Source organism: Nelumbo lutea, chromosome 4, assembly GCF_056320005.1.
Source record: "Nelumbo lutea isolate HS-2025 chromosome 4, American lotus-T2T, whole genome shotgun sequence".
NCBI lineage: Eukaryota > Viridiplantae > Streptophyta > Magnoliopsida > Proteales > Nelumbonaceae > Nelumbo > Nelumbo lutea.
Window position 1 is genome coordinate 80,409,130 of NC_142687.1, and position 72,089 is coordinate 80,481,218.

At 38.6% G+C, this 72,089-nt stretch overlaps 1 protein-coding gene and 1 pseudogene across 1 annotated transcript; one reads left to right on the forward strand and one right to left on the reverse strand.

Moving 5' to 3' along the window:
- Positions 1 to 22,065: 22,065 nt before the first annotated feature.
- LOC148861272 (pentatricopeptide repeat-containing protein GUN1, chloroplastic-like) lies at positions 22,066 to 58,800 on the reverse strand. The gene is made up of 4 exons (XM_088984633.1): positions 56,733 to 58,800; positions 41,874 to 42,090; positions 22,649 to 22,833; positions 22,066 to 22,529 (listed from the first exon to the last, which is right to left on the reverse strand). The coding sequence occupies exons 1-4, from the start codon at positions 58,670 to 58,672 to the stop codon at positions 22,265 to 22,267; spliced, it is 2,607 nt and encodes an 868-aa protein (XP_088840759.1). The 5' UTR covers positions 58,673 to 58,800; the 3' UTR covers positions 22,066 to 22,264.
- Positions 58,801 to 69,887: 11,087 nt separating this feature from the next.
- Positions 69,888 to 70,384, forward strand: LOC148861273 (proline--tRNA ligase, cytoplasmic pseudogene; annotated as a pseudogene).
- The last annotated feature ends 1,705 nt before the right edge of the window (positions 70,385 to 72,089 follow it).

Sequence of the window (72,089 nt, forward strand, 5' to 3'; positions counted from 1 at the left end):
TTTTCATCATGTATATATATTTTTTATAAAAGTATATATAATATAATATATATATATATATATAACATAAATAACATATTTATAAATAATTTTGTGTTGCCTCTTCGAAGGAGAGGCCCCTTTTGCTAGTAAATATATTAAGCTGAAATCTATGAAGGAGAGTTCAATGATGCAAGAAATGGAATCTAACAATAACTTTTGTCTTTTTTTTCCTTAAAAATTACAAGAATGCCACATAAAAATAAACCCCCTTATGTGATTGATTTGTAATTGCCCTTATGTTATTTGAATATTATATGATTACCACATATAAGACAAACCTTCCAACTTGTAATTGCCTCTATGGTATTTGAAAATTACAAAACTACCACATATAAGACAAAGTTTCCAATTTAATTGACTCTAAGGCATTCAAAAATTACATGAATTTCACATATAAGACAAATTTACTCTCTTTATAGCAATGCCTCTATGATATTTGAAAATTACAGAAATGCAATATATAATTATTTACGAGTATGCTATCCTACAAAATAAAATTCTATTCCTCTTCTCTCTCGCTTAATTCTCTCTCTCTCTCCTCCTATTCTTTATCTCAACCTTTATTTATTCATTTATTTACTTTTTATTATTATCTAAGCATTTGTTTATTTAATAAAATTATTTTAAATGAATAAAATAAAAGAGATTTGACATTGAGAGAAAGATTTTAATAGACATTTATTATTTACTTATTTTATTATTATTATTTAAGCATTTATTTAGTTAATAAAAGTAAATAAATTATTTATCAATCATTAAAATAAAGGAGATTTGATATTGAGAGAAAGATTCTAATAGACATTTATTTATTTAGAAATAATTTACTAACAAATTATTCTCTCCCCTTGGGCCCGATATTTAGGTAGGGTTGTCAATGGATTGGGTCTGACATGACGGACCCAATGGACTTGAGCCGATTGGTCCGGTTCTAGTTCCAGAACTAGAACCAATAGGTCGATTCCGAGTCCTAATATAGGGTCCCAATTACTATTGGTTTAGAATATATATTAAATAAGTAAATTATATATATACTATACATATAATATATATAGAATATTCAATATATATTATACATAAATATTTATTTTTTATTCATTATAATCAGGTCAGACCCGATTGTCTCGAGAACCAATCAATGTGATTCCAATCCAAATATTACAAACCCTATCAGGTTCGAGTCCAGATCTGAGTCCTCAACATTTCATATTGGGTCAGTTCCAGTTCCAACTGGTTTCGACCTAGACCCAACCTATTGACAATCCTATATTTAGGGCTATCAATAGGTAGGTTTGTGCCCAATATTTATGAGGGGGGGGGGAATGTAAGTGGAATGGGGGCCATGGCTTCCTTGGGTCCCCTTAGCTCCACCCTCTGTTGGGATTAAACCTATTCATAAGTCATGTTGGGATGTGACCTTTGCCTTTATATCAACCGAACATATTCAATTCCAAGTTTGAGCAAGACCATTGGGCCTAGATCTTGAGCCCAAGCCCTAACCCCATATAAAGCCCAAAGGTCGACCAAGAAATTGAGAAAAAAAAAGATTTGTATTCTTTATTTAACAACAAAATTGACTTCAAAAGTGAAAATTTTAATTAATTATTTATTGTTTTATTTTATTGAATTAAAAAATATATTATTATCCATAATTTTTATTTATTTAATTCAACATGCACCCAATATTTAGGGTTGTCAATTGGTCGGGTTTGGTTCTAGATAACTTGGACCAATCATGTCCCGATAATAAATGAATAGTTACTTATTTATTTTATTACAATAAATAATTGATTTATTTATTTTACAAAATTAAGTAAATTATTATCCATAGATTTCTATTTATTTAATTTACTAAATTATTCAATTAGTTAATAAATTATTTCTCTTTCTCCCTCATCTAGTAATTTAGGGCTATCAATAGGTTAGGTTTATGTTGGGTAGGGGTGAAGCTAGGAATTTTTTATGAGGGGGGGCTAAAATCTAAGTGGATTGGGCTATCAATAGGTTATATGTAGGTTGGGCAAGAGCAGAGCTAAGAATTTTTTATGAGGGGTGAGCAAATCTAAGTGGATTGGGGGGGGGGGGGACAAGATTTCCCCCCACAACGTCCCACAGCACATCCCTGCCGTGTACTTCTCCCAATGATGACATTATCATTTCTGGTATTATCATCGGGAGATATTCCCAATACACGACAGAGATGTGTTGTGGGACGTTGTGGGGGGCTGATTTGAACTCAGGGAGTGAAGGAGTGGAAAAATATACATGAAGAGTGGGGATTTGTTGGGCCATATGGGGCCATGGCTCCTTAGGGTCCCCCTGTCACCACCCTGGGGTTGGGATTAAACCTATTCAAAGGCCACGCTAGGCTTTGCCTTTACATCAATGGAAAATATTTAGGCCCAAGCCTGAGCATGACCGGACCATTAGGCCTATATTATGAGCCCAAGCTCAACCCCCATATAAAGCCCAAAGCCCAACCAAGAAATTGAGAAAAAAAAGATATGTATTCTTTACTTAAAAATATTGATTTATTTATATTAAATTGACTTCAAATTTGAAAATTTTACTTATTTATCATTTTATTTTATTAAATTAAATATATTAGTATCCATAATTTCTACTTATTTTAAGTAAATCATTTTTCCTAAAAACTATTAATTAAAAAATTTACCTTTTACAAATTCATTTTTTTTCCTATACAATAATTTAGCTTTTGCAAGCCCCAACAACATAAGGGACCTTCTCCTAGTATATACTTAAAGCATGTGAAATTAATTAATTAAGGGACCTTCTCCTAGTATATAATTAATTAATTATATGCTTAAAGCAAAAGGGGATATAAGGGGGGACGTGGCTGCTTGAGAATGGAGTAAATAGCACATACACGTATTGAGTTTGGGACATGTGAAATTTACCATTACAAATTTGATGCTAAACATGTAATTAATTACAATAATTCCATTGAATAAAAAAAAACAACAATAACTTGTCCATTTACAATGATGCCATTAAACTTCTACCTTTTTCATATTTATTAAAAATTCTCTCTCATTTTATTTACAATTGGGTCGTGCTAGGCCATGCTGAGTTGGGCCATACTTCCCTCCCCTGGGATACTTTAGCGGGTCAGCCCAACACAGCCCATGGCTCGAGCCCTCGTAGGCTTGTGCCATGCCATGAGCCAAGTCTTAGGCTAGGACGAGCCATGAATCGAGCTAAGTCATGTTTTGTAAAAATTTTGAAAAAAATAATGAAAATTTTAACATAAATTGAAAAATAGACAAACAAATTAATAAATATCTTAAAACCTTATTTTATATGAATTTTGATGTATACAATTGTTTATATATGCAATTGATGTTGCGCAATCAAGGCACTCCTACCTGGATGCTGACTGGCTCCTATCTGGCAACGGATGACACCTAAGAGGAAGACGGTGAAGAATTCTTGGGGGACTTGCCTGGTGGGAATACTTCGATGCTTAAGTTAGAACGTTGGGGAAAATAGTAAAGAGTGTAAAGAGGCTAAGAGTGTAGATCGTGCTAGATCACTGAGTGCTCAAGATTAGTTTGAGAGCAAGCTTAAGTAAGATGATTCAAGATCCAAAAATCAGATAGAACCCATCCCCTTTGACTAAGGGGCTCTTATATAGGCGTTCTTGTCAAATCGGGCATAACCGCCATTGGTCTTCTGTCGCAGCCGTTATCTGTCATGGCTGCGCAGGTAACCGTTGCAGGGTACTACCCAATCGGATGAGTGACACATCCTGGGAGGACATGCACGCTACCATCTGTCGAGAGACATGGGTGCAGTCTATTGAATTGGTAGGGACTGCACCGTCAGCCAGGAGACGTGGCACAGTCTGACGGGTACAGTCTTGTCAGATAGAAGCTTCCTAAAAGCATCGCGTCGCTTAGTCGCGAGCTATCCTGTCGCGAGCTACTTTGTAGCGAGCTCCTAGGGGTACTTCGAGGTGACCCTTCTCAAGGTTGTCTTTGGGGGAGTTTTTCTGCCTAAGTGTTGGAGCGATCTGGTTACCCTAATTCGCGAGCTGGGATAGTCTTGGAGTATTTCTTTTTAGTAGCTCGGGGGACCTCAAGCTCGCGTTGTGGCGAGCTCCCCTTATAGCGAGCTACGATGTAGTGTGCTGTCCTGCGGGCTCGTTACTTAGTCGCGGTCAAGCTTTGGTGGAGTTGTTGCTCGTACTGAGTCATGTCCACATGTCATCGTCTCAAGGGGTCGGGTCAAATCATCCTCCATCAATTTCCCCCCACTCCTTGGGCTAAGAATGCTACCTTAGCGTGAGGAGTTCATGAAGTGTGACGGGTGGATTTGACTGAAGTTCAAACTTGATTGACTGCTCGCATTAAATGTTTGTGCGGGAATCAGGGGATTTCTAACTTTTCGAAAGTCAAGAAACGCACCGAAGCGGCTCTTAACTCCAGATGTCGTACAACCGTCATTACCTTAATCATGGGAGATGTGCAACCAATCACATTTCGGTTTCAGAAGGCTTGCGATCATCTTGACTGCGAACCATCAGATTTGTCTCAATATAGGCCGTTGATTTGGGGGCACAGTGGCTATAAATAGGAGGGCCCCTCAGGCCTCATTTTCTTTCATGCTAACTTGCTTTGTCTTCAGATTCTGAGGTCGCGCATCCATTTAGTCTGCCCGAGCTCTTCTCCTGTTCACACCGTTTCATCTTTTTCTGGTGAGTCTAATCATTTTGTCAATCATGTCTGGGTATCCGTACCACGTTTATCCCCGGGACAGTAACCAGGACGACGCCCCCTCGAGCTCAGGGAGAGCTTGGGGGCAGGCTTCGGAGGCTCAGGAGGCCTTCGGCAAGGTGGCTTCTACTTCTTGGGGTAGAGAGCCCGACACCTTTTGATGCGGCACTATCCGAGCACTCTTAGATGGTTGCTGACTGGCTCCTTGTTGGCAACGGATAGCACCTGAGAAGATGGAAAGGAAGGATTCCCGGGGATTTTACCCTGTGGGAATACTCCGATTCTTAAGTTAGAACGCAAGAAGGAAGGAAAGAAGAGTGTGGTAGCTAAGAGTGTAGGTCGCACTTTATCACAATACTCGAGAGATTAGAAGTCTCAAGAAGAAGTTTCTCTTCTACCCTGAGGACTTTTATATGGGCGTTCTTGTCAGGTTTGGCATAACCGCCATTGGGCCCCTGCCACAGCCGTTACCTGCCAGGGCTGCGCCGGTGGCCGGTGTGACGTACTCCTCACCCGGGTGAGTGACACGTCCCAAAAGTGGCAGGCACGCCTCCACCTGTTGAGAGACGTGGAAGCAGACTATCGAAAGGACAGGGACTATGTCGTCAGTAAGGGACGTGGTGTAGTCTGATCAGTACAACCTGTCAAATAGAAGCTTCCTGGGGAGTGCTCATGCGGCTCATTCGCGAGGTACTTTGTAGCAAGCTCGGAATACTTTCGGATTACCCTTAATAGAATTGGTCTTTGGGATGACTTGTCTACTTGGGAGCTCGGGCGAGCTAGTTCCCCTAGCTCGTGAGCTAAAGTTGCCTTGGAGTATCCCTTCAAAGGTAGCTCGGGGAACCCGGAGCTCGCGTTGTGGCGAGCTCCTCCTTTTGTGAGATACGATGTAGCGAGCTGTTTTATGGGTCCGTCACTTGGTTGCACTAGGCTACAATGCTGAGTTGTCACTCATGCTGAGTCAATGTCCATGTGTCACCATTTCATAGGTCGGGTCAAATCGTCCTCCATCACCTTCGGTCCCTCCTCTATGACGATGGAGAGACTTAGATCTCTAGTTCACTACTTTAACCTTCCTGGGGACCTCATCTATAGTCTCCCCTCTGGTAACTTTCCCTGGGAGCATGGTCCCAATGACATAGTGATTTTTCAGGAACAGTTCGAGGTTGGCCTGTGTCTTCCTCTACACCCTCTAATAGTGGAGGTGCTGAATCATTTTAACATCACCATTGACCAGCTCCATCCCAACTCCCTCCGGAATGTAGTTGGGACTATTTCTCTGTGCTATGAGTCTTGTCTTCCCCTTGATCTTGATATCTTTTCTACCATTCTCTGCATCAAGAATAGTTGAGTTTGTGAGAGGGTTCCGTATGTCTTGTTTATGTCCAACCCAGTGACTGAGTCACGGGTTGCACACTAAATGTGTATGTAAACTTCAAAATTTTAATATTTTTATAAATAAAAAATTTAATACTAAACTAAAAAAACATTTAGGGTTATCAACGGGTTGGGTTTGGTCCAATTGGTTAAACCACTCAAACCATCACCTAGTCAAGATTTGGGTCTGGTTTAAGTAAAACCCAGGGGAAGTAAAAAATCGTTGACTTGGTCAAAAACCATTCGACCAAGACAATTGGAGCATTTCCCCATTCGACCCAATGACTAGGTCACAAGTTTTACACTAAATATGTATGCAAACTTTGGCTGGCCATAACTTTGCACTCTGATATCCGATTTAGTTGATTTTTTTTTGGGTAACTATTTTTGCCAAAATCCCCTTTTTCCCCTCAAATTGTAATTTTTTTATATTTTTTACAAATAAATAAATTTAAAACTAAATTAAAAATATTTAGGGTTTCCAATGGGTTGGGTTTGGTTGAACCTAACCGGTTACACTGCTCGAACTATCACCTGATCAAGATCTAGGTTTGGTTTGAGTAAAACCTGGAGGGAGGTAAAAAGTTATTGACTTGGTAAAAAAAAATGTCAATTTAGGTGACTTTTTACCCGGTGACTAAGTTATGGGTTGTATACTAAATGTGTATGAACTTCAGGAGGCCATAACTCGACACTCCAATATTCCATTTAGGTGATTTGTTTATGGATAACTTTTCGAGATTTATGTGCTCCAAGGAACCATAGGCACCTTGCCCTTCTATTTTCTCAAAAAAAAACCTTTTTTGGCCTCAAATTGCAATTTTTAATATTTTTTACAAATAAAAAATTTTAATATAAAATAATACATACATTACATGTAAAACATAATTATACACTTTATTGAAAAATGCATGTTTATAAAAACGGTTCAGCCTCTGGTTTGACATTTTTGACCGAACTTGTCCATGTGGCATGACCTAACCCGTTCAACCTGGTCGGTCGAACTAGTGACCCACGATCTATTGGCAGAAATGGTTCGGCCTCTGGTTTGATTTTTAAAACATTGGCTTGGACAAGTTCCAATAAAGTCGGGCTTGGTGTTTGGGGACCGAGCATGATCCTAGAGGCCTAAATTCTTATCTAAGCCTGACCAATAATGCATCGAGTAGCCCGATGGCTTGTTAACAACTCAAGCTCAAAAAAAGTTGGGCTTGGTGTTTTGGGCCTGAGCCCAAGCCTAGAGGCCTAAATTCTTATCCAAGCCCAATGGCTAGTTGACAACTCAGGCTCGGAAAAAAAGTTGGGCCTGAGCCTACAAGCCTAAATTCTTGTCCAAGCCCGACCAAGAGCATGTCAGATAGTCCAAAGACCCAATGTAGTCCATTGGTAACCCTTAATTAATTAATTTAGTAAAATAATTAAATAAATAAACCTATTGAAGTTCTGTTAGTAAATAAATTATTATTTAGCTTAATGATTTAGTAAATTCAACAAATAAAATTTGATGGATAATAATTTACTTAATTTATTAAAATAAATAAATTAATAATTTAATTTAATCAAATAAATAAATAAAAACTCATTTATTTTTGGGATGGGAGAGGTACAAGGTATACCAACTAGACCTGCTCATGGGCTCGGTAGCTCAATAGTTCAGCCCGATCCATTAACAACACTAAATTAATTAATTAAATAATTTGAGATTACCAATATTGTGTTGATAATACATAAAGTTTTATTTATTTGTTTACTTATTTTACTAAATCATTTAATTAGTTAATAATTTAATAATTTAACAAATTATTATTGCTAGCAAAGTAAGACCTAGAATCGTGTATATATTTATATATATTTACTCTCTCACTTGATTGTATATTTATCTCGTTTATTTTATTAAATTTATTTATTTATTAAATTAAATTAATTATTATTTAACTATTTAATATTTTCCTGATATATAAAACAAAAATACAGTGACAAAAGTCATCTCTCCTTTCACTCCTTTCGCAATTTTTTTCCTATATAATAATTTAACTTTAACAACCCACTTACCATCATGTTGTGCCCCTACGTAGCCCCTCACTAGTTATATAATTATTATACATATGGGTCAATGACACATAGGCCCCAAACGGTCATACCAGACAAAATCATGCTAGGCCTGATTTACACTTCTACCAATGAAACACTACGTACCAAAAAAACGAGCAAGGCTAAAAAGATAATTCATGAAATGTTCATTTCACTTGTATGGGGAAGTTGAAATTGAAATTGAAATTAAAGAGGTAGCAAAACTTCCAAAGAGTGGTAGTTAGAGTAGAAGCAACGGATTATGAGAAAATGGAGGCATGACATAGTAGTAGGGGTGTCAATTGGACTACATTTGTTTCAATCCAATCCAGTCCAATGTGAGCCCATTATAAATGGATCAGGTCTAATCCAATCTAATAAATATGTTGGATCATTTTGGATTGGTTCAATTTAATGTCTAAACCATCTAATCTATTTAAATTCATTTTGATTTAGATTGGTTTCAACTCAAACCCAGTCTATTGATACCTATTCTCATCTTATATCAAAAGACCAGATATTGGCTTAATTCAACCCAATCCAATATAAATTTATTACAGATGAACCAGTCCAATCCAATCTAATAAATATTTTGGACCAGATTAATCAAATCCAATATATCTTGTTGGTCCGTCCAAATTAATTTTGGACTGAACGGGTACAATCCAAAACTGGTCCATTGACACCCTTACATAGTAGTAAATTTTACCCAACAGTCCTTGTAGTGGTTAATAAAAATTCAAGGAATAAGTTCGAAAGAACTGGATTTCTTGCACATCAAGCACGGTAGATGTAAATCATGTAATGTGGCTTTCCACCAATTCTGATGAGGGGTGATTTGGCACGACTTAGTAAGTAAAGGTCACGTGGATGCAATCTGCCCGAAGGATGACAATTCAGCAAAAGGAGCCTATTTAGTGGTTTTTAGAACTTGAGTGTTCGGTCACCTCAGCACAAAGCCACCTCGACATAAAGTTACCTTGGTACCAAATCTAGTTTGGGGTCCAAGAACCGAGTGACACATAATCGACTCCAAAAAGCTTCCCAGCAGATTCCAAACCTCATGGGATCACGCCGCGTAATGGCTAGCCTTATCCTTTCCCCACCCGGATCAGGCGGAGGTGATAGACTTCACGTTACTCTCCGACTAAAGTGAAAACGGATCTCATCCACTCAGGCCAAAGATCTCGGAACCATTTTATGAGACACACGACAGCTCAGCTATATAAGAGCAACAACCCCTCCAGGGTTCAGATATGCGTGATTATGTGCTCATTAGTAAACTTATCGTTCAACTTTCAGCTCAGAATACTAACTTAAGCATCGAAGCGACCTTGCCGGGTTAGCCACCCCGAGTTCTCTAAGCTTCACTGTTTTGTAGACCGAACCAGCTCGCCACGCGGCCAAGTTCCAGATCATCCTCCAGCTAGGAGCATCCAGATCGTACTCCATCAGATTCCATGCATGGTTTTCGAAATCGGACCAAACCAGATGGTTGGACTGGAAAAACTGGGAACCGTTTAGGTGACCGGTTTCGGTTTTCCCCAAAACTAGAAATTTGTCTAAAACTGTTGATTTTGGTCAACAAACCGCTGACCTGGGTGGTTAACCGTTTAAATGGTTTTGACCGTTTTAAATTTTTTTTAATGTTTTTGTCAAAACGGGCCAATAGTTCGATTCAAATGATGGAACCATTCGACCCAGTAACCGGATCCCTAACCGATTCGGTCTCCGGGTTTGGTTTTAAAAACTATGATTCCATGTGTTGTGACTCATGGTGACACTTTTAAAGCATAATATCCACTACGACTTTGTAAGCAATATTATGTAAACACATACAGAAAAGAGTGGAGGACGTGATCCTCCTATTTCACAGCTGTGTTGTTGAATGAAAGAGGTTTGATTGATTTGGGCTTTAATGGGCCCATACATAGTGGATGACCTCATCAGAATGCGTTTGGACGGAGAGGTAATTGTTGGCTCCAACTTTTTCCCCTTTCATCGTTCACCATCTTCCAATTTTGGCAAGTGACCATGCATAGTACTTCTTCATTTGTTCATGTCACCTGGTAAGTTTTCTATTAAACGTTTTGAACGATGGTGGTTTGCAACCTTATATATGGATACGTGTTGGGGACATGGCTGAGTTGGCATGAGACCTGTGGCCTTCTGTCACAGCTTGGCCATGTCAGCACAATTCGTCTGGGCTACGGCATTGCCATGATCCCGCCAATCACATCAGCTACGCTCCTCATGGATAAGTCCGTCTAGCGGATAGGGATGGGAAGACGGCTCCACCGAGGAGGACTCTACCCCTTGTAACCTCGATAGGGAACTATACCCCGATTTCCCTGGAAACCTACTCCGATCAGGATACGGACCCTCTGGCTATAAAAATGTACTCTATGCTCGAGGTACGGGACTCCTGACTTCTAACACCCACATTGCTAATTAGCCCGAACCAGCATCCCTATAGCTCGGCCCGACCATCCACCACCTCCTACTGACTTGAGCGTCGGAGTACTCACTCAGGGGTAATTCCTTGGGCCTCTAACTTCTTCCTTGATTGCAGATCTCAAAGCGCGGCCTCGTCCTTGAAGCTCGGCCCCGACCTGCTAGCAAGGACTATCTGATTGCGATCCTCGATTCTTGCACTACCTCGGATTGAGCAGCATCAGACTGGCGCCGTCTGTGAGAACCGCACAAAAAGCCTTTCCCGAAAATTTCATTCCTCGCCACGCAATTAAGAAAGCAATTAAGATGCCTAAAAACTAGTCTGAACGATCAGTTGGCCATTCCCCGTCTCGGGAGAACCGACACCGTGACTCCCCACACCAAGAAGTCCCGCAACCTTCGGCCGTAGTAGATCTAGCACAATTCTAAGCCATGTAAGAAAAAGTTGATAAGATCTTTGAATTCATGCAAACGCTAGGGTTTGTTGTGCCACCTGACCGGGCTGTCCCCCCTCACAACCCGACGCGCACGAAGGACGATCCTCGGACCATGGACCCCAAAGCGCACTGGTCACAAAGCCCCGCCACCATTGCCCGTTCCCAGGGATGGGACTACCATAGGCAGGCACACCCATCAACGTGCATCCCTACCAAAGAAAGGCTCGACAAAAGGACTCCGCCCTTTGTAGTCTTTGTCGCCGAGTCAAGTTCGGTCAAGGATCACCCCACACGACCCAAAAGGGAGGCCGTACACACTATAGTACCAGACAATAGAGATGTCAAAATTAAAGAGCTCTAGCAACGACTGGAAGAGTTAGAACGTACTTCCACCCTTAAGAGCACAATTCCCACCGTAGACCAACCTATGTAGGCCATCGAGCATATCACCAAGGAGCCACCCTTTGTCCAGGACATCGTGGATGAGATACCCCCTGCCGGATGGTGAGCCCCCCAATTCGACAAGTATGATGGGAACTACGACCCTTTCGACCATGTCGTGGCACTCAAAGCCCAGATGATGCTACATTGTGCTTCAGAGGGACTGATGTGAAAAGCCCTTGTAACCACGCTACAAGGCCTAGCCTTGGCATGGTACTGAGCGTCCACACTACCGCCAGCTTAACAGTTGAGCTAGTTGGGAAACGACTATCCCTAGAAGGGCCCCAAAGGCTCATTAGACCAAAAACTGAGCGTCCCATGGTTGAGAGCTCGGGAACTGAAAGATCTCGGACAACAACAACTCGGTCAGCAAAAGACTAGGGACGCCAACGCATAGCCCGGCCGACTACACCTCGGCCAATGACACCTCGACAACATAAGATTGGGGATGCCAAGGCATAGCCTCTACACCTCGGCCAATGACACCTCGACAACATAAGATTGGGGATGCCAAGGCATAGCCTGGCCGACTACACCTCGGTCAATACAAGACTAGGGACGCCGAGGCATAGCCCGGCTGGCCATGCCTCGACCAACCATACCTCAGTCAACTATACCTCGGCTGACGAACTAAAATCTCGAAGTACAAAGAGCCCAGCCCGACACACAAACAACCCAGCTAGATAGGCTTCGGTTGGAAAAAGAGGCACAAGTGCAGCAACACGTGATCAGATAAAGAAACATGAACACTAAACTGTTCATTACATCGTTTAAGGCTCGACATACCGAGCCCCAAAAAAAACACAAACACAACAAATAATAAATAGGGCAGTCAATCAATCCTCGATAGTAGAATCAGTAGCACCGACAATGACTTTAACCTCATCCTCAGCTCCCTCGATGGACCCTTGCGGAGAATTTGGATCAAAGGCATCTCAGCCTTGCAACTCAACGGCCAACTCCGAGTGGTAGCAAAGGATCCTTCATCGGAAAAGATTGAACCCAGCTGCGAAGGGAGCCTCGGCGTACTCGTCCATATGCAGTTGCATCTCCTCCGATGACTTGTACTCATTGATGGCTTCCTCAATGACCTCCTGCCTCAGCATGTCTCGCTCCGCCTTAAGCTCGGTGATCTCTCGCTTCAGCTCCCGAACAAGACTAGGCTACTCAGCAAGTTGCGCCTTTAGCTCGGCCACCTCCCTCTGCAGCGCGGCCGACCATTCCCCAGCAGCCTAAAGCTCGACCAACTAGGCCTTCTGTCACATATAAGTGTACCGAATGGAGAGCAAAACACAAGGAATAAGGAGAAGACGATTTACCTAGGCAGAAACCGCAGCAATGCACACTCCAAGGCTCTGCTACCAACCTCGACCAATTCCCGAGCTATGGACATTGTCATGATTCCCTACAGTAAATGCTCGGGAACTCCGAGCATCTCCAGATTATCATCTACACGAACTGACCACCTCGGCATGTGCAGACCCGAGTTGTTGCCTGCCTAAGTTACCGATGCACTAGCAGGACAATGGACCCCTTCAGGGTCAACCACGACAACGTTGTCCTCCTCAACCTCTCGTTGTCAAACTCTTCTTTGCCAACGAGCCGTCTTGTCCTCAGATCGTGGCTGCTCTTCTGCCTCGGGACGAACCTCCGATTGCACACCGGCTCATTCTTGCATTTGTCGAAGCGCCTTCATCTGGTGAACAATCTCTTCCTCGTTGGCCATATTCACACCTGCAACATAGGATACCCAAGATAAGTACAAAGCAGGCAAGGTAAATTTAACTCGGCAAACAAAAGCAAAGGAAACAAACCGACCACCCTTTCCATCAGCCCGACGAGCATCAACATCTCCGAGCATGTGTACGCAATAACGTCAATTTCGTGGATCATGCTTAGGGCCGACCTCTCTTCCCAAGTAAGCGCCGACCATTGGGGCTGCGGTAGAGTCATCCTCAGCCCCCGTAGCTTGGCAAGAAAAGGGAGACCCTCGGGGATACGCACAAAGAAGAACGACTCCTTCCAGTGCTTTATATAAGAAGGGGCCCCGACCAACGACCGAATATTTCACTGGGTGGAGAAGTAATAGTACCCCTGCTAGTGGTGTTTCAGTTGGAGCATAAAGCTCACCATCCCCAGGGTTAGTTCGATATCGCGAACGGCACAGTAGGACATAAGGCCAAGCAAAAACCTAAAGGAGTTTGGCTTCAGTTGCACCGGCAACACCCTATACCAGTTTAGCACCTCGACGAACCCCTCGCTTAACGGGAACCTCAGCCCAGCCTCCAAGTTGTGCTCATAAACACACAACTCATCGGGCTGAGCATCAGAGGCCATCTCCCCTGGCAGCGAACACCTCATTTGGTATTCTACGGGAATGGCATACGTAGCTCGGATCCGAGCCATATCCCCGGGCGTAAAGACGTCGGGCATGGTGCTGAACCGGTGACTTGCCCGAAGAGGAAGCTCCGTCTCCATCCCAGAGGGACCAACCTTGGCTTCCTCAAATTTGGCAGCCACAAAATCTCTCAGTCAGGCTCGTAGGTCGAGCCACGAGAAGAGTTGGAACTAGAACTATTGGCGAACCCATATGAGGAAGAGGACCGATGAGATGAAGAGGACATACCGGACAATTTGCGGAGTTGAAGAGCGAAAGCTACCGAGCTATCCACCGAGCTGTCTACCGAGCTATCTGCCGAACTGTGTGACCGACGAATCTGGCGAGCAGTGGATGCCAAACACTCTTGCGAGCAATACTGAGGATAAGGGGGGCCCCTCTTCCCTTTTATAACCATCAGGGGCACAAATCGAGGAGAGATCAGCGGTGCAGATGAAGCACCTCTGACAACGCCTCAGAAGGCCAACCGACGCGATCAATAACGTACAACAGGAAGCCTCAGAAAATGAAGTGGCACCCTCGACAGGTAGCGGTTGCGCCCATTAATTGTGTCGGTTCAACTACAATACCGGTCCAACCTTCGATGCGGATCCTTGGCTAGGCCACTCAAATCCTTGGCTAGGTAGGTTACGGCCACAAGGCCGTGCAGTAGTCTGGCCAAGCACTCCCCCTCCTCGGCAGCAGAACTGGGGGAGTGTTTCGGGAACCAAAGTTTCAGTTCTTATTTAAGTTTTGAAACCAACGATCGAAGGACTCCTCGACAATGACGAACACGACGCAGGTGATATGCATGCTCGGAAGTTCCTCAGCCGGGCAACAAACCTAGGAAACCTCGTCCCTTGGCTTCAAAACTGGGGGAGTGGTGTTGGGGACATGGCTGAATTGGCCATGAGGCCTACGACCATCTATCACAGCTCGGCCACGTTGGCATAGTTTGGCCGGATTACGGCATTGCCATGATCCCACCGACTACGTCAGCTATGCCCCTCACGGATAAGCCCGCCTAGCAGATAGACGGGGGTTCTAGTAAATGGCAAGCCTGGCCCCACCTTCAAGCCATCCCGTGGATTACGGCAGGGATGTCCTCTGTCCCCTTACCTTTTCATCATCATCATGTGCACTGAGGTGTTATCACGTTTGCTCTCTCAATCTCTAGATAATGGTGGTCTTGGCTTAGGGGGTGTGAAGTTTGGTACATCTGGCGACACAAATCAACAAAAATACACCTCCACGCCAAAGAGAGAGGATATATCTCTCTTTGGGCGTTAGAATTATGCCTTTGCATGAAAAGTACTTGGGATGCCCATTGTGAATGACCCCCTATTAAGTACGGGGAAATTAATCATATATATATATATATATTAATGATTTTTATTAATGTTTATAAATTGCCATTTTTTAAGATAGTCATACAATCTAAGGGTCCACATAAATTGACCCTTATACGAGTCATTAAATTCATCTTGAAACGTTTATTACTTTAATTTAACCATTATTATTATTATTATTATTATTTTAGTATTTAATATAATTTTTTTTGTTATTTGGTAATGATATTAACTAAATTTGTAATTATTTAAATATTTACTTAAAATGTTTTTTCCAACCGAGTATAATTGTTATATAATAGATTTGTTAATTCATATTTTCCATTTAGGAATAAACATTAATGATTTGGCTTAACGATTTTAATGACTATTAATAAATATTGATTTTTATTTAAGGTTTAATTACTGTATTTGGTAATTATTATGGGGCATGCTTTGAATAAACATTAATGATAACTAATGATTGTTATTTCGTTTTTTTATTATTTACTTAAATAAGTACTTGATGATTGTTATTATTATTAATTATTTCTATAAATAATTGATTGTTATTATTATTAATTTTGAGTAAATAACTATTTGATTTAATCTGAATTATTTTATTTTTTAATTATTTATAATAGACATTTAGGGTAGGCTCTTTATTTGATTTAAGAGAGATACCACGTTTTATCTAGACAATGACCCCATACTAAGGGGCAACTACAGTATCATTTAATTTGAAATTTACTATTTAACAATAAAAAATCAATGTCCTGTTGAGCAACCCACCCCCAAAAAAGTATCAATAACTTTGAAATCATTAATCTATTTATAAAATAGTAAACTTAGATGGATGTTTACAACAATATCACCAATACTGCTTAATATTTAAGGACATATGAATGGATAAAAAGCATTTACAATATCCATTCAAAGAGGCAAAGAAGGAAGAAAATCATTCAAAGAGCTGCTAAGAAAAACAATCCATGCCAAGCAACATTTACAGATACATACATCCTCTAAAATAAGAGATGAAAATATATGACTACAATCAAATCATCATCATGTATGGCTACAATCAACTTATAATATAATTATGACTCCAACCAAACCCATCCAATAGAGGAAACATGAAAGAAAGGAGAATAATGGAACCATCTTAAGTATGGAAATCACCTCCAAGTTAGGTGGCAACGCTTCTTTTGGTCGATCATGGTTATGGATTTTAAGTCTAAGCTCACCACAATGCACGTAGACTGGCTAGAATTTATCTTTAGGAAAAGATAGGAAAACTTGTACATAACCTAATTGTATGTTTGAATTATGAGAATTGGGAGATAGAAATAGAAAATGTAGGTTGAAATTATAATTTTGGGCATGTTGATGTGCCAAATTCAAGTCAATTAGAATACTCATAGATTTTTAGTTCATTCATTTAGTGGTAATTTGAATAGTTATGAAATCAATAATAATAAGTATATTATTATTTACTAATAATATTCTTATTATGTGTATATTGATTTTAAAATCAGTAATATTAAATTACTATTATTATTATTATTAAGTAATTAATTTGTTATAATTATGATTTTTAGTTAATTCCTGAAATAATAATTGCTTTTATAATTCTTTTAGTTTAACAATAATGAATAATTGAAAGTTTATAATTTAACTTTCACTAAATGGAGAATAATAATTAACAGTAATTATATATCTATAAAAAATAATATGACTTAATATAAATATAAAATGATTTTATCCTGATTAATAATTAACATTATTAAAATACTTATTAATTATCATTAATTAATTAACATTCTAAAGTAATAATTATCATTATTAAGGAATTAATTACCAGTAAGTAATTATAATCAGTAATTAATTTTTATCAGAAATCATATTATTAGTAATAACTAATTATAATTATTGGTGATAATAATAATATAATTATATTAATTAATATAAGTATTAATTATAATTGTTGATAATAATATAATTAATTATTTCATATAAATGTATGAATTATAATTTTTTATAATAATTCAAATATAAATAATTAACTTTCAATCAAGGTTCAAAATATCGATACGCCCGATACGCCGATATGGGCATGTTGGGTGAATCGATACAGCTTTTGGCACTTCTTTTTTATTTTTTATTTCGCAACTAGTTCAGGGGAGCTGATTTAGGCCTCCTCCACACCCTGAACCGGTTAGACCCCCGAGACACCCACTATAGGGGCGTATCGGAGGGCTTCCAGAACGATACGTATCGGCCGATAGGGCTAATTAGTGTCGATACTTTGAACCTTGCATTCAATATTTATTTTTAAAATAATTAATGATTTAATATAAATATAAAATTATTATTTCTAAATTATTAATTACCATTATGAAAATCGTTATTAATTATCATTCCGAATTAATAGTGAGAAATATTATCAGTAATTAGTTAATATCAGTAGTTAAGTATTAGCAGTAATTATTATAAGAAATTATTATCAGTAATTAATTAATATTAGTGAGTTATTATTATTAGTAATTAATAGCTGAAATTAATTAATTAGAAGTCATTAATTATTATTAGTACCCCTCTCTTTCAAAAAGTTGACTCATCATCAATGACAACAACTTGATAAATACATAATTTGATAAATACAATGACAACAACTTGATAAATACATAATTTATCATTAATTTATTTTTTTATCAATGACAACAACTTGATAAATACATAATTTGATAAAAATAGGTAAATATCATTAATTTATTTTTTTATCTTTTATAAAAATGAGTAAGAGAAAAATAAAATGGTTAGCATTGCAAATGAAAACTTATTTGGACTTTTGCAAAAAAATATATATTGAACATAAAAAACCAATTACTCAAAAATAAGGTCATTAATGAAAGAGTAATTAAAATTATTCTATAAATAATAATTTTAAGAAATTAATAATTAATCTTTGTCTGAATTAAAACGAGTAATTTCAACAAATAAAATTTGCTATTAACATTTTTTAATAATAATCAGTATTATTAATAAATTAATAATATATTAATAATTGTGAAACCAATAATAATAATAAGTATATTATTATTGTAATTATTATTATTGTTATTATTATTTTATTTTTATTTTTAATAAGTAATTAATTTGTTATAATTATGATTTTTAGTTAATTCATAAAATAATATTTGCTTCTATAATTCTTTAAGCTTAACACTATTGAATAATTTAAAGTTTTATAATTTAACTTTCACTAAATGAAATTTTTATTGGAGAATAATAATAGTATTAATTATAATTACTTGTAATAATAATAACAATGTAAATAAGTAACACTAATTATGTATTTATAAAATAATTAATATTAATTAATATTACTATAAAATGATTATATCCCAATTAATAATTAACATTATTAAAATACTTATTAATTATCATTAATTAATTAACATTCCAAAGTAATAATTTTCATCACTAGTATTAGTAATAATTAAATTTATTTATTGATAATAATATAATTATATTCATTAATATAATATTATTAATTATAATTACTTATATTAATATAATTAATTATTTCATATAAATGTGTGAGTTATAATTTTTGATAATAATTACCATTAAATATTTATTTTCAAAATAATTAGTATGAGTTAATATAAATATAAAATGATTATTTCCAAATTATTAATTACCATTATGAAAATATTTATTATTAATTATAACTACTGATAATAATATAGTTAATTATTTCATATAAATGTATGAATTACAATTTTTTATAATAATTATAATATAAATAATTACCATTAAATATTTATTTTCAAAATAATTAATATGAGTTAATATAAATATATAATGATTATTTCCGAATTATTAATTACCATTATGAAAATATTTATTAATTATCATTTCGAATTAATAATGAGCAATATTTCCAGTAATTAATATTATCAGTAATTATTATAAGAATTTATTTTCAGTAATTAATTATTATTTGTGAGTAATTATTACTAGTAATTAATAGATGGAATTAATTAATTAGAAGTAATTAACAGTAATTAATTAGTAATTAATAGCTGTAATTAATTCATTAGAAATAGTTAACAATAATTATTTTTAGTAATTAGTAGCTGGAATTAATTAATTAGTTTAGTAGTTAACAGTAATTAATAGCACAACTTCATTTTTTTTAGGAAATGATTGAAAGTGGGAGCTTCCCACTTCTCACGACTGTGCATGGTGGGGGGAGGCTCCACTCTGCATGATAGTGGGCTCTTTTCTTGAACTACCACTAATCAAAATTTGACACATGTCTAGTGGGCTCTATCATTAAACTACCACTATTCAGATTTTGACATGTGTCCATTTTGTTTAAATCTTTGAAATGACAGGCATCTGAATGTAAGAGGGCCACATGTCTGACTGGGGAGACTTATATATATATATATTAGATTGGCTGGGTTGAAAATAAACTTATTATCTTAGGTCGGGCGTTCCACACTAATCAAATCCACGCTGGAAGCCCTTCCAACATATCACATGCAAACACACTCTCTCCCTAAAACAATATGCCATGATTTTCAGAACCGGACAAGACTGGATGGTCGGATCAGAAAAATTGGGAACCGGTAAGATGATCGGTTCCGTTTTACTCCAAAACCGTTGTTTCGCCAAAAACTGTTGAATTGATCAGTAAACTGCTGACTTAGGCAGTCAAACGGTTTTGGCAGTTTTATTTTATTTTTTGTCAGAATGGGCCGTCCACTCGGTTCTAATGGTCAGACCGTTCGACCCAGGAACCAGAAGTCAGATTTGTTGTCCGGTTCAGTTTTAAAAAACTTGCAATATGCTATCAGACGGGCAAATTATGTCAAGAATTTTGGTGAGGCCATACATCTGACACTAAGAAAACACACTTCAAATCTTGGGAGCACAAAGATAATGGTGGTTTAGGTTTCATTCTAAACCATATCCGAAATCAAGCCCTTCTTGCCAAATTATTATGGAAAATTTTCACTTTCGGCACACTGTGGGGCAAAAATTATGGAAGCTAAATACCTGAAAGGTGAATCATCTTGGTGTTCAAAAACACGCAGTCAAAGTTTCACAAATATGGTGAGGCATTCTTAAATCCAAGCAGCTGGTTGTTCTGAGAGGATATATGTGGATTTTGGGAGACGGCTGGGATGTTGATTTTCTGAATGACCCATGGTGTGACACAGGATTAATTCTTGGAGCTAATTCTGATTCAACAAATTCAGTTGGTCGAGTTGCTCATTATAGAATGAGCTGGTTATCTAATCTCCCTCCTCAACTTACAGCAACACAACGGCAATTAGTTACTCCAGGTTCAATTGCCACATCCTTCTACGGAAATTTCTGACAAACTGGTCTGGAGTTGGACATATACGCCTCATGGTAATTTTACAACCTCTTCGTGTATTTAATTACTTCAATCTGAGCAACCTAGTGGTTCCATATCCAATTTACTACATGGAGAGATGCAATGGCACCATCTATGGAAATTGAAATTGATTCCCTCATCTGTCAAATGCTTTCTTTGCAAATGTGTCCATAATATCTTACCTACTAGAAGTACCAAATGAGGGAAATGTGTCCATAATTCCCTCATTTGGTACGGTTGTCCTGTACATTAATCTCAGTTTGGAAGGAGTACAAATACATAATTCCCTCATTTTATATGAATTTGCGCTGTACATATTTGTATTTGTATTCTTTTCAAAACATCAACATTTAATCCAATGAAAGTAATCATACAAGTACATACTCATTTAGATCATATCCTACAGGCTTGGGAGACTAAGAATATATCACTTCTACTATTGAACGTCCCATGCATAATACTCAATGGCAAGCTCCACCTCTGCCTCTGGTCTCTTTAAAAATCAATATTGATGCTGCTGTAGGTTTGGAGGACATTTCCACTGGTCTAGTTGTTCGGGACCACAATGGTGATTTTCTGTTTGCCAGAGTACCTTGCCCTCCTTGTGTGAGAGCATCACCTTCAAATATAACATCAGAAAACTGCATTCCTGACTTTCTGAGTATGCCGGTGGGGCGTATGAGCCTATGTTGAGCTTTTTTTTTTTTATGTTTTACCCTTTTTTTTTTTTTTGAAATCAGTTCAGAAGGGCCGGTTTAAGGCCCGGCTACCCTCTAAACCAATGATTGACCTAATACAACCCCAATAAGAGTGTATTGGAAAGCCACTGGCACAATACGCATCGACCGATACAAGCTGATACATGTCACTACTTCGAACCTTGCTCTCACAATTGTCAAGCTTATGTAAGCAGCAGGGGTGGGGTGGAACCAGAGGGGACCCAGGAGAGCCATACCCCCCCCCCACCCACCCACCCATGGTTCAGAAAATCTCCACTATATTACAGATTTCCATCTAAATTTTCCCACCCCCCTCTCCACCTCAATGGTTCCTCATAAAAATTTCCTGACTCCGCCCCTGGTCAGCGACATCTGATCCCCCTTGGCAACAACAAAAATTGGGTGGTGGTCAATTGCAGGAGCCTACTTTCTTATCTTCCTCGGTTCGATTTGTACCCAAAAATGCCAATGTTGCTGCCCATACAGTGGCACGTCATGGACTTATTCTACGTTGAACACATACTTGGTCTATGACTCCATTCTTAGCACAATTGTTGTAATTCTGAACCGAGTCTTGGAATGCAATTAGCCCTTGGGCTTTTTCTCAAAAACCAAAAAAAAAAAAAAAAAATCTTTCATTTTTTCTCAGTTCTCACAAATAAAGCCAAATCTGAAGCAAAAGTAAAGCAGAATTCACACTCAGCCTTTAGACCAGTGCAAATGAAAAAATATATATTCTCCTTGCCTTCTTAGGGTATAGATTTTATAGCTACTGTTGTACTCTTCTGCACTTGCTGCACATATAAATTACAAGGAATGAACACATTAGGAAACCACTAAAGCTATTGCAAAAAGGGGGAGGGGGTTCAACTACAATGATAGTATTTGCAAGTCAGAAGGCCGATCAGACCCAACACTTTCAGGATGCGTCCTGTCATCATGAAGAATGAGGACCTTTAATGTGCCAGATTCCCTTAACCAGGCAGCTACAACAGCCCCTGGTGATATAAAGCGGCCAAGGTTGCACTTGGCGACATGGAAGGGGGCACCAATTCCAGCAAGCAGTGCCTCAACAGCCCGCCTTAGAGTGCCATCACCAGCTACTTTGCTGTGTTTACCCCATCCTGTCAAAATGCTGTAGAGAAACATGTTGAATGTAAAAAACATCTAAAAGTAAAAATAAACAAGTCAATGAAAGCATATGTATCATCTTATCAAGGTTGTCCTCCGACATGTTGTGACTACAATACATACCTCAGTAATTTTGGCAATTCACGCCCTTCGTAAACAATAGAGCGTATATTGAGCAACCAGGCATGTACCATAGCCTGAGCAGCCCCTGAAGACATCAAATGCAAATCCAAGCATGAATCACACCATGCATTCTCCCATACATGTCGACGTTTACCTTCAAGTACAACTAACTGAGCCCCTCGTTTCTGCATAAAAATAAGATGGGCGATTTCAGAACTTACCAGCAATACAACCCTAAGATGGCACATCTTATACAAGACAAGCTTGTCCCAGTAATACAGTAAGTATCTACACGTTTCACAGCCTTAGCTATAAATCAATACTGAAGTCAATGTCCTAAACCCCCTTTGAGAGACAGCTTTGGACAAAAGATGCACAGTTTTGCCTAATGACAATACTAACCAAGACAGTAGGGCACAACAATGTTTTAAAAGCTGGGTCTAACCGGGTAATTGAATCACAAAATTAACAATCCATCTGAAACCAGTTGACAGTTAATAAGGTATGCAACTTGGGCAGACTCTCAGCCTGCAACCAATGCAGTGGAAATTCTTCAAATTGGGTATGGAATTTGCACCCCCGTAGTGGATCAGACATTCTGCTTTGGCATTCGGACTGCAGTTCATTGTACAGTGCAATTTAATACAGGTACAATGTTGTTTCGATCAGTAACTACTACTTTTCTCTTTTTTTTTGGAGAAAAGGTAAAGTATACTATATAAATCAAAAGTATATGGTCTCTGTAAAATGAGTTTCTGTACAAATGTAAGCCATGTGAGGACCTCAAAAAAGCCCACCTTCAAAACAGAAATAGAAAAGGTAGATTATGAACAGCCAACCAATCCTTTCCAACCACCAAATTAAGCACCTCCATTTTAAATTGTAGATGATCATAAATTCTATTATTTCTCTCATACCATATAGACCACATGATTGCCAGTGGGATAGATGACCAGCACACTTTCCCTTTTTCAGTCATTCCAGAACCTGCCACTCTTCTAGAAGTGCTTTTACAGTACCTGGGAAGCACCAGATTAGACTAACTGCCTTCAAAATATGATTCCACACTGCTATACTGAAGTTGCAAAGCAAAAATAGGTGGTTTGAGGTCTCTGCTTCCTAATTACATACAGAGCACCTCAAATCTGAAATGTTGAAACCCCTATTTACAAACAGCATTTGAGAACCCTACCCTTTCCTTCAAAACAAACATAGCCTTAGTGAAAAGTTTGGATATTCCTTTCCACACACCACAACCATACAGCATTTGAGGCCTCTCTGCATCCCAAATTCCCAACCATTGTGTTGTGGATGCTTTTACAGCCGCTAACAGCAGCAGTAATGGGCGATTAATTCAGAGTTTAATGGACAGCAGCAGTAATGGGCGATTAACTCAGTGTTCTCATCTTATCTAATTCAGTGTTCTCATCTTATCTAATTCAGTGTATTCATCTTATCTAGCTAGATACAGTTCTATCTTATCTAGTAGGGAGTCTTATCTGCTCAGTGTTCTTATCTAAATTCAGTAGTATAGATCAGTAGGGAGTCCTCCTAAAAGTGGGATTCTTATCTTCTTGTAATCTCCTATTTAAAGGAGCTAATGATATTCAATAAAGGCATCGAATTTCTCAGTCAAGACAGAGTAGAGGAGAGTTGGTGATCTCTTGAACAAATCACCATTAAGGCACCAAGATAGGTTCCTCAAGAAAAGGGAGGAAAGAAGGGAAAACAAGAGGTTTTCCCCGTGGACCAACTCGTGACGAGATCCTATTCTCGGGCCCATAACAATTTGGTATCAGAGCAAGGCGTCATGGGTGACCTTGAGCAATTGACGACTAGGGTTCATGAATTGTAGCACAAGCTCGTGGAAAACAGCACGGAGGTGCGCGAGATCAAGGAAGACATCCGAGAATTAAGGTGCATGATGGAGGTCTATTTTTCTAGCAAGGAGAGGAATCCAGAAGGGGCTACAACCACAAACAGCCGTCATCCAGACATGGCAGAATTGTCCGGCGAGCGACAGGTCGTCACCCAGGGAGCCGCGATTGTTCCCAAATACAGCAGGCTGGAGCTCCCTTCCTATAACGGCGCGGGAGATCCATTGGGATGGTTGTACAGATGTGAGCAATTCTTCCGCAACCAACGGACAGAGGACAGAGACAAGGTAAGCTTAGCCGCATTCCACATGACGAAGGAGACGCAACTCTAGTTTTATAGATTAGAGCAGGAGGAACCCGGGCTCAGTTGGACCCAATTCAAATCCTACTGCCTTCTCAGATTTGGGCCACCATTAGGCGAACTAATCAACCTCAAACAGACGAAAACAGTGGCTGAATATCAGCGTCAGATTCAGACCCTCCTTGCAAGAGCATCATCGGTACAACCAAACCAGCAGGTCGACATGTTCACCGTAGGGTTAGCAAAAACTTTGCGAGTGGATGTGGAGATGCAAAATCCCCCCAATCTGGTTACTGCTAAGAATTTAGCTCGCGCTTTTGAATGCAAGCTGCAACTCAACCGCGGAAGTATCAGTATGGGGAGGCCTCAAATAGCATGGGCACCCCCGAAACCACTCGGCATGGCCCCATCTTCTGCAGCCAGCCGGGAACAGAAACCACAGCAGAGCCACGATTCCATATCGGCATCCAGTTTGGGAAGCAGCGTGGTGGCACCCCCTATTAAGCACTGTGTCAAGGGCTGAGATGGCGGAACGCATGATGAGGGGACAATGTTCTAATCGTGATGAACTTTACTCAGCAGGGCACAAGTGCAAGAGACTTTTCTGCCTCCTGGTGGAACAAGAGGAAGATGAGGATGAACCCTCTTCATTGGAACCCGATCTAGGAAGGCAAAATCATTCCACCTATCTTGGATTCCTTTGATTGTGTTTCAAGACACCCATCCTGAATTCGAGCTTGAGGACAAGCTCTTAGTCCAAGAGGGGAGTAATGTTGTGGATGCTTTTACAACCACTAACAGCAGCAGTGATGGACAACAACAATAATGGGCAATTAATTCAGAGTTTAATGGGCGATTAACTCAGTGTTCTCATCTTATCTAATTCAATGTTCTCATCTTATCTAATTCAGTGTACTCATCTTATCTAGCTAGATACAGTTCTATCTTATCTAGTAGAGAGTCTTATCTTATCTAGTAAGGAGTCTTATCTGTTCAGTGTTCTTATCTAAATTCAGTAGTAAAGATCAGTAGGGAGTCCTCCTAAAAGTGGGATTCTTATCTTCTTGTAATCTCCTATTTAAAGGAGCTATTGATATTCAATAAAGGCATCGAAATTCTCAGTCAAGACAGAGTAGAGGAGAGTTGGTGATCTCTTGAACAAATCATCATTAAGGCGCCAAGATAGGTTCCTCAAGAAAAGGGAGGAACAAGGGAAAACAGAAGGTTTTACCCGTGGACTGACCCGTGACGAGATCCTATTCTCGGGCCCATAACACATTGCACTTTTCCCTGTATTTCTCTGCAATTCCTGTGAATAAGTTGTCGGGTTTCCCTTGAGAACCTCCAGAACCACTTGCCTAATAAGGCAACATTGAAGTTTTAAACCTGTCTGATTCCTAGACCCCCATGAGAAATAGGCCTGCAAACTTGTTCCCAATGCACCAGATGGAATTTGGACAATTCCCACTAGCCAAGCCACAAGAAATCCCTCATCTTTTTTCTTTCCTGCCACTTCTGAGAGAATTTAGTAAAAGACATGCAACAAGCAAGAAGGCTTGCCAAAACACTTTTGGTGAGTGCGACCTTCCCCTCTTTTTGAGAGGTACTCGGCTTTCCAAGCAGCCAACTTCGTGCCCACTCTCTAAGAATGGATCCCAAATAGCCATCAATGTACATTTAGCCCCAAGGGGCAACTCCAAATACTCTGAAGGGAAGCTGCCAACTATGCACCCTAGTAATTCAGCAAGTTCATGAACATCAGTGACCTCCCCAACTGCTAACATTTCTATCTTTATACTTATGTTGAGGTTGCTGATCTATAATATTATATTAGAACTAGTGCCCCTTACTGAAGTAAGGGCACATTTGTCTTTTCCATTATGTTAGTAATATAAAGCATGCCTGGCCGAATGGGAGAGGTAATTTTTCTCTCATTCAAACCAGACTTTTCTTCTCTCCTTTTCTCCTCTTTTCTCTCTCTCTTTCTTTCTTCTTTCTTCTTCTCTCTTCTTGGCTGTTATCAGACTAACAGAACTCAAGGGAAAATCGAATCATAATATGGTATCAGAGCACAACTAAGCAACTCGGATTTGCCCAGATTTCTGTTTTCTACGCACTCAGTCTAGGGGTTTCTCTTGATTTCTCTACCATCGATTGGAGATAAGGGAAAGGGCTGAAAAGGAATGGTCACCCTCTTCCCTTGGAGGTCTCTATTCCTCCAGTTGTGCTGTTCATAGTCGGTTGTTGTGGTTTCTAAGAAGCCCTCCCCTAATCGATGAAGAGAAGAGGGCTGATTCGTGTGGTGGAGTGGGTGTGTTGTGTGGTTTGTTTTTTGGGTGATGAGGTAAGAGAATTCTATGCATATTTTTGTAATGAATCAAATAGGAAGTATGTTTCAGATCGTATGGTGGGATTTCAGACTAGTGTGCTAGGGTTTATGCTGTTTTTTAGTGTGATTCGAAGGGGGAGTGGTCCTCATATAGTGTGGTGAGATTTCATGTAGTCGTGGGGTAGGGTTTGTGGTGTAAAGAGTGCAATCTTCAGCAATAACAAGTGCTGAAACCAGTGTGATCAGTGTGATCAAGTAGTGTGCAGTGTGCTGAATTCAGTAATAACAGAATTCAGCAATGGGAGATAGCAAATCTAATGTGATGATACCTACTGACTACCTGAATGTTCAAATAACCTCCATTAAACTGAATGGAGAGAATTATATGTACCTTGGGCTAAATCTGAAGAAGTTTTTCTGAAGGCAAAGAAGAAGGTGAAACACATAAGGGAGGAGAAACCCTCCACTGATTTTCATGAGTATGATGACCGAGAACAAGAGGATGCACATATTATCACATGGTTATGGAACAGTATGGAACCCAAGATTAGTGTAAATTTCATGTTTCTTGACACTGCCAAAGATGTGTGGGACCTATGCTAAGAAGTTGTATTCTGGTCAAGACAATACAACTAGAGTATATCAGTTGTATCAAGAATACTTTAATCTGCAACAAGGCAATCAGAGTCTTGAGGAGTACTATGCTAGTATGAGAAACATTCGTAATGAGTTGAATGTTTATCACCCCCTCACTTCTGATGTCAAAATTCAGCAACAACAGAAAGAACAACTTGATGTCACTCGATTTTTGATAGGGTTGAAATCTGAGTATGAACCAGTGCGGGCTCAGATACTAGGAGGGTCAGCTCTCCCTTCCTTAGAAGAGGTGTTTGCTCAACTCCAGAGGACTTCCATTGGATGTACTAAGAACTTTAATGTTTCTGATAGATCAGCCTTTGCAGTATCAAGAGGTTGTGGTGTTAGAGGTGGAGCTCAGGGAGCTCAGTCTGGCCGTAGTGGTAGCAGTGGTCTGGTATATGGCCGGAGTGGTGGTGGTGGACCTACATATAACCATGGTGGTGGTCATACTAGAGATAGAGATTCAGAGGGAGCCCGTGGCAGAGGACGTGGCTCGGGTTCGAGGAGTGATGCGGTGCTTCTTGCTTCTTGATTAATCGGATGCCCACGTCTATCCTTGATGGTCATTCCCCATTCATTACCTTGTTTCCCACCTTGTCTCTGTTTCCTCTCTCCTCGAGTTTTTTGATGTGTCTACTTCATCTATAATCTGGGCCCCGAGAAGGACAAGTTAGATGCATGATCCATTAAGTGCATCTTCCTTGGCTATTCTCGGACCCAGAAAGGGTATGTGTTATCATCCTAGTTCTCGATGTTCTTTTGTGTGTGCTGATGTTACCTTCTTTGAGTCTACTCCGTTTTTCTTAGGGTCCGATGATGCTTCTTCCTCCTCATCACCTCCTCCTCTTCCACTTCCAGTTGCAAATTCTATTCCCCTTGTTCCAGTTGTAACCAAGTCCTTGCCTCCAGTACCACCACCTGTTGAATGGCCACCTATCCATCAAGTGTATACACATCGCCCACATGTACCGGTTGCTACTCCTCTAGCTCCATTAACGTTGACAGATATGGCAGTTGTCTCCACACCAGCCCCAAACCCAATATTTGATCTTGATCTTCCCATTGCCTTGTGGAAAGGTAAACACACTTGTACCCTCCATCCTATTTCTAATTATATTTCACTCACTCACATTTCCACTTCCCATAGCCAGTTTATCTCTTTGTTATCCTCAGTTGTTGTCCCTAAGGATGTCCAAGAAGCCCTTGCTTCTCTAGGGTGGTGCCATGCAATGGAAGAACTCTCAGCTCTAACTCATAATCATACTTGGGACCTCACCACTCTTCCTCTTGGGAAGCAGGCTATCGGTTGTAAGTGGGTTTATACTGGTAAGTATTTACCTGATGGTAGTGTAGAGCTCTTGAAAGCTAGATTTGTTGCAAAAGGATACTCCCAAACCTATGGTATTGACTACACAGAAACCTTCTCCACAGTTGCTAAGATAGGTTCGGTTCGTGTTGTGATCTCTCTTACTGCTATGTATGATTGGCCCCTCTATCAACTTAATATCAAGAATGCTTTCTTGTATGGTGATTTGCTTGAGGAGGTCTATATGGAGCAACCACCGGTGTTTGTTGCTCAGGGGGAGGATGGTAAGATACATAGACTAAAAAAGGCTATTTATGGGCTTAAACAGTCTCCTCGAGCATGGTTTGGTATCTTCAGTGAGGTGGTAAAGAAGTTTGGTATGAAACAATGCCAAGTTGATCATTCAGTCTTCAGTCATGACTCTCAAGCAGGAAAAATCCTATTGGTGGTGTATGTAGATGATATTGTTATTACCGGGAGTGATAAAATGGGCATTGACAGGTTGAAGACTTTTCTACAGGAACATTTTCAAACAAAGGACCTTGGTAAATTGAAATATTTTTTGGGGGTAGAAGTAGCAAGGTCTAAGCATGGTATTAATTTGTGTCAGAGGAAATATGTGCTTGATTTGATGGAGGAAACAGGTTTGTTAGGTGCTAAACCAGTTGAAACACTTATGGAAACAAATACTAAGTTGAGCAGTGATATGGGTGAAGTGTTTGAAGACCCTGGCTGATACCGGAACTTGTAGGTAAACTGAACTACCTAACCATTACTCTGCCAGATATTTCATTTGCGGTTAGTGTGGTAAGTCAGTTCATGCAGGAACTTCGAGTTCCTCATTGGGATGCGGTTCTAAGAATTGTGAGGTATTTAAAAGGGGCTCCTGGTCGTGGTTTGATATACAAAAGTGGTGGAAAACTTGAAATAGGACATACTGATGCTGACTGGGCCGGTTCTATGTCTGATAGGAGGTCTACCACAGGCTATTGCACTTCTTTTGAGGGTAATCTGGTGACATGGAAAAGTAAGAAGGAGACAGTCGTGACGAGAAGCAGTGCAAAGGCAGAATATAGAGCTATGGCACATACTACTTGTGAACTAGTGTGGCTAAGGAACCTTCTACAGGAGATAGGATACAATGTTAACACTCCAATGAAGCTCTACTGTGACAATCAGACTACAGTTCATGTTTTTTCTAATCCGATGTTTCATGAAAGAACCAAGCACATAGAGGTTGACTGTCACTTTGTGAGAAAGAAGGTGCTGAATGGAGTGATAGACACTGCACATGTTAACACAGGGAACCAGTGGGCAGACTTATTTACTAAAGGGTTGAGTCGGGGAAGAGTGGAATGCATATGTAACAAGTTGGGATTATATGATATATACTGACCAACTTGAGGGGGAGTGTTAGTGTCGAGTATGTAGGGGTATTTCTGTCTTTATACTTATGTTGAGGTTGTTGATCTATAATATTATATTAGAACTAGTGTCCCTTAAGTAAGGGCACATGTGTCTTTTCCATTATGTTAGTAATATAAAACATGTCTGGCGAAACGGGAGAGGTAATTTTTCTCTCATTCGAACCAGACTTTTCTTCTCTCCTTTTCTCCTCTTTTCTCTCTCTCTTTCTTTCTTCTTTCTTCTTCTCTCTTCTTGGCTGTTATCAGACTAACAGAACTCAAGGGCAGGTTGAATCATAATACCCTTTTCCTCCTTTGATCTTCCTCCAATAATCTCCCTTCCTCTACCAAATCAATATCAGCTGTGATTTTCTTAAGCTCTACCCTCCTCTTCCCATCAAGATTCATTCTCTTTCATTGCCATAGTTTTATCTTTCAGCAGCTGCAGCTTTTTTACTCACGATATGGCTAGCAGACCCTTCAAAGGAAGCTTCTTGTGACCATTTCTTAACGTTTGTATCAAAAGCCTCCAACCCTAGCCAGCAGTGCCCCAATCTAAAAGGATGTTGGTTCTTCTTTAGGCCACCTATATCTAAAAGCAAAAAAATATGGCCGAACACTACCCTTGGCAACACTTCTTGGCAAGGCTGTGAATGGATCGGATTCAGCAAAATCCAAATCCAATCTGATTATTGAAAAAACTGCATCCAAATCCGATCAGATCTGAAGATCTCGGGTTTGAATTCAAATTTGAATCCTAACAGACTCAAATCAGATTCAGACTTAATCCGACTCGGCTTTAATTTTTTAAAATACAAAAAAAAAAAGATTAATACTTTTCAAATTATATATATAATAATAAACTAATGCAAATACAACATACTGATTTTATAATAATATATAATTCATATAATATATTTTATATAATTTTAAATATAATTATATAAATTTTATATATTAAAATCAAAATCCGATCTAACTACGTAAACACACCATCTAAATCCAAGGTAATCAGATCAGATGTCGAATTGGGCCGCCGAGTTTTAGGTATCATTGGCAAGCCTATTTCTTGGGATGCATTTGGAAAACTTTCTTCTCATTTAGCCAAAATAAAAAGTCTGTCCAATCTGACCAAAGAGGGGCTCCTCTTGGTTGTTAATCCAAGTGTACTTAGCTCTTGCAAAGGAAGATCTATCAACTCCCACCTTTGGATAAGATCAATAAAGTCTCATGACCTCTTTTCACCCTACCACAGCCTCGGTCAAATAGCTTTAGAATTGCATATCTCCACCAATCACCCAATCCACCCTGACTACATCCAGCTCCTTCCAAAAATCAGCCCTTAATCTAGAATCAATTGGCCCATAGACCCCTGTTACCACGATTCGCAGATTCTTTTGCATCCAAACCAACTTTGTTGATATGGAGAAGGCCCTTGTATGTTTATCCAAACATTTGAAAGTGCTATTGTTACATACTAGAGCTACACCACTAGCTATATTAACTGCAAGAATCTCTAGCTAGTCAAATGGTTCTAACCCCCAAATACTTTTCACCACTTTATACTTTGGCATTGATGTTCTGTTTCCTAAAATAATAAATGTCTGGATTCCTTTCTCTTAGAAAATCATATTCTAGTAGTCTCCTCCTCCCCAAGCTAAGGCCGCAAATATTCCATGTAATTACTTTGATTCTCTTCATTGAATTATCCCTTTCTCCACCATATTCGGTTAGCACTTCCCGCATTTTCATTCAAATCCCAAGCCAACCTCAATAGTTGTATAGCCTATCTGTTGTTTTTGTCCCTTTCTCCACCAAGAACCTGTTTTTAATTGCAGCAAGCTGTCATTGTTTCTTCTTCAAAACCCTTGATAGAAACTCCTAAATACTCCCCAAACTAAGAATTTAGGCATGACCCAAATAGAAATTTCATCTTCTGCAGCATACCTCAGATCAACCAATCTCAGATGGAGCTGTGATGGGGGAACAAAGATTTCCATTTCAGTAAGGACCACCGCTAAAGGTTCTACCGTTCTAGAGTCTGTTCCTGAGTTTGGGAAGAAGGATGAGCTTCTCCTTTAGCAATCATCATCGCCAGGAGCTCTGATGTCAGTCAGGTACGCCAGTATTTCCTCTGTTTATGCCCTTGTATTGTAGTTAATCCCTTCCATAATTTCTTTGTCATATTTATCTACATCCAGCTGTAGTGATTGTTGGTCCCATCAAACATTCATCTATTGAGGCATACAACACAACATCTTGATCAAAGTTTCATGGCTGTTAATGGCTGTAATGGCTTCCTGAAGGAATAACAAAGAAAATAGGGAGAGAAAGAAGAGAGAAAAATACCTGGAATCACTCACAGGGTGCCTAGAATCACTCTAGGGCATGGGAATCACTCACCATAGCTAGCATGAGCTGAAGAAAACTCAATAAACTTCATTGCCTTTCTATAAAACGTCCATACATATTTATAGACTCTGAACTCATAATAATCCTAGGAGTCAAACTGTTGGACTCATAATAGTCTTAGGAGTCAAACTGTTAATCCTAGGACCCAAACTAAGCCGTCATATCCTATTTCAATTCAAAGAAGACTCAATAACTCAAATCCTACTTATGAAATGACTTTGAAATTTTAAACATAAACAAACTATAACTAGACAAATTAAACCCTATAGACAATTTATAAAATGGCAAAGATACCCTTGGTGTTCAATTCAGTCCAAATCCTAAGTACCATCACTATGCCATATCATGACCTGTTGTAAGGCCTTCTTCTTTCTAGAATAAGTCTTCAAGGGTGTTGATCGAATCCTATCATCTCTCCCTGGCGAGTTAAAATACCTTTCATAAAGATTTGATACCCTCCTATAGCATTAGATATTATTTCCTCATCTAAAACATCCTTTGGAATGTCATTTGGAGCTGCAGTAGTTGGCAATTTATGTATAGGAGTCTTAAAAGAATCCACATGTCCAAGGTAAAGAATCCACTAATTCCCATGTCATCTAGCAACTCTAGAGCATAGGCATTAGAACTTATCTTCTTGATGATTTTGTAAGGACCGGCACTCTTTGAGTGGAGCTTCCTGTACACACCTTTAAGAAGACGTTCTGGTCATATGTGTACCATAACCATGCCTCCCTCTTGATAATTTGCCAACCGTCGATGAATATCAACTCTAGCATTGTATAAATCATTGCTCAATGAAATTTTTCTCTTAACATCATCATGTATCTCTCTTATGTGCCTAGCAAATGCTTTTGCTTCAATGCTAGTACACGTATCTGGTGGTAAGGTAACTAAGTCAATTGGCCGCTTAGGCTGAATACCAATCACCACTTCAAATGGACTTCTTCTTGTGGATCTATTTACCGAGCTGTTATAAGCAAACTCAGCTATTGGAAGCATTAAATCCCATCCAAAAGTATGATCACCAACTAGACACCGTAAAAGATCTCCCAAGCTTATATTTACTACCTCAATCTAGCCATCCGTTTGGGGGTGAAACGATGTAGAGAATTTCAACCAAGTATTAAGCAATTTTCAAAGTGTCTTCCAAAAATAACTCATAAACTTGGTGTCCCGATCTGATACAATAGTAGAAGGTAGTCCATGAATTCAAACCACTTCTTTGAAAAATATAGTAGCAATATGTGAAGCATCATGTGTTTTGTTGCAAGGTAAGAAATGAAGCATCTTGGAGAAAGGATCCACCACAACATTGATTGTACCGTGACCCCTAGTAGTCTTGGGCAATCCAAGGACAAAATCGATGGATAGATTTTGCCATGGTTCATGAGGAATAGGTAGAGGTGTATATAGCCCAGTGTTCTGCTTTCGTCCTTTGGCAAGTTGGCATGTCCTGCATTGATTTATTATACGAGCAACATCATTTTTCAAACTAGGCCAATAAAATCTATCTTCCACTATAGTAATGGTCGTATTTCTACCAAAATGACCTGCTACACCTCCAACATGTAACTCCCAAACAACAGTCCCGTAAAGAGGTATTTGGTAGACATAAGCGGGTATCATAAAATAGATAACCATTATGCAGTGAAAATGAAGGATACTCATCTTGCTTCCCAGCTTGTTAAGTCAGTATAGATGATGCTGAAATCCTTACAACCAGCATAGTCTTGCTTTAGTTGATCAAAACCAATGACCTGGACATTCATGGAATGAAGTATGTAAGCCATCTGACTTGGCCCATCTGCCACTTTATTCTCATTTCCAACTTGGTGCTTAAAAACAAAGGTGTAATCTTGCAGGAATGAAACCCACTTCCCATGCCTATAGTTTAGTTTCTTTTGGGAATTCGAGTTACTTAAAGCTTCATGATCTGATTAGAACACAAACTCCTTGGATACTAACTAATGTCGCCAATGTCATATAACTTGCACTACTGCATATAACTCCTTGTCATAGGTTGAACATTTCTGCTTGGCTTCATTTAGTTTCTCATTATGAAATGCAATGAGATGGCCTTCCTGCATGAGAACCCCTCCAATTCCTAAATCCAATGCATCACATGCCATTTCAAAGACTTTAGAGAAGTCTGGAAGTTGTAAAATAGGTGCCTTTGTTATTTTCTTCTTGATAGTCTCAAATGCCTTTGTTCCTACCTTCGTCCAATTAAATTCACCTCTTCTCATTGCATCTGTAATTGGAGTCATGATAGTGTTGAACCCCTTAATAAATCTTCTATAAAAAGTTGCTAGGCCGTGGAAGCTTCTAACCTCTTGAAGATTGGTAGGTAGGGGCCATTCTAAGATAGACTTTACTTTCTCAAGATCATCACTTATGCCTTAAAAAAAACAACAAACCCCAAAAATATAACTTTGGGTGACATGAAAGAGCATTTCTTTAAGTTGATGTAGAGTTTCTCTTGGCATAAAATTCTCACCACTTGACATTGATGATCAATATTTTCTTCTAGACTATGGCTATATATAAGAATATCATCAAAATAAACAACTAGGAAACGACCGATGGAGGTCGAAATATGTAGGTCATCGTCCTCATGAAAGTACTAGGGGCATTGGTTAGTCCAAATGGCATAACTAACCACTCGTATAAGCCATCGTTTGACTTAAATGTTGTTTTCCACTCATCACCAGGCCTAATCCGTATTTGATGATAGCCCCTCCTTAGATCGATCTTTGAAAAAATGGTCGCTCCAGTCATCATATCAAGCATGTCATCAAGCCAAGGAATTGGGAATCTATACTTGATAGTAATCTTGTTGATTGCTCTACTATCAATGCACATACGCCAAGAACCATCTTTCTTTGAAGTAAGAAGAGTTGGAACAGCACATAGACTAAGTTGTTTAAGTTGGTAAGTTCAGCTTGTTGTTTAAGTTCTGCTTGCTCTATAGGATTCATACAATAAGTTGGTTAAGTTGGGCAATTGTGACCCTGGCTGCAAGTCAATAGCATGTTGAATGCCTCTCATGGGAGGTAACTCATTAGGTAGCTCTTTTGGTGCCAAATATAAAAACTCATCCAACACTTCAACCACTTCTTTAGGCATTTCAGTAGGTGGAACAACATCTGATTGCTTTACCTCCTTGGATATTACAACATATGCAACTCTTGTCTCCTTGCTTTCTACTTCAAACTCTTTTGGAGAGCAAATGCAATGGTTTTTTTCTTAGATTCTGCAATGGGCCCTTGGGTTGTAGTCTCCTTTTGAGGTGGTCTAGCATGCCTTTTAATAACTTCCGGTGACATTGGCTTCATGATAACTTACTTCCCATTAAATAGGAAGTGATAGGTGTTCTCCCTTCCACAATGGTAGATATCCTTTCCATACAACCAAGGCCTTCCAAGCAATGTGTGTAACATTCACAAGAACAATGTTACACCAAATAGAATCAGAATAACTACCATAAGAAATAGAAACAAGGGCTCGTTTAGTTACCAAAATTGTTGTCTTATCAACCCAAGCAATCTTGTATGGTTGTGGATGTGGTTGCAGTATCAACTTTAGTCGATCCACAGTGACTTCAGAAATCACATTCATACTATTGCCACCATCTATGATAAGCTTATAATACTTGTCTCCACTCTTTACTATAGTTTGAAATATTGTTGTACGAAGCCAATCTTCCTTGAGTTCTTCCTTTGGGGATGCAAGAATATGCCGAACTACACCAACATAGTTTCTGTCTTCATCTAAAGCATCATCATCAGTGAAGGAATAATCCTCTTCTTCAGCTAAGTCATCACCTGGGTCACCTACCGCTTCAATGCTTTCTTCATAAATGATATTAAGGCTTTTGGTAGGACATTGGTAAGCCATATGGCCCTTTCCTCCGCATCTAAAGCAACTATCACCACTAGCAACTAATTTACTCTTATAGTTAACCCCTTGATAAAGTCTAGATCCACTAGGCTTATTAGAGCTGGCATTAGAATATGTTGGCCTAGAAGTCTTTCCCCCATCAGCTTGCTTACGAGCTGCATACTCTCTGTCTTGTGATACAAATTGCCTTGTATTTGTTTGCTTTAAACTCTTCTCAATTTTGACAGAAACTTGGTAGGCATCCTCCAAGCCAAAGACTCAAACAGTTACTATCCCCTTGATTTCAGCCCTTGGTCCATTCTTGAATCAAGCCAACGTTTGCCTCACTTTCAGTAGTATCACATCTAATAGACAATTCATCAAATTTATGCATGTATTAGACTATAGATAGTGTACATTGCTTGAGGTTAGTCAATTCCTCATATAACTCATCTTGGAAGTCCATTGGGAGGTACTTGTCTCTCAAATGTTTCTTCATTTCTGACCATGTAGAAATAGTACCATCACCTCTATTCTCTAATCGTCATTCCATGCTTCTCCACCATACTTTAGCATGACCCCAAGCTTCATACGTGCAAATCTGATCCTCTGATCATCAGTCATGTCATACCAGTCAAAATATTCCTCTAGTGCAGGCAGCCAATCTGAAAAAGATCGAGGGTCTAAATCTCCATTGAAATCAGAAACATCCACCTTTACCTTCTTGGTTATATCATCTGCATAACCACCATGTTCATCTTGTTCCATCATCTCATCAAATAGATTTGTGAGTGATGCTTCTTGATCAAACCCTTGATGGGTATTTCAGGTTCGATTAGCTTGTGCAGGTGGTACCCTTGTGCAGTTTTGCATCTCTTTGTCGTCCTCTAAGATTAACAGATCATCTTCACCATTATCATCTTCATGGACAGATTCGTTGTTTTGTCCTCCATCCTTTCCATTGATTAGAGGTGCTTCTTTCTGGATTTCTTCTTTTTTAGTTTCTTGAAGTTGTTTTACTTGTGCTTCAAGGGTTTCAACTCTCTTGAAAAGGGTAGAAATCAATGAATTTCTATGTGTCAATCAGCCGACCCCTGTACTGCTTGCCACTACGTGTAGCCATGATGATAACAGATTATAACCTTGGCTATAATACCAACTGATGTAGGACCAGCTCAGTTCTAGTCCTTAGAGAATGTTGAATGGTCTTGATCAGAGTTTTATGGTTGTTGATGGCTGTAATGGCTTCTTGAAAGAATAAGGAAGAAAATAGGGAGAGAAATAAGAGAGAAAGTACCTGGAATCACTTGTAGGGTGCCTAGAATCACTCTAGGGCATGGGAACCACTCACCATAGCTAGCATAAGCTGAAGAAAACTCAATAAACTTCATTGCCTTTCCATATAACGTCCATGCATATTTATAGACTCTAAACTCATAATAAACCTAGGAGTCAAACTGTTAGGCTCATAATAGTCTTAGGAGTCAAACTGGTAGACTCAAACTAAGTTGTCATATCTTATTTCAATTCAAAGAAGACTCTAACTCTAATCCTACTTACGCAATGAAATTTTAAACATAAACAAACTATAACTAGACAATTTAAACCTTATCATTGGACCGTACAGAAAATTTATAAATGGAAAAAATACCCTTGGTGTTCAATTCAGTCGAAATCCCAAGTACCATCACTATGCCATATCAGGACCTGTTGTAAGGCCTTCTTTCTAGAATAAGTCTTCAAGGGTGCCCATCGATTCCTATCAAAGAGGAAGAAGAAATCTCCTCTTGGCGAATAGGCTCCTTACCTTTACCACATAATAAGTCAACCTAGCCCCAGTCTAGGTTTCCCTAACTGCACTTTTAAACCGGACAAAACCTAGGCCTCGCTGGTCAAAACCTTGATTATGGCCCACTTCTACATTTTGGGCTTAGGCCTTGTGATGCATAGTAACATCCACACCTTGGTCCTTGATTCAATCCACCACCACCTTAGCAATTTTGTCAATTAAAACCACATCACCCTCATCAGTCCACTTGTTTGAATTTTGAAAAGAATCAAATGTCAGCCCATTATTCTTCTTAGGCGTGAATTTGTTTGCACCATTTGATCTATTAAAAGATATATGGTTGAGATTTCATCTTCTACTCTCCTCTCCACCATTTTCCAACCCTCCCCGTCCCTAGTATCAATAGAGTCAGCGATATTTGGCTCAAGAATACCAATGTCCAAGCAAGATTTCCTTGTCCTTTCCTCTTTCACTAGCTTCATCTTTCATTTAACTTCTTCCTCAATGGACAACCTAGCAAGAGTTTTGTGAGCCAACTCGGGTTCTACCTCAACTACCACCTGGAAGCCCGTGGGAGTTTCCATCTTCCCTGGTTTGATTTCTTACCAAATAGTGAATTAGTGATTACATACATCGACTCCCTTAATACAATGTTTATTGTTATAGGAACTCCAATCCATCTAACATTGATTCTTATACACTCGATGGTTCCAGTGAAAGCATCATTGTTGTTGACCTCCATGAAACCCCCACTTAGATAACCATTTTTCTAAGCCATCTCATGGTTTCACAGTGCAACAATAATCCGTAAACCATAATCCAAAGGTGATTGCAGATGTCTTCCGTCTTTTGCCACACCCCTATAGCCTCTGACCAGGGTTCAAGATGAGGGAGGGTACCCACTGAAACACCTTGAACCAATATTCAATACTCTATGGGTGTCCTCTTTCGAAGGAAGAATCAAGGGGCATTTTCCTCATCATAGTTCCAAGCCTTGTTGATCCACAATTGTAGTTCTACATGAAGTTTTTCTAATCAAACAATCCTACAAGGCCTGATTGGAGGAAGCTGGATCTTTCTAGAACACTATTGGCATCCACTTCCAGAAATAAGTGTTTGAGGTTTGCCTTGATGCATACCCCCCCCCGTTAGCCAAACATTTTGGTTAGACTTGTTCGGAAACCTCCTTCCACTTCCCTTTCCCTATTTCCTTCTTGAACTGACCTTGTCAACCTTGACGCCTCCACCTACTAGAGCATCATACCCAAGGTCTTGGTCTATGATTGTTATTCATGGCTTCCAAATATTCAAACTACAACTACTAATTTTATTGATTGATGAGTAAATATTACACTATATGATTACATTTTTAGAAAGCTATCCAGATATATTGCACAATAAACCAACCCCTAGCTGCTCGCTCATGGCTCCATTTACATTTTGTACAGTGATTTATAATAACCTTACCTTTTATCTATCAAAAAAATAACCTCTCCTTTTTGTCCTTTTTTTACTTATTTAATCCAACATTTTTTAAACACAATTTCACTAGGAAAGACATACAATGACAGAGAAGCATCAACTGATTTAATTCTTGTTCCAAAAGTGTGCCGATGTGTGCAACTATTTCTAGCATGCTTTTTTTTAACATTAACTAAGGAACTTCATTAATGCTTTCAAGCATGAGGGTGGGCTTTGGCACAAAAAAATAACTTCTCTGTGTATCTGCATGAGTAGGCTATTTATATCTGTCCCTCCCAAGACCCCGCATTAGCAGGAGCCTCATGCACTGGGCTGCCCTTTTTAGAGTATTTATTGTAGACTAGCATGCACTATCTATCACAACAATTAGGCCCCCCTAGGATCCTCCCTCCAAAAGATATTCACTCTATTTACCCCTTGCCTGGTTAAAGCATCAGCCATGTTGTTTGCACATCAAGGAACCCACTGGAATGTTACATCAATTATTTGCCAATAATCTCTACTATTTCTAGCATGTTAGTGTTCAAAGTCGGAAAATGTTCGCAATCAATATTGACCTGGTCTTAAACTGCAAAGCTGAAATTAAAAGAAAACAACCAAGTTCAAATATTTTTTTGATAAGACAGCCAAGTCCAAATATTTTACAATGGTGAGCAACAAAGTGAGAGAATATGCCCAAAACCATTGCAATATGGGGGCTTTAGTGGAACTCAAAAATTGGGCTAGAGATTTCTCTTTAGGCTGTGCAAATTTCATCTGCACTGGTGTAAATGCATAGGAGTGCAAATATGCTGGCTGTAAATACCAGTTTACTTTTGCTTCAGATTTGAACTTGTCTTGTTTGTTTGTGGAAAGTAAAATAGGAAGTAAAATTGATCCCACCTTATATGCAAGATAATGAAGGTAGGAGGGTTATTTGTTTGGGAGTGAGCCAGGAAGCTAGATGATGTAGCCCCCACTTTATATTAGAGAAAATTGTAGAAGGAAGGTGGTGCAAATTTTGCATCAGTTTTCAAGATGCAAATTTTACACTGCTAGTGCATGCAAATTAGACAAAAAGTACAAATTTTGAATCAGACAGGAATGCAAATCATAATTACAAACAAGCAAACGCAAAACTGAGGCACAAAATTTGTATCTGGCTTAGATTTGCACTGCACCCAAGCACAACTTAAAATCCTCAGTTAGATGAAGCAAAAAAAACCTAAAATGAATTGCCCTAAGAGTGGGGGGAACTCACCATTTATCAAAACAAAAAAGAGAGTGGGAACTCACTCTTGGAGTGCAAATCCTGCCTTCTGAATTCTATGAACAAATAGAAAGTTCTTTTTTTGGGTAAACTATAGAAAGCTCATCATTACACTGAAAAGCCTATGCAGATGACTCAGTACTTCACAAATAATGATATTTAAAACATTGACTGAAATAACTGGCTGATCATCCATCTCAAACTGTAAGAGATGCCAAAGGTGGCACAAATAAAAAAGTATATATCTGTACTTTCTCATTTAATTATTAATCTTTTCTATTGTTTTAAATAGTAATGAAACTTGAAATTCATACCAATATAATCTACACATTAGCAGCTATGGAGAGAGAGAGAGAGAACATGAGAAGGGTGTAACATGCTGGGCCTGAATAACATAAAAACAAAACACCCAAACAACCACAATAAACAATAATTAACCAACCGCTGATCAAGCAAGATTAAACTAATCAACCTACAAATGTATACTTCAAGAAGAAGCAATCTTCTACTGTACATTAATAGTTGTATCAAGCAGGTTAGAATCATAGATTACCTGACCAAAGTGCCATAGCATGTCAGTTAGAGCATTATAAAAAGCAGATGCGGTTGAAGAGTCCAAGCGCTTTACTTCATCAAACAATGATTGAGCCTGAAGCCATACTTTTTCCCTACAGCCCATAAGAAGTCCATGTGCAACACCATACACCTGATTATCAAATAACCGGAGTTCCTCCAGTAACATTGAAGCATCTTCAAATGAATTGCAACGGCTACAATCAGAGGCAAAATCACATCATGAACATAAATGTATAAATAGCTGTGCCTGCAGAAGGTATAACTTCAAGGATTTCATCGCACAGTGAATGCACACAGAAGCACTTTTAAAGAGAGCAAAAGAAACACAAAAAAGCAAGATCGTGCCAACAGACAGGACTTGAGCTAGGAAACAACATATGGCAGTAGTACTATCTAAAGGACATTAAGTTTACAACATGTTTGAACAACTTCATATTGGACAAGTTTGTCAGATCATTAGATGGACTGTTTTACCTGTTACAGGCCCAGCATTACTCAATACTGGTTTTCATCTTTAAAAAATGCATAAGGTTTTTTTATTGGTAACGTTAATTTCACTGATTATGAAAATGAATAATGAATGAGTTACATACAAAACATGCCAAGCATACCTCGTCTTTCAAAAATGTATAAATTAAGGTGCCGTTTGGCAAGTCTTTTTTGAAAGATCTTCCGGAAGATCTGACAGCCAAAAGGCATTTTGGGCTTTTACATAAAGATCTTGGAAGCCCACAGCCCATTTAGTTGGAGGCACGTCTTTACGCACGAAGACGAGATGAAATAAGTCAAAAAGCTCCATTTGGAGCTTCCTGAAACGGGCTTCCCACATCTTTTTGGGGCTGCATCTTTCAGCGACTAGATCTTTTCTCAACCAAACGGGAAAAGATGAAAACATGGGCTGCCGGACTTCTAAAAAGCCAACAACCCACACGAAAAAGACGCGCCAAATGGGGCCTAATTGGCAGCGGGCCTCCAAATCACTATATCTAAGGAGTCATAAATCCACAATTTTGATGGTCGGCATTGATGAAAAATAACTGGCATTAATGATCAAAAGATGTTGAAAATGAATGAAAAATAGAAACTGAAGGACTTACTAGACATGAGGAAATCTCAGGAGTCATGCCCCTCAAAAGAAGCTGAATGTTAGAGATATATCTGGAAAAGAAATTGAAAATCCAAAGTAAAACAACAGGGACCACATTTGTTGTGGAACCAAGAAATACAGCCTTGAAAAAGACCTCCCCTTTTCTATCAGCAATTGATCAGATATAGAACTTTACTCATCCCAAATAAAAAGAAAAACAGAAAATAAAGAGATAACCCTTTTACTGCTCACCCCAATATCATTATCAGCCAAAAACCATATAACAAACAATCAACTTGGAGGATATGAACTCCAATACAAGTCCTGTATCTTTGAAGCTTCTCGGCTCTAGCATAGCAAATCGGTCAGCTAGAGAATTCGTGCAACTTAAAACCCAAGTGAAAAGTTTCCAATGGGATTTTCCAGCGCAAACTCCAATTGACTTAAAGGGGACCTACAAAGTCCATCTTAACCAAGTCAAGGTTCATGAAACCCCTACCAAACCAAGGACCGAAGAAAAGCCAAACAAAGAGCTAAACATAAAGATAATAGGTTCGAAAACATTTATTTTTTTAATTTTAGATAATAGCTTTTCTAAAACATTTGTTTAAAATATAAGTTTATATTTTTAATTAATATTGTGTTTTAGTATTTTTTTATTTTCTGCATTTTTGGCATTTTTTCTGTTTTTGTGCCCTGCACCTCGCTAGGTTCAAAAAAAAAAAGAACAAAAAGCACAAAAAATAAAAAATAAAAAGGCGCAGGCCTGAGCTTGGGTGCAAGGCACACCAAGCGTGCGCCTTCGGAAAGTGATGTGCCTGGGGCTAGGCAAGGCACATAGCTTAAAATCTGCCTCACTTGTACACCTTTTAAATCACTGGAAGCAACGGAATAAAAGCGTCTTTGAAGGGAAAAGCTCTTCTTTATGGAGCATTTGTGTGGGAGATTTAGAGAGGAATTTAATGCAGATCCTGAACTCTTTTTTTTTATCAGCAACTCAAGAAAATTTTGTTAAGATTAAATAACAAAAAGGTACAACAAGAAGTTTAGGTCAAAGACCCTTTTACAGAAAAGATCTCCCGACACAATTAACATTGAGCCCAAAACAAATGCTGCCTATGAGTTCCCTGCTTAGCCAATCCATCCGCCAACCCATTTGCAGACCTCCTAACCCATCTTACATGGATTTGCATATTTCTTGAGATCATCTTGAATCTTCTGAAATCACTTCTGAATTGCCAATAGAACCCCTCCTCCTTTTCTCAACCAGCCAACAACTATTTTTTAGTCCCCCTTCAACAATCAGCCTAGTAATTCCCATATCCTTAGCTTTTTGCACCCCAACAATAGCAGCCAAAAATTTAGCTCTCACTGAGCCACCCTGATCAATAGGTCCTGAACTCTTCATGTATGGCATCTTTTAATAGGACAAGCCTTTCTCCTAGATCCCCTGTGGAGTTTAATACTTCAGTTTGGTGGCAGTTGTAGAAACCCATTGAACAACAAGGAACAAACTGGTATTGGAGGTCGATTTTTTTTTTTTTTGATAAATAACATCAATTCCATTAAAATAATGAATAGATACAAGAAGATCCCCTTAGAGGCGCGAGGAGCAGCCTCTCCAAACAGCAAATACACAAACTACAACAGAGAAAACATGAATGTTGAAATTAAAACAATAGTTACAATTGTGCCCAGAACAATGTTTCCCTATTTATCCCTTGTTTTGCCAAGACATCAGCAAAAGCATTAGCTGATCTCCCAACCCATTGTACTGTTATAGACATATTTCTTGTCAGCCATTTGAATTTCTTTAACTCATTTTTGTAGCCCCAAGTGACATCCTCCGGATTATTTAACCAGTCCACCACTGTCTTAGAGTCTCCTTCAATAAGAAGCTGCTCCACGCCCACTTCTTTTGCAAGTATTCCTTGTATTGCAGCTAGCAGTTCTGCCCAGATAGAGTTCTCAACTCCTAAAGGGCCAGAGTAAATTAAGACAACCTCTCCAGCCTCATTCCTCAGTACACCTTCCATCCCAGAGGGACCCTGTCCAGCCTCATACCTCAGTACACCTTCCTCCCATCAAAATTCAGCTTCAAAGAACCAAGAGGAGGGGGGACCCAGCTAGTGCCATTCCCTTGTAAGAGGAACCTCACCTAGGCATTTAGTGGGCCGATTGGTGTAGCAGATGCTACTGAAGCAGATATCCAAGCCTTGTTGGTGGGCTTGACATCTAGGTGACTCTTAACATTACGAGGTGGTGGTAGAAGGTGATTCCAAGAATGTAATCAGTTGGATGAAAAGCACCAAGGAGGGCCCTTGGAGATCCAACAGCATTTTTAATGAGATTTTGGAAATCAAGTCTAACTTAATATTTCATTTTAGATAGAACCCTAGAGAGTTGAATTCTGTGACTGATGGAGCCAAATCAGCAGTAGGGATGGAATTTTGGCAATAGAAACTCCTCAATGCCTTCGTAAATTCTAGGAGGGTCTTTTTTATTTTTTTGGCTTTTGGTCCTGTTTGGGCAAATAACAAGCCTAAAATCACTTCCAATATTTACAAAACAGCCCAAAACATGGATTGTCTCTGAATTCCTTGTTTAGCTAACCCATCCGCCTAGCTATTTGCAAATCTCCTAATCCACTTTATTTGGATTATCATGTCTTTAGAAACCTGCTTTAAGTTCCTGAATTCATTCTTTAACTGCCAAATTACTCCCCCCTTTTTCAGCCCGCCCACAACAATTTTTGAATCACCTTCAACAATCAATCTGACAATCCCCAATTCTTTAGCTTTCTCCACTCCATACACAGCCGCCATTATTTTTTTATTTCACCACATCTCCATGCTGAATAGGACCTGAAAACATGGCCAGAATGTTTCCATTTTCCTCCCCGATTACCCTACCAATACCCGAAGGTCCAGGATTTCCCATGCAACTACCATCAAAATTTAATTTCTTCCATCCAGCACATGGAGGTGACCAGGCCTCAATTATTTTTTGTCTTCTAGAGGATGAGTGAACTATTATCCCCATGAACTGAAAAAAGCTTTAAAATTTTCACCCACTGTGCCACCCTTAAGGTTACAATCTCAAACACAGATTCCTTACTCCTTTCTTTGTCTTCAAAGATTCTTAAATTCCTTCTTCCTAAATTGTCCATATCACTGCTGCTCTGGTGCATCTCCCCAAAATCCTGCCTCTTCTTTTAGAGCAACTAAAAAGATGAGAGTTGAATAATCCTTCCAAATTATTAGGAGAGAGCCACCTGCAACCAAAAAGAGACGAAAAAAACTCCCAAATAGAAATAGCAAAAGGACAGGAAATTAGAAGATGAAAAGCAGTCTCACTATGCAACTTACATAAGGAGCACCAGTTTGGGGACAAGCACCAATTTGGTCTTTTTCTTTGGAGTTGATCACAGTTGTTAATGGAACCATGATACACTTTTCAACAGAGAGCATTGACTTTTGGAGGAATAGGCCGAGACCGACTTCCTTAACAAGGAAAGAAGGGGAGGTGGCTACAAGAGAACTTAACAAGGATTTGGAAAAATAAACCCCCGAGTGAACAAGTGCCCACACTCTGGAATCTGAATCACCATCCCCCAAGACCACTGAATTCAACATACTAACACTAGGAATTTCTGACTCTTAAGGTTTCTAGTAAAGCTCAGATTCCAATTCAAGCCTGACTAGGAAGAGGACGAGCTAACTAAATGACACAACGGCTTTCCTTCAAAACTAGAGAGCTTAAAATGAGAGGGAAAAACCTCAGACAAGGGGGATTCCTCAACCCAGATATCCTTCCAAAACCTTATTCTCTGACCCAAAGCTAAAACATACCTTATGTGAGTGAGGAATACAAGAAGAATGCCATGGATAGCCTTCCAAGGAGCAACCAAAGTAGCTCTATGCAAGCAGCCCGCATCCCACCCATTGTTTGACAGACCATTGATACTTGAGATAACTTTATTCCACAGCTTCTCATTTTCTTTAGGGAATTTCCAAAGCCATTTATTCAACAAAGCCAAAATTTTCAACCTAACATTTCCAATGCCTAATCCCCCTTCCTCCTTCAACTTTACCACCTTATCCCAGCTAATCAAGTGATCTTTCTTACCCTCCCCAGGCTCCCAAAGGAAATCTCTCATAATCTTTTCACCACTGCTAGGGCATCCTAAAAATTGACATGAAGTACACTGGAGATTTGCTAAAGTGGATTTGATCAATGTTACTCCTCCCAACGAAATACATTTCATTTTCCAGCTTGCTAGCCTTTTTCTCAAACCTCTCCACTATTGGGGTCCAAAAACTAACTAATCTAGGGTTGCCACCAAGGAGTAATCCTAGGTAACACAAAGGCCAATTCCATTTCTTACAACCCAATGAATCTGCCATTTCTCTCAGATCATCATCCCCTATTCCAGCCAATAAACTTTTAGACCAATCAATTTTCAAATTGGAGATCCTTTCAAAGAGTTACACTATCAGCTTCAAATTTTCTACCCCTTCTCTGCCTTCCCCATCACAAAAAAACCAGGATATCATCTGCAAATTGCAAGTGGGAGACCAGAACTCTATATCTTCCTATTACTCAGCCCTTAAACAGCCCAATAGAGTTAGCCTTGGAGATTAGCTTACTTAAGACCTCAGCTATCAGAGTGAATAGAAATGGAGAAAGTGGATCACCTTGTCTAAGATCTCGAAGCCCCTCAATGAAATCAATTGCTACCCATTGACTATAACAGAGAAGTAGCTTGTTTGCAAGCAACCCCTGATCCATTTACACCATAAATCCCCAAAGCCACATCTCCTCATAATGCTGATCAAGAAATCCCAGTCCACTAAATCATAAGCTTTCTCCAAACCCAACTCGATTCCTAGTCCCTCCTTCAACCTTTTTTGAGCCTCCACACACTCATTTGCAATTGGAATCCGATCAACTATATGTCTGTCTTGGATAAAAGCTCCTTGGAACCGGAAAATGAGAGGGGGAGGACCTTTTTAAGCCTCAGAGAAAGCACCTTGGCAATTATCTTATAGATACTAGTAACTAGACTTATAAGTCTGAAGTCCCCTGGTTGGATGGCATCTTTCTTCTTTGGAATCAAGGCTAAGAAGGTTGAGTTCTCTGGGCTGATTACCCCTACCGTGGAACTCCCTAAAAACTTTAATCAGATCATCTTTAATTACTTCCCAACAATTGATAAAAAGCCATTGTGAATCCATCAACCCCATGAGCCTTAGATCTATCCATGGAGAACACTGCTTCCTTAATTTCAACCTCCTCAAGCCTTTTCTCCAAAACATCCACTTGATTTTCTTCCAAAAAATCCCACTCAAGCCCATCCAAAGACCACCTCTCATTGATTGGCCTACGATATATTGATCTGAAATGATCTACAAAGGCCTTAGCAATTTCACCTTGATCTATTATTTCACCCCCCACCACCACCACCACCAATAAAGATGATATTGAGCTCTTCCTTTTTCTCCCATTAGCTAAAGCATGGAAGAATTTAGTGTTTCCATCCCCTTCCTTAATCTACCTCTCCCTTGACTTTTGCTTCCAGTTGATCTCCTCTCTTAATATGGTAATCTCTAGCTTCTTTTTTCGAAACCATCTTCTCTTCCTATCATGATCATTTAGAACACCTTGCATCTCCTTCATATCAAACTCCTCAATTTGCAAAATAATGCAAGCTTTTTTTCTCTTCTAATCTCCCAAACTAAATTTTATTCCATTCTTTAATTTGTCCTTTCAAAATCTACAACTTTAGAAATTTCTGACCTTCCCACATAGGTTGTGGCATGTGGGTAACCCACCACTCCTTAACCTTTTCCTTGATTTCCAGATGGGTAAGCCACATATTCTCAAATCTAAAGGGAATTGGACCTCCAACATTGGATCTCCGAAACAAGCAAATTGGCCAGTGATCTAAAGTAACTCGAGGCAAGGTTTTTCCCATCAAATTCAACCAGTGTTCTTCCAAGTCTAGTGACACCAAGAATAAGCCCAGTCTAGAACAGATAAGGTTAGCTTAAAGATTAGACCACGTAAAACAAGGTTGACCTAGAGGGATGTCCCTTGACTCAAGATCCTCAATAAAGTTGTTAAATCTCCTCATGCTTGACCATGGCCCCTCCCACAAACCTCTAATGTCTATTAACTCTTCCCACATTACATTTCTTTCTTTATAAGAGTTTGGACCATAAACATTGGTAAGGACCCATTCAAATCCATCCTGAGTATTCTTCAACTTAACTGAAACTGAGAGTCTTCCCACTAGTTCTTTATTGCACTTGAACATTTCCTCCTTCCAAGCTGTTATTATTCCCCTAAAGGCACCAAGCTGGAGCATAACTCCACTGAATATCTCTCCCTCCCCAAACACTCCTTATCCATTTCCTATCTACCTCTTGAACTTTGGATTCCTGGATCAGCACCAAGTCTGGTTTCTCTTTCTTCAACAACTCCCTGATCAGCCTTCTCTTTATAGCACCCTAAGCTGGAGCATAACTCCACTGAATATCTCTCCCTCCCCAAACACTCCTTATCCATTTCCTATCTACCTCTTGAACTTTGGATTCCTGGATCAGCACCAAGTCTGGTTTCTCTTTCTTCTCCCTGATCAGCCTTCTCTTTATAGCACTTCCTAAGCCCCTCACATTCCAACTGATAACCTTCATTGACCTAGTTGAGATTACCCTAGAGCACCTCTTCCTATAACCCTCCTTTTCTTCTTCCTCCCTTGGCACTAAACTCATTGCCCCCTTCAACATTATTAATAAGCTTCTCCATTTCATTCATTTTTCTCCTTCTTTTTCCTCCCCCCACTTTTCCTTTTTTTTTTGTTTGAGGGATCACCTCCTTAGCTTTCTCTACATTAAGCCTCATTCTTCCAACTAGGTCCACCACCAAGTCTTCTTCCTCCTGCATACTTTCCCCCAAGATACCTACTTCAGCTCTGATCTCAATCACTTTTTCTTTACTCACAACATTCTCATTTTTTTTTCTAATTCTGTTTTTTTCAATGAATTTTCTCCCACCTTCCTACATTCTCCACTTCTCATGCTTTCCCCTGAATCCTCTATCTCCTTTCCACAATCCGTCTTTGAACCTCCCTCTAAGTCTTCCCCAAACTCACAACAGCATCAAAAGGATCCATGGACCTTTGCACGATGAGGACAGGATTTGGGTTGTCTATAATAGCATTAGAGGAAAGGTCAGTAACAAAACTGAAATCACTGAAGTTACAAGGAACACCAGAGTTCAAAGGAGGATCTTGTTGAGGATTGGACTTTCCCAAATTTCTTGTTGCCCTGAATTGGATCTTGGATGCCACTCGAACCAAAGCCAATTTTCTCTATTTGGTTGCTTCCTTGGTGGTTGCATTATCTTGTCCCAACCTTGGTTTTGTGCCCCTTACTGAAGTATCCTTCAAAGTTTTATTTTCCCCTGCTCAATCACAATCTGACTTTCCAAGTTTTGCTTCTCAACTGAGGGATCCTCCAATTGTTGTTCGATTACAAGAAGGTCCCCATTGATCATGGACCAGATACATCAAACTCGCATCACTTTGCATTTGCCCTACCAAAGATTTGTCGGCCCGAGTGTTGGAAGACTCTCGACAAGCTTTATCCCCCTACCTAAGCTGCTTATCTACTTTAATATCAAAGCACTCCTCAACCTGTGTCTCACTAACTTTCTCCCCTCAAATAAAGCACCAATATGCATATCCTCTTCATCCCCCAAGCAAACTTGGATAGTTCCATCAATACTTCCAAAACTTGAATCACCGTCGGACAAGCTCTCCTCCTCAGAATTGTCGCAACTAATCCATCGGTTGTCATCATTTTGTCATGCTGAACTTCCTTCAATCGGGTATATCTAGGGTTAGGTTTGTCTTGTATCAACTGAGGGTGCTTAACCGACTGTAACTGGGTCAAAATTCCCAAGTTGTTATTGTTTAAGCTTGGTGGGGATGATGATACACCCACCTTAGCATCTATCATCATCCCCCCTTCCACGACCCCATGCATAAATTTTTAGTTATCATGTGAGGTCAGTTTAGAATAAGATCCAACCACTCAGTCTGCCTCTGGTTCAGGTCTTTAACCATGCCTTTTCTCTTTTTAGAGCCTCCACATAGGACAATGAGCCAGTCCTTCTTAATTCAAAAAAAAAAGAATAACCATCTATTAATGGGTCTTTCAAGCCTAATGACAACTTGCCCGATGGTCTATTTTCTTTGTGGGAAAATTAGCATTAAAGCTCGAGCCATCCTTACTCTTTCCTCCACGTGACCTTCAACCTTTCCCCCTTTCTTCCAAAGGGTCAATTCAACTTCCGACGCTATCCAAACCTACCTCCACCTTCCATCACAAAAAACTTCAATCATTCTTGGAATCTTCTCCGGCTTGGTCGCACGTAACCGCAAGGTAGCCACATGAAGATCAGACAAATCCAGTTCTTATAGGGAACCTCCACACAACGCTGCAACATGGACAAAAAACTCCTCTATCCAAAGATGGAAAGGCAGTCCCACTAATTTCAAGCTAATGGCATCACACTCTATCTCCACCTCATTACAGGATGGATTCCAATTTTCTACCATCGATACTCTCTCTCCAGTGGCAATTCTAAGTAGATTCTCACATCGGCTACCCAAATCTAATACCACTACACTTTCACCAAAAGGTCAAAGAATAGCCCTTTCCATTGCCAAAACATAGGCCATTATATCCTGTAAAACTCCTCCCAAACAGCCACCTTCCTATCCGATCTAACCATCATTCTTCTTCTCCAATCCTCCATGCTCCACTCAGTCATCAATTTTGAGCATGTGGAACTGCCACAAATGCCTCCTCCTGTCAGTTTCTTCACATCGTTGTTTTCTCAATCAAGTGTCTCGACTCTGGGGTAATCACAAGAGCCTTCATGTGTTCTACTTAGTTCTCCAAATACCACATCCTCTGTTCATAATTATCCAAGGCCCCCGCAAACATCAACCACCCTTGTTTTTCTTTTCTAGCAGAATACAAACTATCTACTTCTTACCAGGTCCGAACATTACTATCGATTGAATAAAATCTCCCCCATCATTGTTCTTCTTCTCCACAATAAACATTTTCTTTTGCAGACATAGTTCCCCTTTCCACCCGGTCTCCATGATGGCAAATACAGTGCCATCAATGAACCCTTTCAACCAACTTGAAGCTTCCCTACTTAATACCACTACCGATCTTTTATCTTCTCTAATTTGACTGACGAGCTACCACCTGTCTCTTCTAGCAATTTTCTTTTCCATGACAAAAAAAACTTCTTCCACCTATTAGCCGAAACAAACCTCTCCTCCATCGGTCCCACACCTGTCCTAGGAATTCCGGCTTAGCTCATAAGCACTAAAATGAATTGAGGTTTGGCAATAACAACCTCCTAAAAGTTGGCCACCTAATGTAATGCCACTTGAATTGGCAATGGGCAAGGCTGAATTTAATCAAGCATAAACTTTAACCTAGAAAGCAAGTCCAATAATGGAGGGAAGGGCATCAAAGTAGTAGAATGGATGCACGTGAAACCAAGGCATACATGAAGCACCCTATAACCTAAAGTTTGAAATGACCCATGCTATAAGAGCAGCAAAAAATGTCAAAAGAAAAGCTCATTAAAAAAGAAGTTCCAAGTTCAACAAGAAAGTGGTCTGGAGAAAGAGCAAGGTGGATAGCCGATTACATTGGATTCCGGGTTTGGGCTGTTCAACGATGACAAAAGGATAGTCGGAGTCCAGAGAGGTGACTGGTGAGGGGATAGGGTTTGGAGGGACTAAATGGTTTAGTAACGATGAGGACAGGAGGGATAGAGAGATGGAGAGGAGAGGTGGAGAGCTGATGCAAAGTTGCAAACCATGTGGTGAATGGAAGAGATAGTGATAACAATGTCGGCTTCCAGGTTCGAGCCATTCGACAATGATGTAGGGATAGTCAAAGTCCGGAGAGGTTACTGGTCAAAGAATAGGATTTGATAGGACAGGGGGACGAAGGGGGAGGGGGAGGGGGAGGGGGAGGAATCTTGGTATTTCTACACATCTCATATACATCCTTTCCCCCTTTTTGGTATGAAAGTTACCCTTTTTCTTTAAAAAAAATAATTTCACACATATCAAAAGTGGTGAAATCAGCTTCTGAACTTAATTCAGAAAACCATAAGCAGGTATCTCAATTAAGTTTCTCTCATTCTTTTCTCTATCGACAGCAATTACCATGGATCTACTGCTTTTTTCTACAGTGAATAATTAAAATAGTTAAAACCATTGTTGGAAATTGAGAAATAAAACACCCATAAGATTGGTGTAATAAAGATTAGGATGTTAAGAACTTGAGGTGGAGTGGTGACAGGCTTGAATGGACAATTTAGAAATGGCTATGCTCAAGGGAAATTAAGGCCTAAGGGCATAACCAATTGACAATAAGATAAGGCTGCACCAAACAAGATCGCATGCCTGTGCAAAATAAAGGCCATCAAGAGCACCAAACAAAAGGAGTAACTATGCAGGCTAAAAGTTATAAAAGAACAAGAGGAAAGCCAAAATAGGACATGAGAGCAAAAGATATGGCCCCATAAGGTGCGGAATGATATATGGCATGCATGCACCCAATATTGGCAAGTTAAAGTATAGGATGATGGAAAGTCAGCGTTATTCTCTAAATTTGATTAAATAAATGCTAATAACTATAAAAGCTTCCTAAGGAAAGATCATTGTTGAATCTCAAAAGGCATCAGCAGAATAGCAGGCAACAAACAAACAGATGTCAAAAGAATTATAAGCCCAAGGAGAATGGATGACTAGTTGTTGACCATGGTATAGTACGTGCATGGAGTTGTGGTGTCTGGCTATATGCCAATGGAAAATGTGTGTTGCTAATAAATGAATATTTTTCTAATTTTCCTTTTATTTTTTGAAATGCAGATCTTATGATATAATTAACCTAGTCATGTTAAACTTCTAGCTTTACAATGGGTTTTTATCAAGACTGTTGGGAGGTGTTGAAAGAGGATCTAGCTGAAGTCTTTAAGGAATTTGCAGACAATCACACTATAAGCCCTGGAATTAATGCCACCTTTTTGGCTTTGATACCTAAGAAGAATGATGCCAACCACCCAAAAGATTTTAGGCCTATTAGTCTGGTGACAAGCATCTATAAAATTCTGGCTAAAGTGCTCTCATTGAGGATCAAAACAGTCATCCCTACCATCATTAGTGAAACTCAGGGGGCTTTCATTCAAGGGCGACAAATAACATATCAGATCTTAATTGCGAATGAGTGTGTGGAGGAAATGAAAAGGTCTAGTAGGAAGGGATTCATTTGTAAATTGGATCTTGAAAAAGGCATATAATTTGGTGGACTGGGAGTTCCTATTAGAGGTTATGCGAAATGGTGGATTTGGGGACAAGTGGTATAGTTGTATCTTTGGGTGTATCAGTACTTATCACTACTCTATTCTGGTAAATGGTACAGTGAGGGATTTTTTTCCAGCTTGCTGGGGTGTCAAGCAAGGGGATCCACTTTCACCCTTCCTTTTTACCTTAGTAGCTGATGCGATTAGTAGGATCATTACTAAGGTTGACAGCGAAGATGCCATTAGGGGTTGGAGAATAGGGAGACACCAAGTCCCCGTCACCCACTTCAGTTTGCAGACGACCTAATGATTTTTTGTGAATGAGGTCTTAGTGAAAAGGTAGCAAACCTAAAGGAGCTAATAAAAGGATTTGAAAGTGTCCCTAATTTGAGAATAAATCTGAAAAAGAGTTGCGTACTAGGTATAAATTTGGAGGTAGGGGAGGTCGTGGCTATTGCGGAGTGTCTTGAGTGTTCCACCTCTGCTTGGCCTATGTCATATTTAGGGCTTCCTTTAGGGGTAAATCCTAGGGAGAGTAGATTTTGGACCCCAGTGTTAGAAAAGCTACCTTGGCTAACTTACCTACCTATTATTTGTCTGTCTTTAGGATACCAGTTAGGGAAGCTAAGAAGCTGGAGAAGTTGATGAGAGACTTCTTATGGGAGTCGGGACAAGAGAGAAAAGATCACTTGGTTAATTGGGAAATTGTCTGCAGAAGTAAAGAAAAGGGGGGTTTGGGAATTAGGAGGGTAACTAGAAAGAATCGAGCTCTGTTAGGGAAATGGTTGTGGAGATGGCCTTTGGAAAGAGAGAGATTGTGGCATGAGGTAGTGGGAAGCATTCATGGGAGGTCAGAGAATGGATGGGATGTTGGTGTATCGAAGCAAGCTAACCTAGCAGCACCTTGGAAGGCTATTCACAACACCCTTCCTCAATTCCTCAATTTTATCAGGTATGAAGTTTGTTCTGGCAACTCTATCCTTTTTTGGGAGGATATTTGAGTAGGAGACTCACCGTTAAAGGTTTTGTTCCCTTCGCTTTTTTCTATTTCTTTGTACAAAAAAGAGGTGGTCTCAAAATTTGTCTCACCTTTGGGAACACCCTTAGATCCTACTTGGCATTTTGGGTTTCGTAGAGGACTTGGGGATGCTAAAATTGAGTCTCTTTCTTTGTTGCTTGGGTGTCTTAATCAGGTTTGTTTTGGATCCCTCCAAGCCAGATAAGAGAGTTTGGACTCCTAGACCCAATGGAACTTTCACTTGTGCTTCTTTTTTCAAGTCCATCTCTCAACTTCCTACTCACCAACCCTTTCCGTCAAAAGAAATTTGGTGTAAGCCAGTTCCCCCAAAAATTATGGCTTTTTGTTGGAAAGTTTTCCATGGGAAAGTAAACACTTCAGACAACCTACAAAAGAGAAGACCTTTTCTCTGTATTTCTCCTAATTAGTGTATCCTCTGTAGAGCTCACGGTGAGGATTGTTACTATCTATTAGTATCTTGTCCGTTTTCTGCAGACCTTTGGGCTTGGCTACTTTCGTTGTTTGGGGGTAGTTGGAGTCTACCAGCAGAAGTTCACATGCTCTTCAACCATTCTACCTTTTTTTGGCCTATAAAAATAGGGAGAATTATGTGGAGATGTGCTCGTGTTGCCTTGACTTGGACTCTTTGGGAAGAAAGGAATCTCAGGATTTTTCAAGATAAGGAAAGGAACAGCCAAGATTTGAAAGACTGTGTGTTAAACAAGGCAATACATTAGCTGAAAACCTTGGAAATCTTTCATCAATTCTCCTTTAATGACATTTGGAGAAATTGGTCAACAGTAGAAGGGAGAGATTTTGTTACTCTACTCAGGTCCTTTGGGAATTGGGAATTCCATCGGGGCAGAACTTTTAGCTGTTGTACAAAGGGTTCAATTTGCAAACTAGTTGGGGGTACAACACCTAATAATCGAGGGGGATTCCAAAGTGGTGGTGGGTTGGTTGAAAAATTCTAAAGAGGCTATGTAGCGATACAAGAATGAAATGAAGAAATTTAGTTGGTTGACAAGGAATATGTTGGTCACTGTACAGTGGGTGGGGAGATCAGCAAATACCTTGTCAAATGTGTTCGCTAAGCAAGGGGTAAATAGGGAAGAATTATTTTGGGCTCAGTTGTGATTCTTGTTTTTCTTTCCTAATTTACTTGTAAGTTTCAAGGAGGGGCTGCAGCTCGCGCCTCTCGTTGGGATGATGTATGAATTCACTCTAATTTGCTTCTAAATCAATAAACTTATTATTATTCATCAAAAAAAAAAGAATCCTCAAGTATAAGAAATTGAAAAGGTTCGAAAATCAATGCGCACCTGCAAGCATTTAAAATGGCAGAAAAGGTGACGACATTTGGTTTTATTTCCAGTTGATGCATCTTATGAAAAACTCCCAAAATGTATAAGATTTCCTGAGATTTTCTCTTTGTATCTTCCTTCGGATGTCGTGCTTTTTCAGCAGCTAGCTGCCCAAAAATCCTCATAACATGGTTTTCCTCCTCTTTGTCTCCTGCCTTTCGTTCAATGGCTTCCAAACAATCTTTATAAGTTAAATATTCAGGTTGTGGCTCATCAGTACCGTCATCAGCATCTTGAAAATTTAAAGTTGCTGACCGACCAAAGGCATCAATTATCGAATTGTATGTAACAACATTAGGCCGGATCCCTTCCCTTGTCATCTCATCAAGCAAGGAGACAGCAGACTCCACCAATCCATTCTTACATAAGGCATCAATTAGTGCGCTGTACAGAACTACATCAGCCTTCAGTCCTGCCTGCTTAAACTCTCCAAATGTATCCATTGCTTCTTTATACATACCTCCTTTTGAGTATGCATCAATCATAGTAGAGTAAGTTAAGACGTTAGGAGTAACATTCTCTGCTTTCATTTCTTCAAACAATTCTTTAACCTCGTCATACTTCCCTTGCTTCCCATAACCACCCAATAATGCATTGTAAGTGACAGCGTCCTTTTTGATCCCCGAACTCTCCATCTCCTTGCAGACACTCAAAGCTTCCTCAAATCGCCCAAGCTTTGCATAAATTGAGAGCAAGGTATTATACGAGACCCTATCCAAACCAATACCCACAAACTTCATCTCATTAAACAAATTCAATGCCTCATCTAATCGGCCAGCCTTGGCATACCCGTCAATCATGGTACTATAAGTGACCACATTGGGACATGCATTCTTCTCAGACATCTCAGACATTATTTCAAAGGCCATATCCATCTGCCCACCTTTACAAACTGCATCTAGAAGTGTATTATAGGTAAAAATATCCCTAGCAATCCTTCTATAAACCATCTCATTGAACAAGCTTCGAGCTTCCTTCCACAACCCACCACGACTACAAACAGCGAGAAGGGAATTAAAGGTGATCCGATCGGGTTGCACCCCATTCCTTACCATCTCATCGAATATCTCCAGTGTCCGGTTAAAATCCATACCCCCTTTCCCACATGCATCAATAACCGCATTATATGTCACCAAGTTGGGCTTCAACCCTGACGCTTTCATCGACTCAAAGACTTCTATGGCCTGCTCACAAAACCCACTCCGTCCATAAGCACTAATCAAAGCTGAAAATGCATAAACGGTATTACCGTAACCTTCAATGTTAGCAGTTTCGAACACACTCTTCGCAAGATCAACCTGTCCCAACCTACCGAGAGTGCTAATCATCGCACTCGCCAACTTCCCCTGCTCGTTCCGCTTGCGCTCTCTCTGGACCGCGAACTCGAAACACCGGATTGCCTTGGAACACTCCCCGCGATTCCCGAGCTCCCGAAGCAGGAAGGTGTAGTCGTCCGAGCCGGAGAGCTTGGACTCGAAGCTGCGCAGAAGAATCTCTAGGGCTTTGTCGTCTCCACCAGAGCGGATTGCCTGCTCCAGAGCTTCCTCGGCAACGGAGGTGTGTCTGCTGCCCACGGCCGTTTTGGGGCGGCCGAAATGCATCTTGGAGACGAACCGAGTCGATCTCCGACCACGAAAATCGGCACCAAGTTCGGTCTTCGAAGGGGGGAAAGGAGAGATAGGGGGGAAATTAGGGCTTCGAGAGAGAGGAGTGTTACCTGGCTTGGAGGCATTTCGAGTTGCAGGTGAAGAAGAGCCTAGGGAGAACTTCTGTGAACTCCAATGGTGGTTCTGGTGGTGATTCTTAGGATGATGCTGTAGGTGGTTTTGGGGATAATGGTGGTTGTGGTAGGGTTTGGTTGAGGTGATGGAGCAGTGCGGAGGAGTCGAAGAGGCCATAAAAAAGATTTGGAGAAGATTCTCAGAGAGAGAACGTTAAATAAGAACGCAAGTATGAGGACGTTTTGTTAGGTCAAACGGACGCTTTCGGACATAGTTAACTGTAACGGCTGTGACGATTCGCTTTTTGTGTTGTGTAGATCTTGCTTTATAACCGAAAATAAAGGATAGCGGAGATTTTGGAGTGTGAGGATAAATTGTTGCACGTGTCCGGTGCCCGTCTTTGGTAGGGATAGGGGTAGATTCGAATCGAGTGATAGGGGTAGATTCGAATCGAGCCGAATACTTGGGTATTCGAACTCGGCTCGGTACCTGATTCGAGTTAGAGTTAATAGTTCGTAAATTCGATTTCGATTATAAGCCGTTTTTATTGAAAAATAAAAATTATATGTAGAACTTTATTTTTTATTTTTAGATAAAAAATTAAAAGTTATAAAAATTATTTACTATTATTCATAAAAAAAATAAAAAATATATATTAATAAAATTATATATTTTTTATGTATATATATATGTACGTATGTATTTACGTATGTGTGTATATTTATTATAATATATATGTATATATTTATGTATGTATGTATATATATATATAATAACAATTATTTATTTAATATTAGGCTTGCAAGCCTCATGACCGAGCTTCATTGGGCTTGAGCTTGGCTCGATTAGCAAACGAGCCTATATATCGGGCTTGAATTCGGCTCTAAGATTGGTTTAAACCAAATCGAGTCAAGCTTTTCACAAGCCGAGCTCGAATAGCTCGTGAAAGGCTCGGCTCATGGCCACCCCTAGGTAAGGATTTCACACCGCGTCCTTTTAGATTCGCCATGTAGGGCCCACTCAAAAAGCCAAGAAGCAATGTCATACCTGTTCACAGGATGGGTCGAGCCGAGCTTTGTCTTTACATTAACAAAATATGCTCAGGCCCTAGCCCGAGCCTGGCCTAACCATCAGGCCTAGGTCTTGAGACCAAGCCCGGCCCTCATATAAAGTCCGAAGCCCAGGCTTGAGCCCGAGCCTGGCAGCCCTGGCTAGAAATTTGGAAAAAAATATTCTTTCCTTTTTTATTCAATTAAAAACTATTTTTATCTATATTAAAGGAACTCAAACCTAAAAAAACTAATGAAAGATCTCACTATTACTTGAAAACAGAGAAGAATAATAAATAAAAATATATATTATATGTATTTTTATTATATAAAATATATTTTTATTATATAATACATTATCAAGTTAGGCTCGGGCTCGAACCCGGCTTGAAAAAAGGGTCGGGCACAATGTTTTAGGCCTAAGCCCGAGCCCACAAGTCTGAAATCCTGTCCAAGCCCGACTTAGATCATGCCTGGCCCATCGGGCTACCTAGCCCATGAATAGGTCTGATCGTGACAGTAACTTCTTCAAATAAGCTAAACCAAAGAAATGTCATGGCTTTTTGCTCTCCAGATAAGCCTCTGCGGTAACTTCCTCAAATCAGTTAAACCAAAAGTTAAGCCCTCCAATTCCCAAACTTGATTTTAAGTGCCCATTTAGGAACTTTCATGCAGTATCCATGGGCACTATAAGGTAGGTTCTACTTGTTTGGTGAAAATCTTAAAAGACCAAAAATAGTCTGATTGCTTATATGAGCTAAAAAATTGAAGCACTATTTGGATAAGTTTTGACTTTTGAACTTTTTAAAGCTTAAAGTATCAAGTTGTTTTTCAACTTTCTGTTTTGGACTTCGGCTATAGAACCTACTTGATAAATATATTGTTTTTTTAGAGGTAAAAACACAAAGAGTGTTTGGTGACATCAATTTACTTTTGGACTTTTCATAGATGTGCAACATCATGATATTGAGTATAATAGCGAAGTTTAGGGGAAAATGGGATTCAACATGATATATTAGGATAGTATTAAACAAGGGAAAAAACATGGGTTTAATGTGGAAAATTTAATATAATTGAATAGGGTTTAACAAGGGAAATAATGGATTTAAAATAACCATTTAATTGAAATAGATTCAAACCATATAGCCATTACAGTGGGATTCAAATAGATAATACATACATTGATTAGGGTTTAAGACAAACACATCATTACATGGGGTCAAATGAAGGAAAGGGGAGTTCATGATGGCATACCTAAAACTTGCCTTTCGTATGTCAAACATAGAGAAGAAGGTCAATGTACAACAACCTACAAGAGAATAATGTTAAGATTTGACTAATGCAAATGAAGAAGAAGAAGAAGAAGAAGAAGAAGGAAAAAAACAAAAAAGAAAGAAAGAAAGGAAATGAAAGGTAAGGAAATGAAAGGAAAGGAAAGAAAGGAGGAGGAGATCAATAGGGGTTTAAGGCTCATTGTTGGTGTCTAGGTTTCTTAGTCAAGAGTGAGATTCGATAGTGAGAGTCATTTTACTAAAAATGCCAAAAGTCCAAAACCCAAAGTCTTATTTTTTTGTTTTTCTTTTTGACTTCGGGATTGTGGCCCTCAAGTGACTTTGGCTTATGGACTTTAGCTTCCAAAAGTAGGTGCTACCAAGTAAACAAAGCAAACTTTTGGATTTTTAGGTTTCTAAAATCCAAAATTCTGAAAGTAAAAGCTACAAGAAAATGGACTTCTAGCAATGGTCACCAAAACCGTTGCTAGAGACTTATGGCAACGAATACCAAACCGGTTCCTCTTCCATCGTGGTAATAAGTTCTTGCAACGGTTTTATGAAATATTTGTTAGAGTTATCATTTAGCAATAGATTATGTCGTTGCTATAACATTATAAAAACCATTGCAAAAGTAGCTATAGCAATAGACAAAACCTTGGCTATATCATTACAAAAAAAAGTTATGTTTTTTTTTTTTTGCTATGGTTATATTTATAAAATTGCTGCTATATAACACCAATCGCAAAAGTTCATAAAAAAAAACGTTGCTAAAGAATACATATCACAACGGTTCTTCATGAAAATCGTCCGTTGCTATATAATGCTTATCACAATGGTTCATCATGAAAACTGTTGCTACATAATTCCTATCGCAATGGTTCTTCATGAAAATCGTTGCTACATAATACCTATCGCAATGGTTCTTTATGAAAATCATTGCTATATAACCACCTATCGCAACGGTTCTTTATGAAAATTGTTGCTACATAATGCCTATCGCAATGGTTTCTCATGAAAATCGTTGCCATATAACACCTACTGCAATGGTTCCTCATGAAAACCATTGCTACATAACGTTTATTGAAATGGTTTCTCATAAAAACCATTGTTGTATAACGTTTATCACAACAATTATGAGCGTTGGAAAATGGCTCACTTGGGTTGGGAATGGAGCCACCACCCATCAATTATGAATTTGGAGGTGATGGGACCTCCGAGAATGATTTTCAAAAATATTTTGGTTCGATGACGGCTCCAAATCCTGAGGCACTAGCTAAATCAGTCTGGATAGGTCTCGAATGAGAGAGGAAAGGGGTTAGGCACCCCTCTCCTAGGTCCAATAGGTAAAGCCCACATGATATTCTAAACAGACACAATCACAAATGTATAATCATTTAATTGAATAAGAGCATAATAAACAAAACAAATAAAGTAAAATAAAAAATCATTAGAGAAGCTCCCCTCAAACTATATTTTTATTTTGTTTTTTATTTTTTTTATATTTTATATGTTTTTTTTTTGTTGTTTCTTACAAAACCCTATTTGGTTTTATATTTATAATTTTCTATTTTTTTTATTTTTTGACTCTTTTACATTTTTACATTTCTTTATTTTCCCCCTTTTTACACATTATTTTACTTTTTATTATTGTTTTCCTTCTTATAGCTTATTTTCCCCCTTGATACCTAGATGAGTTAAAGTCTATTGAACTAACTATCCGACTCCACTCCTTTGCCCAATTTACTTTTTTTTTTTGTTATTATTATTATTTTTTTATGGGATTAATTTTCTCCCCTCGACTGATAATGTGTGCATGTGTATAGTTGTTGGCGATGCCACTAGTAACCTATGACCTAGAGGCAAAAAGAGTTTGGCCTCCAGGTCAGTTTTTAAAACATTGCTTTTTAGTATGGGTAAGCTCAAATGCCTAACCCTATCTAGGCCCACACCCAAAACCTCACTCTATGGTTCCATTAGTTTAAATAAATAAATAAATTTATTATGAATAAGTTTGGATGTCTGACTAGGGTTCTAATTAGATTGGACTCAAATCAGATGTAGCAAAATTTGCATCCCGATCTAATTACTAATAGCATGCATGCATTCAAATTCAATTCGAAATCCAATCAGATTTAAAGACTTGGGTTTGAATCTGAATCCTAAGGGACTTGGATTGGATTCGGATTTAATCCAACTCCGCTATAAATTTTCTAAAATACCAAAATATTAAAAATTTATCTATCTTTTTAACCTTTATATATAATTAACTATAAATATAACACACTAAATTTATTATATAAAACTTATGTATTAAACTTAATAAATATTATATTATAATCAGATTGGATGGGGTCAAATCCAAATCTGATCCGATTATTAATTAAATGTAGATTTTAACACCTGAATATGATCTGATTACATATATAAACCATCTGAATCCTAGATAATTAGATAAGATGTTAGGTCGGGCCTCGAGTTTTCGGGTATTACTGATAGGCTATGCCCAACCCAGCCCCAACCCACAACTAGGACCCGATTCTAAAAATAAAAACCTAATTAAAATTAGGATAAATTACAAAGATCTTGTACTATGGGGTCTGTGACAAAGACCCCCCTGTACTTTGTTTTGCGACAAAGACCCCCATGTACTATGCCTGTGAAACAAATACCCCCTTCCCCGTTAACTTGGCTAACGTAATATGTCATTTGATGAAAATACCCTCCACAAGTCGAGTTAACATTTTCAATATGGCGAAAATAGACACCCAACCATTATTCGTTGTTTTTTAATTGATTTCACATTTGACCTAAACACTGCTTGAAATCCAATCGAAAACCCTTTTGTAATCCATCCCAGATCATCCGTGTCTGTTCTCTGTTAGAGATCGCACCAATACCACACCGAATGTAGAGGAAAGCGAGTGTCATCATCGCCAAAGAAGAAGATCTTGTCACCATCACCGAAGAAGAATATCTATTTTCGCCGTTGCTGGAGAAGAAGGCCTCTTTTTGCTGTTGTAGGGGGAGAAAGCTTATTTTTTCGCCATCTTTAGTCAAGTGAAGGTAACCTATTGCATAATAGTACAAAACAAAAGATAAAAATATTGTTTTGTTTGAATATAAAGTTTCATTTTGAACTGCTATAGTTGTTCGTGCCTATTATTTACTTGGATTCTTCGGTTTTGTTTGAAGTGGGTGTTTCACGTTGGAGTACTCTTCTTGAGGTTTGTGTTTAGGTCTCTCTGTAACAGTTGTTTATTGTCTTTAATTTAATTTGTTTAAGTCTATTGGTGTATGGAATTAAAAAGTGAATTGATGTAAGATTTCTCTTTCCTTATCAATATGGAAATAATTGAGAATTTTGAGTTTTCAGATGAAATTAAGGGAAAAAGAAAAAAGAAGTAGGACCCGTTTTGGATGATTTTATTCTTGATCAATAATTTGTTGGGAATTGGTATGGAAACAACTTCTAGTTTATGCATATTCTTGTATTCTTTAATGGATTATCTTTTGATTATTGAATAAGAATGCATCCCATTAAACTAGAAAAGGGTATGCTTGAATTTGAATCATCACCCTTTCAGTTTTAAGTATCTACTGAAACTTATTTGATGCAACTTTGAGCCTTGCAATTTTATGTTGAAATTCATCGGGATTTTTAAGTTTATGAACAGTTGAATAGAAATTAACTTATCTCAAAAACAACTATTATTTTTTTTTCTCTTGTAAATAAAACTCTAGAGAAACATTAGTGGTCTCAACCCCAAAAGTCAGTGAGCCAATCAACTAATTCAATTTTGATGAAAATGAGAGAATTGTCTCAGTAGAAACAACTATCAGATTTGCCAGTGGTTCTAGGTACATATTAGGACTATAGCGTGTGGAACTAATCTGTTGTTTCTCTTAAATCTTTTGCATTTAGCTCATTCTATTGTGAAATCTCTCTTTTTTTTTTTATGGAGTTTCTTGACATTAGTTTTCCTCCAATGGTGCAAGAATCATCCTATAGAGTTCATCAGAATTTGGACAAGGATCACTGGGTTTGAATGAAGGTGTAGCCAATTTAGTATATGGGTCAATTAGACCTTTTTTTTTTGTTTATTTTAATGAACATACGATACAGGTTGGAACAACACCCAATTTGGCATAGAACCATATAGATTTTTTTGTACATAGTGGTTAAGTGCTGAAATTTTTTGTACACTTCATGAACATACAATACAAATTTTTTGGTTGTTAGAGACTTAGGGGTGCTCACTTTTTTTTTGTAAACATATCAACAATGGATTTTGAAGGACAATTTTCAAGTGACCCTAAAGATGAAGGACAATGGATTATAAACATAGCCATTTCGACATATAGATTTTGTATCAATAATGGTTAAGATGAAAGACATAATCATCTTTGACATTTATAAATATTTGACATTTTTTTAGCAAGTTCATATTAATCAATTAAATCTGTTTACGTGGTTCACACAAAGAAAGGGAATTGAATGACAAAAAGAATTGGATCTATGGTAGCAAATGGTATAAGAGGTACTTGGAGTCCATTAGTAATTATAAATATCATTATCAATCACAAGTCCAGATCTTCAAAGAGTATACACTAACACCCTAACACCAATGATATATAGTGATTATCTCTCCCCAAAATGTAAGCATGCAGAAAACCCATTGCTTCATTTCTTTTCCTATAATACCCTACTTCTTAAACATAAACATTAAAACAAAGCCAAAAAGAACAATAACTTTCAAGAGACGCATGGTCCCAATTAACATCTGATTAGACTTGCTCTCTAGAGTTTTCACCCAGTCGTTCAACTCAGATAGAAACTTCTCCAGCTCCCTCACACGCCATGTTTGGACATCATCATTGCACATATGTGAAGTAACCTTTTTTAAGTGGTTGATGGGAACGACCCATTTGAAAAAACCACAAGGTTTGAAATTCGACTATTTTCCCTACATGGCATGAAATACATTTTTTTAGGACTAGGAACAATGGCCATGTTGCGAAAAAAGTGACTTTATCATATCACTTACAACTTTGCAAGGGCTTGTACAAAACAACTTCTGTGGGTTCGAATCAGTCTCAAAAACCCTAATGACACACTTCTTTCGACAATCACAAAACTTTGTCTTGAACATTAGATTACTTGGTCATTGCAAAGTGAAAGTTGAGTGCTCACTCATTTCTACAATAAAGAATTTCTTTCATTAACATTATACTTCATTTTACTTAATGAGAATTAATCTACAATTGCCGAACAATGAACTTCCTTAACATTGATCTTCATTAAACATTAAATGAAAAAACTTCAAACAAGTTCAGTTAACTTCATGAACATTAATCAACCTAAAACTAGCTACACATAACTTGTGCTCCTTCCAGGAAGAATAATATACAAAAAAAAAAAAATTGAAAACACACACAAAAAAAAAAAAAAAGATTAAACCATAACACTTGAATGGTTGCCACACCACCAAACACCATTTATTCATTACCAGAGATGCTACATTGTTTGTTCTGCATTATATGTTTAGCCAAATGAAAATCAGCACCCGCAAATCATTTAGTAACTATTAAAGAGATTTAAATGTTTAATAATGGTTTAAAATGGCATTATCAATGTACAAGCATCATAGCTAGTGGTGTACATATACAAAGTATAAACACATGAAAAGCATCTCAAGTTGTGTGGAATGTTTTTTATACTATTAGGTATTGCCACAATGCATTTTCCTTGAGATTCACCTTGACATAGGCCTCAAATACTTTTCAAAACATTGCATGTGACTACAAAAATTAGTTATACAAGTTCAGTTCAGTTAGCATGGAAGGACAAAAGGAAGGGTATTATTATGATAAACTATGAGGTGAAAAATAAGTTGAACAATAACATGTTTATCAAATGAACTAAGAAAAACATATTTTATGGTAATTGAACTAAAATTAGAGAAAATGGTTTATTGATACCGTTTACAATGGGTTGCTTGTACTTGTAGTAACCGTTTCTAATAAAAAAAAAAGGTTGCTTGCAGTAGTACTACTTGCAATGGGAGGATAATAATTTAAAAGAAAAGATTTGTAGTCATGCTAGTTGTCTTTGCTCATTACCATAAATAACCAGGGGGTATTTTGTTCAAAGCCAATGTCAATACTAATGTATGGGGGGTCGCCTCGACCCTAATAGAACTGTAGAAGATGTGGAAACTGATACTAATAGTGATAACCCTAATACTGATCACTCACCGAGGTAGGATATTATAAATAACCAAGGTATTTCACCGTTGTGACTGAAACTCGTGAGGGAGAATTGTCGTGCGATTGAAACTCGTGAAGGAGATGTCCCTTGCAATTATAACTTGGAGCTTGGTCACGAAGGAGATGAGAAAACGTATAAAACATGAAAAGAGAGATTAAAATTGTCCGAATAGTTATTAGGGTAGTATGGGGATTAAGTAGTGAGAACAAACGAAAAAGAACACCCTTAAGCAGTGAGAACGAACGAATAAGAGTAGAGAGAGAGAGAGAGAGAGAGAGAGAGGAGGTGCCATTGTTGTTGCTTAAATATAAATTGAAGAAAGGGAGAAGCCAGAGATAATTTATTATTTTTCCCATGAGATCGTAGTCTAGGTCTGATCTGTTTCCTCTTGATTTCCTTCTCCCCTAACATCAATCCACCAAAGTTATGGAATTGTCGAAGTCTTCTACACATTTGAGAAATAACCACAATTGACTAGAATGTTATTTTCTTTCTTTGAACAATGAGTGGAACTCAATATCGAAAACTGCAACTTGTTTTTTACGCTAATCTTCAATCTGTATAAACATAAATAACCAGAAAAGCACTAATCTTCAATCTGTACAAACACCTTCTTTTTTTACGCCAATCTGCATAAATAACTGATATTCCCCATCCACGAACACTGTTCATTTTATATTTAACCCAGTAGTTGTGTCTAAAGCCTAAAACCAAGTCCCGTGAGACCAAAAAGAAAAAGAGGGTTGCCATTTGCTAATCAGAAGTTCAAGATTAAACAAAGTACACTAATCTGTTGAATTCTCCAAAGAGCTGGCCCTTAACACCTCATGATTTAAACCACAAGTAATTGAATTCTGCCTTACTCCATTCATTCCATGTAGTAACATTGACATCACACCTATCTCGGTGCTCTAGCTTAGTTTGGAAGGAGTACAAATACAAATACATACAAAATACAATGTTTTGCACTTTACACATTTATATTTGTACTCCTTCCAAACTAAGCCTCTATAATGGTGAATTTGTTCAATGAGATGGTGGCTTACTTGGGATTGTTGATTGCCACTATTGGAAGTGCACTGAAGATTTGGTGGATCAAACATAAAGGTTTAGCCAAGATTCCATTCAACTCTTTCAACATCAAGTATAAACCCATACCTTTTTCTTTTAATTATATAAGAATTCTGTATATTAATTATCAAATTTTTGGGCTCTCAAGCACAAACAAAATCTTTTTGCTACTTGCTAGCTTTGTGGACGTCCCATAGAAGAATTGATGAATAAACAAATAACAATATGATGATGATGATGTTGGTGTATTAGAGTTTTTCTTACATCTCCTGTTTCTTTCAAAATGGTTACAAGGCTTATAAAATATTGTTTTTCTTAATTCCATAAGCAATAGGTTTATATAATCATGATTCTCTAGATAAAAACACTAGCCTTCCAAGTTCACCGCATTTTTAATAAAAAGTACTTTCATCTCTCATTCTTTTGAGTATGGATCTGCTGACCACAAAACATTGCTGGCCATATTCACCAAGCCGCACATCGGAAATATCAGTGATATAAAGTACAACCAATATTCCTTATAGGCAGCTGGACGAACATGGCTAGCAATATGTTGAGGTCAACAGATCTGAACTCCATTCATTCGTGGTTAGACTAGAATGAATTCAAACCTCAATTGCTCCAAATTTACTTTCCCAACTTCCAACTGACACCAATCCACTTGTTTAAAAAGCATTCCTCATGTGAAATGCTTCTTCTTGAATCCTATCAGAAATATCAGTGATATAAGTCCATCATCCCAAGAGTGAATTTCAGCCCATTTAGCTAAAATGGGCTTGAGCCAAATTTCAGCTCATTTCAGCTCTCTTAGTCCTTGTTTCTTGAATTTTGTCCATAAAAAGGAATGGCCTGAACCTTGCTTTGTTTGCATATGATATATTCTATTATTTAATTGAGCAATCAACTCTAAAATTTTTCATGTGATTCCACCATGAATTTGTTACTATGAGTAAAAAATTTCAGACCTGAAATCTATCGTTTTGCTTTGTAGCATACCTTGAACCTTGTTTTATTTACATATGATATATCCTACTATTTATGATTCTCCTTTGATATATGCAATAACTCCTACAAAATATATTGTTTTATAAAACTATGGTAGTGCAAATTCTGAATTATTATTATTTTTTAATTCAAAATTTACCTTATTTTGTTTGATTAAAGTACAAATGAAGTAAAATAAGACCAAAAGCAGAATAAAGCAAAAACCAAACCATAATTAAACCAGAATTTGCATTCTTTTCATTTGCACTCCCATGTATTTGTAGTTTTGTACTAGTGCAAATAAAATTTCACTGCAATCAAGGGAGAAAGATCCCAAGGCTGCAGTGCAAATCTGACCTGGACATTAATTCTGGACCTGGTTCTATTTTCTAATTATGATATGCATTCCAGCCTCATGCTACCTCCATTCTCTTTCATATAATGTGGAACAACCTCCTTTTGTGAACCCAACAACTGGAAGGGAGCAAAGTGGACTAGTCACATCCTTACTTCTCTCTTTTCTCTTAGTTATTTTGATTGCTAGCTTATGAATTTTGATGTTTTTTTTTTTTTTTTGTATACTTCTGAAACACCAATTTCAAGGTTGTGATCCTAGTAGTGAAATGAACAAAGTTACACTTAGACTTAGGCCATTACATAAACGACCATGACTTACTAAACAATGAAATTCAGAGCAGGATGAGGTTGAATTATGAGTTTGTTGTTAGCGGTGAAACGTTGGATCCTATGACATTTTTGGTTGTTACATTCTAAGGTCGTGGGCTGTCAATTTGGGAAACTATGCAAACCTTCTTCTTTGATATTGAAATAAGGAAGATGAAAATAAAAATTGCTATTTCCCTCTTTTGTATCTCATGGTGTTCTGCAACGTGAAAAAGATCACATAGAAGGTTTTTCTCTAGAGTTTGCTTGAGTTACAAAGTCTAGAAGTACTGATCTGGATGTCCATAAAGAAATTCGTCCAACAAGTGAGACTATTATGTATCCATTTTATTCCAAGTGGATTAGAGGACACTATGATTTGCCTTTGAAGCTTAACCAATGGTGCAATGTTGTTAGATGGGAGTTCAGCCATCCTACCCCATTCATAAGGAGTCATGAGTTTCTTTGGCAAGAAGGGCATACAACTTTTGCAACCAAGGATGAAGTTGATGGAGAGGTTCTTGAGATTTTGGAGTTGTACAGAAGGATATATGAAGACTGGTACTGCCACCTAAAGTAGCATCCCTACAAGTTATTGTGGCTCCTGTTCCTTACAAAGATGCTGATACACAAGCTCTATTTGATGCCTGCTCTGCAACTGTGAATACCTTAAGTGAAGTTGGTTTTTGAGCTGAGGCAGATTTTAGGGACAATTACTCACCTGGTTGGAAGTACTCGCATTGGGAAATGAAAGGTGTTCCTCTAAGAATTGAAATTGGACCAAAGGATTTGGCTAATAATCAGGTGCATACTATTCGCTGTGACAATTCAGCAAAAGTTGACATACCAACGGCCAATCTGGTTGAGAAAGTGAAGGACATGTTGGATGATATTCAACAAAGCCTATTTAATGCAGCAAAGATGCAAAGATGGGAGCGTGATGCGGGCCAACATAGATGCTATGGATGCCAAGATGTCACAGATGCATGCCTTGCTACAACAAGCCTCTCAACAATATGGAATCCCTATTCCCATCCCCCCTTAACATTCAGTTCAGGTAACATTTAGTTCAACCTAAGATTATGAGCTTCACAAGCCATTTGTTGAATTCCTTGACTTAGAGGTCCTTTTGAAAACAGTTGACATGGCCAAATTTAATGAGTTACTGTTTTGTTTTTCAGTGAAAAAGATTTTAAGGAGACTGTTAACTCCTGAAAATTGAAGTTGGGTTGGTTACAATACCCTTGAATATTCTATTATTTAATTATTTTATCCACTAAATGACAAAGTAATTAGTTATTCAGTTCAACCATTTTAGCCATTGTCCAACAGACTCCTCAAACCCATTCTTGATCCTCTGGAATCACTTGTCACAAAGAAAATATCTAAATCACTCCCAAAGAATGCATGCTAAAGCCAAGCTCTGAACTTTCTAATGTTCAACATAGCATCCAAATAAGATAGATGACTACCCTGTCAAAATCTAGTAGGTCTATCATATCCGAAGGCAGCATTAATTTGGATTTGGAAGGGGACCTGAGCACAAAAGCAAAATTTCACTGAGATTTAAGAGAGAGGTCTGCTGTGATCTTGAAAGGAGAATTTGACCCATTTAGCTTGGCCAACTTGGGGCTGTTAAACAGAACATAAAGAGACTAGTGTGATGCAGGGGCTGGTGTTAAAAAGTTTATGTTGTATCCAATTTCTTAACAGAATTGGTTGTGGGTGAGTTTAAATAGATCATATTCAATTTTTTTTATTTAAAAAAAAGCACAAAATTGTAAAGGGGTTGAAAAGCAATATGAGAAATATGATGAGGACAACTGCATTATACATATATAGACAAGAGCCCTTCCAATTGAGCTCGTTGGGGTTGTGCAGACCAATAGGTTAAAGACTTAGAAGTAGTCATGCTTTCTCTAACTAGTTAATTAGGACATGATTTATTAGGATTGGTGCAGTATTGTTACCCCAAACAAGTCCGTCCCTATAGGGACATCTTTGGGTAAGAAAGATAACCATTGGGACCACATCATTGGCATCCTTACTCCACATCTTTGCTACTGGGCTAAGGCCCTTTGTCATGAACAATGATGAAACCCCTGTTGAAACTTGTGAAAGTGGAAACCCAATCATGAATTACCAGTTAGAGGCTCATGGAGAGTTTTAGTCTCTTTTCTCATATGTGAATGAAAAAGACATCAGATAATCCAACAATGCAGTAAAGTGTAAGGGGGCACCTGTCATAGATTGAATGGAAGTGTGAGAAAAGTAGAAGTAAAGGA

Bases quoted from the DNA above. Each gene is read 5' to 3' on its own strand.
- LOC148861272 (XM_088984633.1), bottom strand. From the start codon at position 58,672: ATGGCCTCTTCGACTCCTCCGCACTGCTCCATCACCTCAACCAAACCC. The intron at 42,091-56,732 runs GTGCGCATTGAT...CTCTGATTGTAG, and splicing joins GCCATTTTAAATGCTTGCAG to CCGTTGCAATTCATTTGAAG. The intron at 22,834-41,873 runs GTAATCTATGAT...ATTTTTATGCAG, and splicing joins TGCTATGGCACTTTGGTCAG to AAACGAGGGGCTCAGTTAGT.